Raw genomic sequence first — 68,573 nt, 5'->3', positions numbered from 1 at the left:
TTTGGTGTAAAAACCCCAATGACTCAAATTGAGGAAGCGACCAAAGAGCTTGAAATGCCTCAGTTAAACATTGGGCCAATGCCATTAAATAAGATAAGTGAGTACTATGAGGGAGAAGATGGAAACACCACTCTTCCTGTGAAATTCTAAGGTGTAAAAACCATGGCAATTCTTGACAATGGAGTTGGTGTTGCCATTGCAACAAAAGAGCTCTAGATACAATGGGGAAAATCAACAATGAGGGCTACTAAGTTGAAACTGCAGCTTGCAGACGGACACATGGAAAAACCCGTAGGACTGCTAGAAAAAGTAATTGTTACTTCTTGTGGCATCGAATATGAGCATACCTTTGCTATTGTTAATTTTGGTAGGAAACAATTACGAGATAATATTGGGAAGATCACTCATGCGACAATTGAAAATGGTCCAGGAATGGGGATACGACTATATATACCTTAGACACATGGAAACCACTACGAGAATAAATATGAAGATAAGGACTATGTCCTAGAACCATTTCTTGAAGAAGCATTAGAGACACTAGAATGGGAACACATATTGGCTACTCTGGATGTGTGCGCTATTCAAGACGGTCCAACAACGAAGTTTTGTGATGAAGATAGCTTTGATGTCGTTCCTTACTTTGCAGTGCGTGTGATCCAGGAAAACGAAAAGAACAAGGCATCAACAAGTTCTCGAAATGAAAAGCAAACAAAGGAATGTCACGAATCAAAAGATGAAGAAGAAGATGAGTTCTGTGACTCCGTATTCAAGAAGATTCCGACAATAGAAATTTGGACAACCCAACATGTGACATAAACGACACTTTAACTAATGCATGGTTTTATGATTGTCCAAATCAACCAATGACACCCCTACAAGAATAAAGTGCATCAGAAGTGGATTCCAAAATCTTTGATGATGATGCGACCGCAACAAGCATCTTCATATGTGGCTCCTATACAGGAAGAAAAGACTCAACCAAGAAGAATAAATCCATGTCAACATGCTAACAATGCTCTAATCAAATGGCTTGAAAAGCCCTTTTAGAAACAACAATCCAAAAGCAAACAGATAGTAACTTTCCATAACCATCCAAACCACAAAGAAAAAGTACCAAAATTCAACCTTGTTGATGACAGTAGCGACAATGATGATTCTTATGACATCCCGTACCAAGAACTCAGGTCGTCCCTATCACTAGCAGCTTCTGTAACCACCATAGAAGGCCAAAAGCAAAGAACAACAAGTCAGAGCCAAAAAGTTTGAAAAATATGGATACAAAGAGCCAACTCCACCAAAAGCAGGTATGGATCTAGAAGAAGAAGATCTCTAATGAAAAATCATAAGATCCAACACCAAAAGAAAAACAATCAAAGTATGCAAGAACGGCTCAAAAAATCACAAAGTTGCAAGCTTTCGCAACTCAAATTTGGATTCCAAAGAAGTTAAATCAAGCACAAAGAGGTCATGAGTTTATTTGGATTCCAAAATGGTTAAAGTATCAACTCCCAAAGTCTGAATCCCATCCCCAATCAAGAGTACAAAGGGCTCAAGCAAAGACCGCTACTGACTAACACACAGACAAGGTGTATAGCAAAGAAGTCTATTCAAACATAAACGAAGCAGAGGAAAGTATGGGTTCCCAAATGAGCATCATCAATGAAACAACCGGTAATCACAAAGTAGTGGGTCCCAAAGGAAACCGATAGAACTACTGTCACCACACTGCCGCTTGAATTTTTTAATTCCTCCTACGGATACAATACAGTTAGAAGAGAGCAAGTTGTTCACTTTACCACTGCATGCTACACAAGACTTACGGATCACGAGATAAAGTGAATTCACAGGAAAAGCTCGGAAGCAAAATAACCAAAGGCAATCAAATAGGAAGTCCAAATCTCAAACAAGTAAGCTAAAACCTTTGAGACAAAGTGGATTTTACAAACGTGTAAAGGTTCCAAAGAAAGTCATTCAAGCACATAAAAGTCAAGATTTGGATCCCCAAACAAGCGAACTCTACAACATATTCATGCAGAAGCACTCCAAAGAAGACACAGCTATCAAGGTCATCACAATGGACTACAAAAATTAGAACAAAGTATATTTGGATACCCAAAAAGATGGTTAGAGCACAAGCTAATCAAGCATATATATGAATAGCAAAGGTAAAGCCAGAATCCACAGTTGAGGAACGATAACCAAAAACAAGGCAAAAATGGATATCTCCTCAATCAGGAAAACAACACATGATACGCAAGGCTATAATGTCAGAGGTAAGAAAAGAATGCTGATCAGTCTTCAACAACAATACAAGGCCAAAAATGATCGAGAATGGTCATAAAACTCCGGGGGGTAAAGGCGCTCCGCCTTTGCTCGAGGCCGGACATCCGGTGTTCGGTCGCCCGTCCACCCTGTGTACACTTCCTTATTCATTATATACATATGAATAAGGAGCTCCTCACTAACACTTCCAGAGGTTGCTCCACCCACACCATCTCGTGCTTCTCCCCTTCTCCGCACGCACCGCCTCACACCCCGCATGCACGCATCCACAGACACGCACACTCACAAGTGGTATCAGAGCTACCGCGACAAACCGCGCGTGCGACCGCTTCCCGACGAAAGACACAGGAGCGACGGAGCTTGCCCTTCGCTGCTTGAGCTCGGCAACGGTGGATCCAGCTTGATGGCATCGGATCGGAGCTCCTCGACGAGCACCCGGAGGAGATCGGGTGGATCTCGACCCCCAGCGCATGAAACCCCTCTTGGGCTTTGGGGAATCAAAGAGCTCTGAAGGCAGCCAGTCGAAAGCTTGAGCTTGCTGTGACAGAATTGCAAGGCTTTCTCTTGGGCAACACAGAGCATCTGCAGGTGTGCGAGGCCAAGCAAAGGGATTTGCAAGGCATCTTGGCTCGGCAACATCTGCAATCAAAAGCTTGAGAAAGGGGAAATCAAGGCATTGGAGAGCTTGTGCGCAAGAAATCAAAAGCTTGCAAAAAACTCAATCTTGGAGAATGACATAGGAAATTGGGCAGCAACAAGTTTGCTAGTTTGGGAGAACTGCAAGTCGAGCAAGCTGAAGCTCGGCAATGAACATTGAGTAGAAGCAATTTGGGGCCTGCAGTGAATCAGGGAGCTTGCAATTGGAGCCAAGCAAAGGAAAAAAGGCTTGCAATGAGCACCGAGCAGAAATTGAAGGCAATTGGGAATCATAAGGTTGGCAGCAGGTTCGGAAGCACTGCAGTCGATCAGGTCGGCAAAACCGGGAGCATCAGGAGATTGACGTAGCGCTGGCGAGCAGCAGCAAGGGCCGACCCCACTCCCACTACGCTCCAAATTGTCCTCGCTCGTCAGACAACAAAACCTGCATTTCAATAGAGACTGCCATTTCATCACTTTGCAGTAAACTTTGACTATACACACTTTAGTGTGTGCAAGGACTCTCTCCCACGGGGGCCTTCGACACCCTGACCCCCGACTCCCCGCCCCGCTTATTCACACACCCCAAGCTTGGAGAGAGAGAGAGAGAGAGGGAGAGAGAGCAAGTGAGAACGAGAGCGAGCGAGTGAGAGTGAGCTTTGATGAGTAAGCATGGACATCACTCCTGACATCGGCCCAATTTTGGCATTCTCCTCGGCATCGGAGACTCCATTTCGGCGGCGAGAGGCGGCCTCGATTGACATTAATTTGGTGGCTCGGCTTTGGCGACACTCTTTACGACATCGAATCTCGGTGTTTTTTTCTCTACGACTCGGCATCGACGCCTCAGCACTGGCTTTGAGCATTGACATTAGCTCGGCGCATCGGTTTCGACACCGATTAGGCGGCTACTCGGCTAGCGTGCTTTTACCTGATGGCCGAAGGTGACATCGAGTGTTTTCTCGGCTTCGACATAGAGATTGCGGCCCGACTCTCCCCCAGCATAGCCTCGCATCGGCTTCCCTCCCATGCCGATTCCGCAGTGAATTTGGCTCCGACGGACATCCTCGATTTTCTCGACCTCGACACAGCAGGAGACGATAGAGCGAGAGTGGCATTGGCTCTCCTCTAGTCGCGGTCCGACTCCGACATACTCTCCACGGTGTTTTGACTTCGACGATTTTTCAATTTTCGGCTTTGACGGCACATACCGACACATACGGCTCTGACGGACCATCCAAATCGGGTTTTTTTCCTCGAGCGCGCTCAGCTCTTAGACGGTGTTTTTCATCGACGCGTTTACCGGCCGGTGAGGTAGTGTGTGCCAGTTTTACAGTGGTTTTTCTCACAAGTTGCATAGTCTTTGCAGTACAACTTATGCGGCACATGTAGTGCTCATGTATGATTGTTTGGAGCATTCCAGAGAGCTTTTGGCACGGTCTTGTGTAGTTTCATGCTATGTATGCATTATGTGGATACAACTTGACCTTGGTATAGCTCACATGTAGCAGGTGCGTAGGTTTACAGGTGTTTTTGGACAAGTATACGTCCATAGAGCCACTCGGTCAGGAGTGAGCTATTTTTCCAGGGTTTTGGGAGTGCTATGTATGCCATTTGTGGATTTTTCTGCTGAGACACTGTCTATTTTCATGCGTATTTGGTGAGATTTTTGAGTTTTTACTCAGTTTTCAGGGGAAACTTTGTTGGATTTTTTCGAGATTCTTGTCGTGGTTTATGCGTATTCGTAGTTTCCTCTCTGATGGTGTAGTGATCGAGTTGACTCTCACTCTGGCAGTTATCTGTAGTTTTTTGGCTTGCGGTTTGCATTGAGTTTTGGCTCATTTTGCAAATGAAACTCTGTTCATTTTTCCTCGTCTTCTTGCCATAACCATCTCATGCTCTTTTGAGTTCCTGACTGACTAAGCTGCTTCTTCCTAGTACCTTCACCAACAACCTTCTTCCATACCTTCTCAGCATCATTGACATGTATTGGTATGCAATTGGCCTAGTAAAATAATTGCCAAGCATACCCAACCTTGAACAAGTTTTGTGTCTTGACTTTAGCTGTTTGTTGCATAATGTTGCTATACATAAATTTATTGATATTGATCTTGGCCTTGGGATTCATGGTTCTTGCCAGTAGCATACTGAATAACTTTTCAAAGACATAGTTCGGGTTGTTTTAGAGACTATTGGCTTCAACAATGAATTTATACACAGGCTTACATTCCAATGCACCTACTAGAATCCCTAACCTCCTATTTTGTGCTTTTTTTTTTAATGCATCCTCTTTCAAGAACTTACGGATCTCATCAATGTTGCCTGGTGTAGACTGAGTAGCGAATGGAAAATGTAACACATGGATAACTCTCCCGCTATCACTGCTACTATCTTGCCATGAATTTCAGCCATCCCCTTATCTAGATTGAAGCTATCCACCACCTATTGAATGATTTCTACATCAAAGGGTAGATTTGTGGCTTCCACCACCACTCTGAATTCCAACATTTGATGAGTTGTTGTTCTTTCTGTTGGAACACATACTTACCAATCTTGTGATGTGGCACTGAGCATGAAGTTTCTGTTATTGGGCTCAAAAGTGCTTGTGTTTGCATAGTCAACTCATCTATGGTTTTCTACATCTTTTTTGAATTTTTTTGTTTTTGTCCTATGAACAATCTTGTGTGGAAAGAGAGTACTCATTTGCTGATGTTGGAGAATCGAAGAAGGAGCACCTCTGGGTTTCTGGTAAATAGCAACCACAGTTTATGGAGAAGGTGCGAGTGAAGACAAAGGTTGTTGTGTCGAGATTTTTGCCATAGACGAAGGTGGAGGTAAATCTCCAAGCCAAAGAGCGAGTCTTGCAAATCTATCCTACCAGTGATCGTACGTGTATCCAACCCCACTAATGCCTAAACCCAGATAGTCTATTGGTTGTTGTTGTTGGAACTTTGTTACCCGTAGTTCCCCTAATCTGCTATATGACATATTCAAAGACTTGTCTGAACCTAAATTCATGTCGTAAACCTAGTTCAGACCATTGTCCAGGTTGACCCAATTTAAAACTAAAAAGTTTTGGTATCAGTAGTCTAATGGTTTATATTCCAATCATTGTCATGTGTGGAGCTCTCCAATGTTTGGATTCATTTATCTTGATAGCCTCTAAATCCATTCCCTTATGCCCCTTAACTATCCCCATATTATTGCTCCCTACTATCTGCGATTGGAATACGTCTAACCTTAGTACTGTTTTACCAACACTGGTCTGCACGCTAGACCCTTAAAGTTGAGTCTCCATCCTCACACAATTGAGTCTCTTCCAGTAGTCTCTGACCACAAAAATCTTTCTTATTGCATTGGTCTTGCACCTTCTTCCCTTCCTTCGTGAAAAGCACATCCCCTTTCTTATGGAACAACATTACCTCCTCTATAATGAGTGTTTCCATCTCTTCTGGAACTACCCTCACTCATCGAATTGTGCACCCTCCATACAATACAAGAGACAAGATCCTAGTGTTGTGATCCTGGAAATGCCTTTAGAAACCTCATACTTCCTTGCAGCGTAAAATTCTAGATTGATGTTAGCCTTACTGGGCTGAAATTGGATTGGAGACCAATCTACTCCCTTACCGGTAACGCATTCATTCCCCATAGTAAGACCAACCATGAGAATAGATAACCGCCATTGTGATTTGTGTTTGTAGCTCTTCCCTGAATATAGCTACAACTCATGTTGGCCCTCTAGTACCCTTGACGCGGTGTGTACTCTCATTGAATATAACTACAACTCATGTTGGCCCTCTAGTATCCTTGATGTGGCGTGTGTTCTCATTGAATGCGAACTACCAATGACACCCATCAACATAAGGCAACACGCTCTCTTTGTTGTGAGGTGTCTTCATGAGAAATACAATGTCTTTATCTCCTAGGACTGTCTTTTCTTTGGACACATAGCACCATTGTAATTCCTTGTTGCCAACTATAGACGTGTCTCTATCTCCAAGAAATCCCTAAAAGAACGTTGGAATTGACCACATAGCACCTTTGCAAAATTCTCATTGCCATAGGCCACATGACCCTATGCAACACTCTACCATCAACAATCGCCATGCAACCATCGCGGAAAAATGTTTTCTTTTCCTCATGTCTTGCTTCTTTCATGCTCATTTGATTTGGAGTAGGAGCTCTTTTTTGAGACAAGGGAAACCGCATGCCACTAACCACCCATCCTTGCACCTTTATAGATTCCCCCCTAGCATGCATGCCATCCACTTGAGTAGGGCCTTGCCTAGGGTTTCATACCCATGCGGCCACATGTGTATGATCTCACCTTGTTTCTTGACCCTTGTCATGGCACTGCTCGCCCCTTTAATAAGAATTTTCATACTCAAAACAAAATGAAAACTCTTTTTAATCACAGTATTGTTTTCCAAAGTAGAACCCTCTTCATGTGTACCTCTCCTCTTGAACAAAAATTGATGACGTTTTTGGTGTTGTGTATGTAGGCCATAAGAGTCCAAAATACATTCTGGTTTATGAGGTAAATATGTTGGTTTAAAAAAAGTCAACCAAAGAATCCATATCCACAACATTATCATCATTGCCTAGCCGTTTTCTCAAATGACTAACATGAAACACTGGATGAACATGCAAAGACTACTATAAATCCAACTTACAGGCAACCACACTAATGCATTTTGTGATCTTAAATGGACCACAATAACAAGGAGATAACTTAGGAACAATATTGACCTTGAGATTTTTGAAATGTTTCGATACACATAAAGAAACAAGATCTCTTTCTTCAAAAGTAGCTGAACTTCATTTTCAATAGTGTACTCTCCATATCTATTTTGAGCTTATTTAACATTTAAACGAGCTAAATGTAACATGGACATATGATCTTGTAAACATTCCTTGACTTGATGGATCTTACTATTGACTAACTCAACAAAAATAGGTGAATGAAGGTTGAAAGCCATAAATTAGCATCTGAACCCTTTAGACACAAGTTTGGCACTATTGTAAGAAAAATCTAAGATCCTCTCAATCTCCCTATTTGATTACATATGCAAGTAACATATCTTCAATAACCTAGTTTACGGGCTTGGTTTGACCACCTATTTCAAAATGATCAACCTTACTTCAGCTAAGCTTAGTATCCAACTTTTGGTATATCGCTTTCTAGAAGTGGCTATTGAAATTATGATCACAATCAATTACAATATTAGTAATTAATCCATAAATTATGAAGATTCCCACAAGTAGCTTTGTTAGTTCTAGAGTTTTAATAGTTGATTTGATAGAATAAAACTATACATCTTAGTAGACAATCTACAACTATCCAAATGGAGTCATGTCCATGGACAATAGTTGAAAGTCCCATGATAAAATCCATAGAGATAATTTTCCACTTCTCATCAAGGATCTCTAAAGCATGAAGTAGTCATCATGCTTTGAGGCATTTTGAGTTAACCTAGAACTTTTGGCAATGAATCATATAATCTTGTATCTTTTTTCTGCAAGTGTGCATAGTAAAATTATCAATGCACAAGCACATAGGTCCTTTGCTTCCGGGGTAACCTACACTAGGACTATCATGAAACTCATAAAAAATTTGCACCTGATGTAAAAGTCCAAAGGTACACATACTCTCCCTTTATGAAGTAAGCGTCCAACAATTATGTTCATCACTAGTGAAATTGAAACTTTGTGTAAATCCTTCTTGAACACTGCATTGAGTTCTTGAAAGATCACTTTCTTAATGATGTCACACCATGGAGTGTCAGGCAAGATCCTTCTTGAACATTACACTAAGTATTTGCAAGATCTCTTTTTTCATCATGATGTCACACCATGGAGTCGCAGGCATGCAACTTAAAACATCAACTACAACATTGTACTAGTGTTTACTATATCATACCATAGCGTCATACTCTTGCATTATTTCAGCTCACCTGGACTTATGGCCTTTCGAATCTTTCTATTGTGCAAACTGTTAGATGCTTTTATGATTTTTTTTGCCAAACTGGGCACTATACAAAAAATCTCGCCATTTCTGTAAAGCACGAATAATGGCATAAAGCTCATGCTTCATAAGAAAAATAATTTTGTTGCATAGAATCCAATAGTTTGCTATCAAATGCAACAAGGCATCCATCGTTGAGTAGAATTTCTCCAATAGCCTTGTTACTTGCATTCGTCTCAAGCACAAATGGGTTGAGATGATAACAAATAAGTTAAAATGGGTGTTGTAATTAAAGGTACCTTAAGCTTATCAAAACAACATTGTTGCTCTTTTCCCCAAGTGAATGCTTTACCTTGAGCATTTAATTGGCCCAGCATAGGAACTACATCTCAACATAGTCCTTGATGAATTACAATAGTAACCTACCATACCTAGAAAAATATGAAGTTCTTCTAAACTAGTAGGATGAGACTATTGTAAAATAACATCTACCTTAGCTGGATCCATTTGAAAATTAATAGAAGAGATAACATGTTCGAAGTAGTTGATTTATATTTTCAAGAAATCACGCTTGCTTAGGTTTGTATGGATTTATTCTCTCATAGAAACTCAAAAACTAGCTTGAGGTGATGCAAATGCTCTACTTTAGTAACACCATAGACCAAAATGTTATCAAGAAAATCAATAATGAATTTTTTGAATATGGCCAAAGTGTAACATCCATAATAGTCATAAAAGTGGTAGAAGAATTAGTTAAATCAAAGGGCATAACTAAAATTTGTTACAGCTACAAAACATGTCTATCATTGGCAAAAAAGTTGAAGGGATTTATGATCATAATTTTGAGCTAAAGAAGGACTTATGTTCATAACTTGGAAGTCCAAGTGCATAAGATGCCCTTGAATTTCTAAAAAGAGATTCTTAGCCTTGGTGTTTGACACATCTTTGTTTGCTCCATTCATGAGGGAGACAACATAATGGTGCAAGATAGGAGTCTAGGGAATGCTAAGATTTTTAACCAACTTGTAGACTATGAGTAGCACCATCATCAATTTGTATACAAACATGTGTACTATGAATGTTTCCATGTGCCATGCAACAAGCTCATATGGTCCAAAGACAAGCTGCCAGATAGCAGTAATCAAGAAACACTCATGGAGGAGCTCCATGTGAGAAACCTCCACCCGAGAGTATTTTGATGAGGAAGATAAGGGAAATATCTGTACCATATTCAAGGCCTTGCCTTTTTTGTTCTCCATAATGTTGCCTTCTTGGGATTTTCTATGATAGAAATCCTTCTTCTCATGCTTACAAAAACAGGTACAGTAAATATTTTCCTTCTTGGCTCTTAGAACTCTTTGTTTGAGAGTGTTCTCAAGGCCAGTTGAGATTCTTGGAAGATCTTCTTGTAGGAGCACGAGACTTATGCTTCTTATTGAATGCGAGTGACTGCGCAACTTGGGGGATGCACTTGTAGGTATGGAGGTATATCACATGTTCTTGGTTGGAGGATCGATTGTACTTCATATCGATTACAAATTTACATTTACATGAGAAGTATTTTAATTCAATTTTCAAGAAAATTTACAGGTTTGTGAAGAAAGAAGGGTAGTTTTATTCCAATACACAAAATGTGTGGAGGGTTTTTGTTATTAGGCTCTGATCGAATGTGATATAGAGGTTTTTAAAGATGCCTCCCACAAGCTACGTAGATGCTTTGTGCAAGTGTCTAAATTTTGCTTTCATTTTATGTAAAATGTCATCATAAATTTGTGCACGCTAGATAGCTTTAGAGATAAGATCTTAGGGTGAAGGGTTTTAACCTTGGATTGGTACTCTGGATCAAATCTGCAAATAAAACGCCGCACCTTCTCAAACTGATCAATTCCTTCTAACTTAAAAATGTTTTCTCTATAACTGGTGATGTACGGATAAATTTCTTCTGGCTTCAAAACGATTTCTCTATAATTGGTGATGTAACTAGTAAGTGTGTGATTATCTATCAGACACATATTCTAGGCATGCCAATTCCCATTGTTCTCATTCTGAGGAAGGAATTCTTCATGAAATGCAACCTCAAAAGATGTTGAAATGGTGGGTTTATGAAGTTCCTTGAGACTTATCTACCATCTATAGGCCATATATTGAAAAAACACCGCTCTACACTGGTCTCCTTGGGGCCCAATTCTACAAGGTCTTGGTCTTGACCACCATTGGATTGAGATTGCAAGACGACTCAACAAGAAAGGTTGTGGCACCATGGTCTCTGTGTGGAATTATCGTGGTGACAGAGGATGGTAGTCTTTACAAAAATTGAAGGAGGTCAACAACTTGTCCCTTCAAGAAGAGGTCCTTGTTGGTAGAATCTTGGATCTACCCCCACCTTGCTCCACAACAGTCGAGTTGAAGGTGTGGAAGTGGCTAGGGGGGAAGTCGTTTCTTTCTCCCTCAACAAAGAGCGTTTATGAGAAGATGGATTCCTCTGAGTAGTGGGTTGGGCATCTCAACAAAACTTGGTCGAAAGAGTGGAGCAAGTTCAAATGAAGCCAAGTGTTGGAGAATATATGGCACTATGAATGCGAAGAAGTCCAAAAAGTTTTCCTCTAGAATTTTTTTTTGGGTTTTTTGCCAATTGGGGACAACGACAAAGTGCAGGGCCTTGGCGGCGATGGTACTTGCATCATATGCAACCACGAAACTGAGACCATATCCCATCTCATATGGGGATGTCCAATGATCAAGTGCTTCACTGGAATTGTCTATAGATGGGTGGTTTGCCAACTTGGCACCCCTTTCTTCAGATGAGACCTTGCATTAGGCTGCTCCAAGTGATTGGATAATGAAGATATGAGGACAGAAATCTGTATAGATAGAGATAAAGTCCTTAAAGCCATACGGGTTTCTAGGAATGAAAAGAATGGAGTGCTACATGCAGAGCTAGTGCTAGAAACTTGTGGATGGCTTTGTCAAGCAGGAGGAAGCAACTTGCCGAGAAGAGAAAATATGGCACAACAACGAAAATTTTGTAACCTTGGATGAAGGGTTTATGGATGGTCTCAAATCCTCAGGGGGCTTTGTGCCCATTGAACTGATCTTTTTGTACTTGTTGGAAACCCCTATGCAAAGGATATGCCAGGGTTTGCATGTATTATTTTGGGTTAATTTAAGACAATCTCTAATGAGAATTAAAAAAAAAAACTTAAGCAATTGAATCTATTTATGTTCTTCATTTAAAAATTGAAAGAAATCAACAAATAAGAGTTTTCACAAAAGGAGAAAGGGAGTACCATTCTAAAGCTATAGCGATGGGATAGCGAGGCAGGAGGTGAGGCGGAGATGTTGATGTAGCGAAGCAGTGGGTGTAGCAGAGATGAAACAGGAAGGAGGTGAGGCAGAGATTGACGTAGCAAAGTAGTAGGTGTAGCAGAACTGAAGCAAGCTCTAACAAGTGCAAGTGGGTGCATTGGTGGTTGCAAGCACGCAACTAGGCTAAGGTGATCAGAGCAGGGGCTATTGCGGGACCTTGCTGGGGTGCAGGTTGAGTGTTGGCATCAAATGATTGATTTTCGAGGTTGGGTCCTGGTGCCAGATGTTGCAAGCTTTCATTAGTAGAAATCTATGCACTTACTGTTGTCTCTCCACAGCCTTGCGCCTAGGATCTCTCCTACCCACAAACCTTGCTCTCGTGGACACACCCTCCCCTCAATCCCACCTCACTCGCGCGCGCGCGCGCACACACACACACACACACACACACACACACACACACACACACACACACACACACACACACACACACACACACACACACACACACACACACACACACACAGAGAGAGAGAGAGAGAGAGAGAGAGAGAGAGAGAGAGAGAGAGAGAGAGAGAGAGAGAGAGAGAGAGAGAGAGAGAGAGATTGTATTATCATCCACGGAGGTCAAATATGACCCATGGGACCAAACAAAATTTTACAGTGGCATGCTTATATGTGAAGACATGAGATACGTATCAATTAAGGACTGAGGGTCCATCAAGAGAAAAATGAAAGAGGGAACAAAATCTAAGGGGGAACAGTTGAGGGGAGAGCCCCTTTTGAAGTTCGAAACTCCTGAATGATAGTTTTACTGCCTTGATAGACGGCCCATTTGCCTTGCTTGCGGGCTTCAGACATCTTCTTGAGCTCGTCCTTTTTTATTTTAAGTTGATTTGTGGTCAGCTCAGTAATCCAAAGCTTTGTTCCTTTGAGGAGATGGGATTGACGTAGAAGCTTCACCCGCTCCTCTTTATCCTTGAAAGTAAGGACACAATGTTCATGGCGCACATGTCGGTGTGTATCATTGATCCAAGAGATCGTCTCTGGTTTTGATGTTGATTGGTTCAAGAATGTCGTTGAGTTTTGTAATTGCTTCTTTAAGACTATCCTCAACTGTGCACCACGGCGGAGGGAGTCCACCGATGTGTACCTTGATGGCGTTCTCTTCTTGAAGTCTTCTTTCACAGAGCTCCTTTGTTACACAAGTCTGTACTTCGGCGATGGTTGTTGAATGTGCTTGGCTAACCTTTGCCTCAACCTCCTTTACCTTGTCGATGGCGAGGTCAACCATAGAATCGAAGCGTTCTTGGGTGGATGCATGAATAGGTGGTACACTAGCTACCCATTTTTGGGGGTGGTAGCAAGGGGGTGGGCTGGTTGGTAGCTAGGTGAGTAAACATTGAGAATCTTTTATAAGGTTTTATTTGAAAATTGTTCATCAAAAGGCTTGAGCAGCGAGCTGGATTTAAAAACTTTAAAAATTATCTTTTCAGTTTCAATTGTGTGTGTGAAAGTAGTGCGGGGGGGGCACCTTACTCCACAATCATGACGCCTCCTGCTCGTTAGTGGTTGCAGAGGGAGGGCAACTCAGGTGGCCAAGCAGCTCTTGTAGCTAAAGCAAAATCGGCCACAATTACTGGGAGGCGGAAGAGGGCCCGTCATTCATCTCCCTCGTCTGATCCACCCTCGGACTCCCCTGCTGGAAAGAGGAAGAAGAAGGTCTTCACTCCTTCACCAAAGCCCTGCACTCTTATAGCAAAGAAACATTAAAAAATGGCAGATGTTGTAACTCCCAACACTAAGGTACTATTGCATCTTAGTGTTGCTGGTTGTCTCTGCACAATTTATTGTTGTAACTTGTTTCCAAGGTCCATGTAAGCTCTCTTAAGCTTGCTTTGAAGCAAACCTAAGTTAGAGGCTAGATGTTTGTAGATGCTGATGGCCGATTTTTGGAAATCAAAGAAAAAAAACTTATTTTTCCCTTGCCGAAGCCTTAGCGACACCATCAGAAGGCTTAAGCAATGCCCTGGCCAATCTCACGGCCCTAACTCGTCCATACCCCAGCCTCGCAGGCCTCCATCTCTCTCTTCCCCTCATCCATTCCATTTTGCTCTCTCCCTCTCTCTCTCTCTCTCTCTCTCTCTCTCTCTCTCTCTCTCTCTCTCTCTCTCTCTCTCTCTCTCTCTCTCTCTCTCTCTCTCTCTCTCTCACTCATCACAGCCAAGGTGATGGTCACAGGCCACAGGTGGCTCGGTGCTGTTCATCACAGCCCATGCAGGTGGCCCGTCCATTTTCTCTCTCTATCTCCCTCGTTTCCTACCAATGGCCAATCACTCTCTCTCTCTCTCTCTCTCTCTCTCTCTAATACTCTCTCTCTCTCTCTTACCCGCACCCCGTTGACCCTCAATGACCCCCCCCCCCCCCCCCCCCCCCCCCCCCCTACTGGCCATCATCGACCAAGAGCGGCCTTGAGAACCCACCCCCTTCTCTTGCTTTCTCTCTCTCTCCCCGCTGTGTCGAGCCCATAGCCGCATACGAACTCGCTCTCTCCCATATTCTTATCCACACACGCCCCCTCTCACACCCCCTCCCTCGCTCTCTATGCAAGCCGATAACACGAAGACTCTTCCCCACCCCATTGACTCGCTCCCCTCCTCTCGTCCTTGAGCCGCCATGCAAAACAAGAGATAAGATGCTATCTCTCTCTCTCTCTCTCTCTCTCTCTCTCTCTCTCTCTCTCTCTCATACACCCTCCCTTACCCACTCCATTGCCAAAATCCCCCCCCCTTCCCTCGCTCTCTTGTCGGAGGCCCACAACGCATTTCCCAACTCCCCGCCACCTCATTACTCTCTCTCTCTCTCTCTCTCTCTCTCCTCTCTCTCTCTCTCTCTCTCTCTCTCTCTCACTCACTCACACTCTCTCTCTCTCTCTCTCTCTCTCACTCTTCAGTCCGGATAGCCTGTGCAGGCGCAAGCAGCCAACACCCCCCCCCCTCTCACGTTCTGTGTAGAGCCTGCAGCCCTATTATTCTCTCTCTCTCTCTCTCTCTCTCTCTCTCTCTCTCTCTCTCTCTCTCAGTCATTTACGGCTCCAGCCGGCGTAGAAGATGAGATTCCCTCTCTCTCTCCTATCCACACACACCCGCCTCATCCTCTCCCTCCCTCACCACCTCACCCCATCCCTCTCCCTCTCTCGTGCGTTCTGCACACTAATCCCCAGGCGGCTAATCTGTGTGTGTGTGTGTGTGTGTGTAAGTTTGCGGTGTTCATATCATTGTGGCCTACATCCTAGCCGCTCAAAGCTAGGTGGTTCCCCCTGTTCGCTTTATCGTGACAGGCTCGAGGCGTGCCATTCGGCCCCCGGCATTTTAGAGGCCGTCGGGGTTTGGGGTTCGCTTTGCTCCCGTCATTTGGTGCCCCCACGAAGGAGGGCTTCTAAGACCCTTCAGTTTACAATGTTGAAAGTGACTCACGCCATCAATCATGGACGAATGGCTGAAGGAATTTTCTAGCTGGAGGACGAAAGAAGAGGAGACTAAGGAGGCACTAACCGCCTTCATCGAAGTACTACTGCCAAGCTACAGTGTCGTCAGTATTCAAGAGGTAAATCCTCCATCTCGTGTTGCTCGTTCTAACCACAAATTGAGAGCATCATGTGGGAGGCCTATGAAGTGCCATCAGTGCTGTCAGCCAACGCATTGTGTCAATGAGTGCCGACAGAGGAAGTGAAGAAAGAACGGTGAGTTTTACTTTTGGAAACTGTGGCACTCTCACGACAGTCAGATTTACTGTAGCACCAAGTGTTTTCTCTCTAATGCTTTGAGAGGAGTCGTCAACTACATCAACCACAAAGTCTACGTCCGAAGGCCTAAAGCATTTGGTGGACACAAGTGGGCCTACACTCTCTCTAGGCCTAGAGAATTCAAATAAGATTCGACCACCCAAGCGCCATCACCGCATGCAGAATGGAAAGCCGATTGAGGTAGACTCTTCTCGCCCAGTCTGTTTTGAACCTAATGTGGAGGATTGTGCGGACTACTACAGGAGGTAGGAGCATGTGGTGAAGGTGTCACACCTGAGGTACGCAACCCTAGTGGTCAAGATCCTTGCCCTACACCCGGCATGGATAATAACAATAGGCCAGAAGTATTTCCTTTCCGCTTCTTGTAACACATGCATGTAAACGTGTATATTGAGAGGAAGATATTCTACCAGCAAAAGATTGTTTTCTTATTCGGAGCCGAGATGCTTGATGAAATCCTGAGATCTCCACGCCCCATCATCTTGCCCCTCCTGGATTACTACCACTCTTTTGATGTAAGCATTTTTATTCTATTCTAGCTTTGTGACCCATTGTTTACCCTGTTTTAATCTACCCACCCAACCTTGTAAAAAGCCGCTATGAGCCGCTACTGTCATTAATCTATAAAAAGAAAAAAAAGGTTTTTAATTTCCTAAATCACTACCGTGGCAAGTGTTTCTTTCCCCACATTCAGTGGAAAGAAGGGAGAAGATCTCACCACCGACTTTTTGGATGATTTCGACATTGCTTGTGTCGTCTGCAACAAAGATGACGATGCTGCACGACTTCGAATTTTTCTTCTACTGATGAAAGTAGAGGCCAAGTCCTGGTATAATGCATTGCCCCAAACTACCAAGAATGCATGGGATGTGTTAAGGGCTACTTTTGTAAAGAGGTTTGGTGGAGGCATAACCTCGGAGAAGCTATGGCAGCTACTGACGGAATTGAAGCAGGGAAGTCTGCTAGAGTATGCCACCTACGAGTCCAAATTTGTGGACTTATGAAAGAGATGGGTTGCCTCACTGGAGGAAGGCGAAGGAGCGCCTAATTTCCTAAAGAAGGACCGTTTCATTGTTGGTCTATGGTCGCCGCTTAGAGAGAAGGTGAAAGGAAGGTTTCCTGCAACATATGAGTTGGCAGTCGAAGTAGCCCGCCTTAAAGACAAGAAGCTGCACATGCAAGCAAGGGTACACGAGTCAGAGAAAACAAGCTCGGTCCAACCAACCCCAGTGACCGCAACAGCCAGTCATGGAGCCCAACAGCAAGAGGCATCAGAAGAGCAGCAAGACCTGCTGAGTCGCATCACCACCCAACTAGAGAGTTTATCCGTGCATCTGGTGCAGCAAGGGCATGCACCGGTCAAGAATCCAGAACAAGGGAGAGGACCACGAAGGCAGAACCAAAAGTACCACTTCTACAATTGCGGGGAAGACGGCCATGGTATGTATTACTGTCCACATCCAAGGAGGCAGAATTTCAATAGAGGGGGGAGGCAGATTCAGATCTCTCCGCCGAGGGCAAGACCACCGCCACCCAGGCAACCAATCTCACCTATTCAAATCCCACCACCAGCCATGCAACCACAGCTAGCCCCACCAGTTCAATGCCAGTCACCAATGCAACCACCACCACAATCACCACTTACACTCATCTTACGCCCACCACCAATTGGTACCCGCACACCAAGTCTCATTGGTCTTGCAGAAGAGGTCAAGATGAAGGTAACAGAAGAAGGATCAAGCGAGAAGTTTATTCAAAGGATTGAAGCAGCGGGACAAGAGGTTAAAGAATCAAAAGATGCTACCCCAGTGGGGGAGTTAAGTCAAGAAAATTGTGTTACAAAGGTGAGTACATCTTTAACCCTGGATGAAATAGGCACCAAAGCGATCAATCGACAACATTGGGCAATAAGGGTAAGAAGGTGTAAAGTGTTGATTAGACCTCATCAGAGTAAGAGGAATGCAAAGGGCATGGAAGAAACAAGAGAAGAGTAAAATCAGCCTGTTAGCAAGTCTTTGCAGAAGATGGACAACATATCAAGCAAGGGGGAGGGCTTTGAGAACAGAAGCCCGTGCACCAACATGGACCAAGGACAGTGTAGCAAGCTAAAGGAATTTTGCATCCAGGAAGTTTCACTAGAGGACTATAACAAAGAGGTAAGTATTACTGAAGGTTTGGAGTTGGATATTGCTCCAGAGGCTTGGCAGCCGAGCAAGACTTTATGGTGTAGTGTCATAGACTTAGAGATGGGTAATGCCTCTAGTCTACTGAAAGGTGTTATAAACTTGGAGATGGGTAATGCCTCCAGTTTATGTGAGGGTGTTCAGAGTAAGTTTGATGATCAATATGTTGCCAACCTTTTAAGGATGTTCCAAACTCCTCCACAACACAGCATTGTGTTTGCATGGGATGCATAAGACCTATGGCTATGGCTAGCCGCTATAACATATAGAGATAAGATCACATGGAGATAAGAGTTAAGGAGCCATGGATAGACAAAAGGTTGATAGAATGCAAGAATGAAGGCCTCATTCCCAATTTGGTGAGATTTTTTACAAATAGTGCATCCTCTCTATGGAGAGAGATAAGTGGGTTATGCTTGTATCTAAGCCGCAAGGTAGGTGGCTTACTACTAGCATCAAAAAAGGAAGCTGACATGTTTGAGCACACCCAAAAGAAGCATGATATGCTTGCAGGTTTTCCCAATCACAGCAATAAGCAAGATTTGAAGACAAATTGAGCTCACCACACCAACAAGGCGGTCATATATGGTGGATTCTTGGCACACTCTTTGGAATCTTAATTTTCAGTTCTGTCTTTGTAAGAGCCAAGATGCTCATTTCCCCTCTCGCTACTAGTGGTTACATTTTTGGTCCAATTTGGCTTGCAAATTTTATTGTTCAGACATTGCAGACAATGATCGTATTTTTCACTTGGGATCTAGGAGGACATTGGCACAAAGTTCTGGAAGCCATGGGATTACCGTTTAATCAATTGACACTATTCCAAGGAGCAGTCTATCACCTGGACCTGTTGCAAATTCATGAATATCTCAGAAATCTCACCAATGGCCAAATGGAATGGTTAGTTCTGAAGGCAACTCGATATCGGCTCCTACAGCTCAGCTAAAAAAGAATCAGAGTCAGAGCTAGAGACATGAATGCCTCTAACCAAAAGGGGAGGGCTAATGATGGCCGATTTTTGGAAATCAAAGAAAAAAAGAAAAAACACTTATTTTTCCCTTGTTGAAGCCTTAGAAACACCATCACAAGGCTTAAGCAATGCCCTGGCCAACCTCACGGCCCTAACTTGTCCATACCCCAGCCTCATAGGCCTCCATCTCTCTCTTCCCCTCAACCATTCCGTTTTTTCTCTCCCTCTCTCTCTCTCTCTCTCTCTCTCTCTCTCTCTCTCTCTCTCTCTCTCTCTCTCTCTCTCTCTCTCTCTCTCTCTCTCTCTCTCTCTCTCTCTCTCTCTCTCTCTCTCTCTCTCTCTCTCTCTCTCTCTCTCTCTCTCTCTCTCTCGCTCACAGCCAAGGTGATGGTCACAGGCCGCAGGTGGCCCGGTGCTGTTCATCACAACCCATGTAGGTGGCCTGTCCATTTTCTCTCTCTATCTCCCTCGTTGCCTACCATGGCCAATCACTCTCTCTCTCTCTCTCTCTCTCTCTCTCTCTCTCTCTCTCTCTCTCTCTCTCTCTCTCTCTCTCTCTCTCTCTCTCTCTTACCCGCACCCCGTTGACCCTCAATGACCCCCCCCCCCCCCCCCCCCCCTTACTGGCCACCCTCGGCCAGGAGTGGCCTCGAGCACCACCCCCTTCAATCGCTTTCTCTCTCTCTCTCTCTCTCTCTCTCTCTCTCTCTCTCTCTCTCTCTCTCTCTCTCTCTCTCTCTCTCTCTCTCTCTCTCTCTCTCGTTGTGTCGAGCCCATAGCCGCATACAAACTCGCTCTCTCCCGTATTCTTATCCACACACACCCCCTCTCACACCCCCTCCCTCACTCTCTATGCAAGCTGATAACACGAAGATATTCCCTCTCTTCCCCACCCCATTGACTCGCTCCCATCCTCTCGTCCTTGAGCCGCCATGCAAAACAAGAGATAAGATGCTCTCTCTCTCTCTCTCTCTCTCTCTCTCTCTCTCTCTCTCTCTCTCTCTCTCTCTCTCTCTCTCTCTCTCTCTCTCTCTCTCTCTCTCTCTCTCTCTCTCTCTCTCTCTCTCTTCAGCCCGAATAGCCTGTGTAGGCGCAAGCAGCCAACACCCCCCCTCTCTCGTTCTGTGTAGAGCCCGCAGCCCTATTATTCCCCTATTATTCTCTCTCTCTCTCTCTCTCTCTCTCTCTCTCTCTCTTAGCCGTTTACGGCTCCATCCGGTGTAGCAGATGAAATTCCCTCTCTCTCTCCTGTCCACACACACCCGCCTCATCCTCTCCCTCCCTCACCACCTCACCCCATCCTTCTCCCTCTCTCGCGTGTTCTGCACACTCAGCCCTAGCCGGCTAATCTCTGTGTGTGTGTGTGTGTGTGTGTGTGTGTGTGTGTGTGTGTGTGTGTGTGTGTGTGTGTGTGTGTAAGTTTGCGGTGTTCATATCATCGTGGTTTGCGTCCTAGCCGCTCAAAGCTAGGTGGTGCCCCATGTTCGCTTTATCGTGACAGGCTCGAGGCGTGCCGTTCGGCCCCCGGTGTTTTAGAGGTCGTCGGGGTTCGGGGTTCGCTTTGCTCCCATCAATGCATTCAAGCTCCATAAGCTAATGTGCATGCATTCAAGCTTTCATTGAAAACCCGTGTAGAGGCATGCATGCATGCATTCAAGCTTGCATTGAAAACCTGTGTAGAGGCATGCATGCATGCATGCATGCATTCAAGCATATATATTTGTGCACATTGCATTTTTTACTGAACTTCAATTGGCAGGCTGCACATGCAGTCATGTCTTGTGCATAGTTGGGACCATACTCGTATGGATTGCAAATCATAGTGCTATGAAGAAGCATGAATCAGTGATACTCTATCAGTGTGGTAGCTACCACCTGCAACTCTCATTTAATATAGGGAAAGTGCATCAGAGATAATCAAGATTGTAGCATTCAGCATTCTGCAAAAAACATAACAAGTTGGTAGCATTATGTTAGCCAGCTACCAATCAAAAAGTTCATTTAGCAAAGAAATACCAAGGTGGTAGTTACATGGTAGCTATCTGTCTGGGACACAGGTAGTTGTACCACCTATTCATGCACATGCCCAGCCTGCTTCTGCTCCTGCTCAATGCAACAATTGATGTTTAATGTGAAAAATTCTGTAAAATTGTGATATTATAAATGCTCACCATGCATAAGTTATCTAAGTTTTCAGTAAATTTATGGCCGTGTATGTTTCAAGCTTAAGTGTTGAACCATACTCCAATCATACTTCCATACCCGTATGTGTTTGCTGTATGGAAACAACTATGGTCTTATGTTTTTCCCTGTATTTTACAGGGCAAAGGCCGTTGGTGCACTCCATATGTGTCATTTGAAAGGAAGACATTTTTTTGCATGACAAAGCGTCAAGCACATGAAGTATATGACCTCCCCAACTTTGGAGTGGATGCTCGGCTGCTAACTGAGGTAGATTTCACCAACAAAGATTGGTTGAAATGCTTTAAGGAGGTGCCGAAGAGGGGCAGCAAAGTAAAATGTAGAGATGTGAAGCCAGAGCTCTGAAACAGGTTTTATGTATTGTTCACATCTGTGTATCCAGAACCTCCTGGAAATTATGGTATGGAGGTGACTAAAGGATTTGCTAGAGGCTTTCTATATGAGCAGTTGAAGGGACAGGTTGACTGGACCTTGTTTTCAGAAAGTATTGTCACAAATATGGATCCAGGAAAATTACATGCAAAGAAGCAGCGATGGGCAGCTTTCCATTCCTCCTCTGCCCCTAATATTTCGCGGCAAATGACGAGGACTCCATATCATTTGGAGGCACCCCAGGAAACTCCGATCGATACAGTGGATGATGTGCAGAAAAAGTACCAGGATAGTGCTGCTAGCTATCATTGCTTTCCTGGTAGCTTCCACTATCATGTCTGGTAGCTTCCATTGTCATGCTATAGCTACATGTAACTTGAAACAACAAGTTCTTAATTCCTTAATACTTTTCATGACTGCAGAGGCTGAGCCAGAGACTACAATTGAGAAGGAAGTCTTGTTAGAGAAGTATAGTCTTGAGAATGGAGATCAAGAAGAAAATGCTCCTTCATCAATGAAGGACAATGAAGTGTCAGCCAGAGACACTAGTCCCTCCAATGGAGATCAAGTAGAAAATATTCCTTCATCAATGAAGGACAATGAAGTGTTAGCCAGAGACACCAGTCCCTCCATCCTGCAGACCATACAAATGATGCAAAGGCAAAGAAAGAGAAAGATGACAGGTGTTATTTCTGGTTTTGTTTTTTCCTAAAGGTAGATAATATTGTTTAAGGTTCCTTCTTGTTGATTGTTTCTTCTCTCTTGCAGATGGAGCTGCCAAAAAGCCTACAGAGGATGCAGAAGGGCAAACAAAGACATCAAAGGACCAATTAGCCATAGAGACTGGAGAAAATAGTAACATGGAATTTGGAAGAAAATGTGCTACAACAACCAAAGTCAGATAAAGACTCCAAACATAGTCTCGATATTTTTGCTTTGTAGCCTATCCCCATTTTTGGCTCTTTTCCTAAATCTTGTCGCCATTTTTGGCTTTGTAACAATTTTCCATTTCCTATGAATTAAGAAAGCCAAAATAAATTTCTTTTTGTCCTGTCCATCATTGTTGTTTATCTCATTATTGTTTTTATGTTCAGATGCTGCCACTAACAACATTGACAATCTTTATCACATAATAAGTATGATAGCACAGTCTACTATGGAAGACCCTCCTGATGTAGATGGTTCATTTAGAGTTGAGGGCCAAGTCCCATGTGCTAGCAGCATTGATGACCAAGAGGATAAAAACACGGAGTTTTTTGTCCTCAGTACAGGTGAGGACACGGAGATTATCATGAAAAATTCTGAACCAGGAAGGGAAAATGGTGATGCATCTGTGGATGCAGGTGGTGATGCAAGTTGTGCAGTTGGTGCAGGTGATGACACGGATATTACAATTGATAAGTCTGAACCACCTCGGGAAGATGGTGACGCATCTATGGATGGAGGTGGTGCAGTTGTTGCAGGCAGTGCAGGTGAAGACACAGATATTATCATTGAAAAGTTTGAATCACCTTGGGAAGATGGTGATGTATATGTGGATGCACGTGGTGAAGCAAGTTGTGCAGGTGAGGACACAGAGATTACCAATGAAAAGTCTAAACCACCTTAGGAAGATGGTGATGCATCTGTGGATGCAGGTGGTGATGCAAGTTGTGTAGCTGGTGCAGTTGGTGTAGGTGGTACAGAATATGTAAGGCACGATGATGAGACGGTCTCTCGGAAAAGGGAGGATGAAGGAGGTGCAGGTGGTGTTGCAGATTATGTTAGGAACGATGATGGGACAGTGTCTCGTCCATGGAGGATCCTGGGAACATATTGTTTGAGAGTAAGCCAGCTCTAATCCTTGATATTAATGGTGTCCTGCTGACTTCATTAGACAAGAGGTACCGTTCACGGAAGCCTGCCTGCTGGAATGATCTAGAAATTGTAGACATAGGAGGGGTGTCTGCTGGGTATAAAAGGGATGCACCTGCATTCTTGGACTGGTGCCTTGTGCACTTTGATGTATTTGTGTGGACCTGCTGCATGAAGACTAAAGTAGAAAACCTGTTGAGTGCCTGCTTTCCTGATCAGTTTCCCCAATTCAAGGAAATTCTTGCACAGTAGGATTGTGTAAGAGATGCAAGAATCAAGATAACTGGTGGAAAGCTTGTATTTTACAAGAAGCTAAGTGACTTATGGGAGAAAAGAGGTCATTACACTGCTACGTCCACAATTCTAGTGGATGACACACATTACAAGCAGCTGTGGAATCCTCCAGGCACTTTCTGCATTGTGAAGAATAGGGAAAATCAGAATCTCAGTGAGATTCAAGGATATCTTACAACAACCGTAAGATCTTGGCTCATGGCTTGGCTTTGTGCGGAAGATCGCCTCAAGTATGCCAAGGACTGTGCACTGCCGAGACCGATCGATAACCTGAGCATTAGGATCTCAAAGAAGTGGCGTCTAGAGTATTACGTCTAGATATATTATCCTGACATGTAACCATGATAAGCGATGTAAATAGTCAGCCATTTACTGACTTATGGAGTATTTTGCTCACTTGTAATGATGACACAATGTAGTAAAGCAGCTTCCAATGCTCAATGTAGCAAAGCAGCTTTTGTTAACTTGTACACTTGTTTATGTTTTTGCATTGTTCATCACTGCACCTCCACCGTTGCACAATTACAAGTACTTAACACAACTTCCAATACCAGGAAATGTTAAGGGCAGCTACCAATGTGCATAGTAGCTACCCTTGCAGCTACTTAGCTACACTTGTTTAATTTTTCTACATCTGTTGTGGAGATGATTTATTTCTTATGGCTTAATGTACACGTGGGAGTAATGGTGGGCACTTGGGTTGGTTCTAGTGGTCATGATCATTCATGCATCAGTGTTACCATATACATGTGGTAGTGATGTGTGTGAACACACTAGGACCGCCGGGGCATTTTTTCCCTCTTTAGGAGGTTTTTTCCCCCGTGCATTGTATATACGCCCATCACTCTAGGGCTATCTATCTTTCCATTGCACACTAAGTAACACACTCTCTATTGTGTGCCTTGAGCTTCCTTCGTCTTCTCCAAGCTGTGTGTGTTTCTCTGCAACCCTAATTCCAACAATTGGTATCAGAGCAGGTCACGTCCTCCCGGGCTTAGTCGCCAGCTGCTCCAGCACACGCCTGCTCACTTTCTCCGATTTCAGTGAGCTTTGGCAAGCGTTCGCAGGTCGACAAATATTTTGGGGGAGCTCGAAGAGCTTGGTCTGCTCAGAATTTTGATTTGGGCTCATTTCGGCCTCCGTTTCCACTACGGGCAGTACTGCACAGGTTATTTCGTCATTTTGTTCAGATTTTCTGTCAGTGCCGTTTTCTGCATAACAGGTGCCTTATAGTCTTCTACGGTTTGTGCTATATAGCACAAATTGTTCCCGCTCCATTTCTCCTATTTTAGGGCAGTTTTCACATCAGGTGCAGCATTTACCATGGCTGACAACAACAACACAGATGTGTTCAAGATGTTTGCTGCTGAGGACAGGTTGGATGGGGACAACTACCCTATGTGGGCTTATATGATGCAACACGTTCTTGTGTCAAAAGGTGTCTGGAACATTGTGCAGGGCATTGCTGTACGTCCTGGTTCTGAAGATGTAGGCGATATTGAGGATGTTGCAGGTCTTGCTGCAAGGATTGCAGCTGTTAGAGTTGTTTTGCCTACAGCAGAACAAGCTCGTTGGGATGTTAAGGATGCGCAGGCTCATGCATTGATTGCGTTGTCTGTGAAGCGCACCATTATTCCTCACATCTGTTCAGCAAAATCTGCAAAACAGGCTTGGGATATTCTAGCAGGTCTTTATGCAAGCCGCAATGAGGCTAAAATTGCTTTGCTGCGTAAAGAGCTAGAGTCGAAGATTATGCATGAGGAAGATGATATGGACACTTTCCTTGCTAGTGTCAAGGATATCAATGAGCAACTCATTTCTGCAGGTGAAGTCATTTCTGACAGTTCCCTTGTGCAGACTGTTCTTGATGCCTTACCAGATTCCTACCAGACTTTTGCTAGTACTTGGAGACTGATGACCCAAGGAAATCCTGAAGTTGTCACGTTTGATGCATTATGCACATTGCTGTTGCAAGAGTCACTTTCTAGAAAAAACAGGACTAGGCAGCGTGCAGTTGAACAGGCTTTTATTGCTTCTCAAAGAAAGGGTGGTAACAGTAATGCAGCCACTTCTTATGGTTCTGCTGCGAGTGGCAAAAATTCTGTTCCTAATGCTTCTGCTGGCAGCACTTCGTCTGGCAATTCTGGTGATAAGGGCAAAAAGAAGATGCGTTGCCATTATTGTAAAGCCAATGATCACTTGATCAAGTCGTGTCCTAAGTTGAAGGCCAAAGAGGCTAAGAAGAAAGAGCGTGGTTCCACTGCAAATGCTGGTTCCACTACAAATGCAGCCATTGTTGAGTCTTCTGTGAAAGGAGATTGTGATGCTGATGTTGATGCAGAATGGGCTTTTAGCGCAGAGTGCACTTACAATCCTGCTGTCCATGATGCATGCTTGTCAGTTGCTGCAGATTCACATGTGTGGTATTTCGACAGTGGTGCTACAAAGCACATTACCTCACATCGTGAATTGTTTACCTCTCTCGAGTCTGTCCCTCATGGGAATTCAGTCACTTGTGCCAACAACGCCTCTTATCCAGTTCAGGGAGTTGGAAAGATTGTGCTCACTGCTGCTAATGGCAGTTCCTTCACACTTTTTGATGCACTTTATGTACCTGGGATCAAGAAGAATCTATTGTCTGTATCCGCACTTGCTAGACTTGGACTTGTAGTCAAATTTGTGGATGACAGATGTACAGTTCATGATCTCAGTTTTGGTGATGAAATTGTTGCATCTGGGCTTTTGTGCCGTGGGCTGTATAAGCTCACTTTGTATGACAAGTGTGGACAAAATTTTGCAAATGCTGTTGCAGATTCAAGGGCTATTTTAGATGCAAAACTTTGGCATGCACGTTTTGGTCATCTGAATTTTGCCAGTTTGCTGCGTTTGCAGAAATCTGATATGGTTGCTTCTTTGCCGCCTCTTGAAGCACCTATCAAACATGTTTGTGAAGGCTGTATTCTGGGTAAAATGCAGCGTTCTAAGTTTCCAAAGGATGGTTCAGTTAGGGCCACATGCAGGTTGCAGCTTGTGCATAGTGATGTTTGTGGGCCCATGCAAACTCCGTCCTTGGGCAATTACCTGTACTTCGTGACTTTCATTGATGATTACTCCAGGCATGCATGGGTATTTCCGCTTAAAGCAAAGTCCGAAGTTTTTATGTGCTTCAAACAATTTTTGGCTATGGCTGAAAATGTCTCAAAATGTACTATGGGCACCCTCCGTTCCGATCGAGGGGGGGAGTATATGTCTCATGAATTTAATGCATTTCTGGCTAGTCGTGGGATAAAACACCAATGTACAGTGCCTTATACACCTCAGCAAAATGGTGTTGCTGAGAGGAAAAACAGGTCACTAACGGAAATGGCACGATGTATGGTCAAAAGTCAAGCTTTGCCGCATTCTTTTTGGCTTGAGGCCATCATGTGTGCCACTTATGTACTTAACAGGTGTCCTACGAAAGCTTTGCAGTCTATTACTCCATATAAAGCATGGCATGATAGAAAACCTTCTATTGAGCACATGAGTGTTTTTGGCTGTTTGGCATATGCTTTGGTGCCACAAGTGCAGCGCAGAAAATTGGATGATAAGGCTGTCAAATGTATTTTTGTTGGTTATAGTGCTGAAAGCAAAGGTTACAGGTTGTATCATCCGCAAACAAAACGTATTTTGGTTTCACGGGATGTAGTGTTTGTGGAAGATTCTGTTCAACCCTTGCTGTCATGTACTAGAGACAGTAATGTAAGCTCACAGGACATTTATGGCACTTTGTTGCCTCTTTTCAGTGGTGGAAATACGAATGTAAGTTCCAATGAGGCAAATGTACAGCCTATGGGGGTTTCTGAAAATGTTTTAGAACAGCCTATTACCGATGCAGATGTACATGATGTACTTGATGAGGAAAGGGCTGAAAATGAGCAGGCTAGAGGTATGCCAAAATGGCTGGTGCACACTTTGCGTGACAGTAAATTGGATGCACCTTTATCTAGTCGTACTCGTTCAGGCTCTCGCCATGCATCTTATGCATCAGATTGTTATGCTTTGGCTGTGTCTAGTTTACATGATGTTGAGGAGCCTTTGTCTTTTGATGAAGCACAGAATTCAGAAAATTGGATTGCTGCCATGAAATCAGAATATGATGCACTTATAGAGAATGACACATGGACTTTATGTGATTTGCCTCCTGGCAAAAAGGCCATTGGTACGAAGTGGGTTTACAAGTTGAAACGCAAGCCGGATGGTGAGATCGATCGCCATAAGGCTCGACTTGTTGCAAAGGGTTATGCACAACAAAAAGGCATAGATTATGAAGAGACTTTTGCTCCCACTTGTCGTATGACTACTGTGCGTTTTCTATGTGCATTGGCAGCTCATTTTGGTTGGGATGTACATCAATCAGACATTGTTACTGCTTTCTTGAATGGTGACATATTTGAGGAAGTTTATGTAACGCAGCCTCGCGGTTTTGTCATAAAAGGACGAGGACAAAGTGTGCAAATGTAAGAAGGCTTTGTATGGGTTGAAGCAATCTCCTCGTGCTTGGTATGAGAAAGCTGACACTCATTTGGTTAAACGAGGCTTTCGTAACAGTCCAACAGAAAGCACATTGTATGTAAAGCGTGAGGATGATGTATTTCTCATTGTGGTTCTTTATGTTGATGATTTGCTGATCACTGGACCAAATGAGAGACATATTGCTGAATTTAAGGCTGATTTGAATGCTACTTTCAAGATGAAAGATTTGGGGCTGTTGCATCATTACTTGGGTATACAGTTTAAGCAGTGTGATGGTGGTATTGCCTTGTGTCAGAAAAGTTACATAGAGACATTGCTATGTAAGTTTGGACTTGAGGATTGCAAACCTATTGCCACTCCCATGGAAACAGGTTTGAAGTTGAGTCTACATGATGCTGGCGATCCTGCTGATGTCACTCTTTACCAAACTGCTGTTGGATGCCTCATTTATGTATGCAACACGAGGCCAGATATTCAGTTTGCAGTCTCGCAGGTCAGCAGATTTATGCATAGCCCAGGGTCTAAGCATTGGCAGGCTGTCAAGAGGATTTTCCGCTACCTTAGTGGCACTTTACATCTTGGCTTGTTTTATCCCAAGGGGGGATCATTGCCGCCAGACTTACATGCTTTTTCGGACTCAGATTGGGCTGGTTGTTTTGACACGCGAGTGTCCACAAGTGGTTTTTGTTTCATGCTTGGCAGTTCATGTATATCATGGTTGAGCAAGAAGCAACCTACTGTGGCCACTTCGAGTTGTGAGGCTGAGTACAGGGCAGTCTTCACAGCTACGGTTGAGTGTGTATGGCTCAGACGCCTTATGGCTGACTTGGGTGTTGGACAGGACACTGCCAACACTATCTACACTGACAGTCAGAGCGCATTGGCAGTTGCGAGGAACCCAGTTTTTCATGCTCGCACAAAGCACATTGAGGTGCATTACCACTATGTCAGGGAGAGGCTCTCAGCAGGAGAGATCAGCTTGGCTTATGTGCCAACACAGGACAACCTTGCAGATCTTTTCACAAAGGCATTGTCTCGTGAGAAGCTTGAAGCTTTCCGCAAAGCTTTGGGCTTACTCCCCTTTGTGGACTGATCCTGTCCTCAGGGCATGGCACTTCCCTTTACTCATGTGCCAGCTCTCGTTCACCGCATCACTCCAGGGGGGATTTGTTACCATATACATGTGGTAGTGATGTGTGTGAACACACTAGGACCGCCGGGGCATTTTTTCCCTCTTTAGGAGGTTTTTTCCCCCGTGCATTGTATATACGCCCATCACTCTAGGGCTATCTATCTTTCCATTGCACACTAAGTAACACACTCTCTATTGTGTGCCTTGAGCTTCCTTCGTCTTCTCCAAGCTGTGTGTGTTTCTCTGCAACCCTAATTCCAACAATCAGATGTATTCAACATTTACCAGAGTCACATGTCCATCGTCTCTTAGGACTCGCACATGCAGCCTAGAACGTTCGAAAAGTGCTGCCACATTTGCACGTCCCTGCGCTTATTCTGAACGACTCCTTATCGCCCCCAATGTGATGACCCCCCCCGCCCCCACGACGTTCAGCTATAACGATGCCGATGGCGAAGGTGGGAGAGAAGCATGAGCCTGCAAAAGACTACTAACACCTACTACTGCGGGCCTGCAAAAGCTGACCTTATCCTCTGTCAACACAATTGTTGAGCAACCGCCTGCTGTGCATGTGCGAGATCCATCATCGGTTGGCTATTCGGTCAGGGGCATTGAACCCTTGAATGGCCGGCTGCATGTGCGAGTCTCATCTGGAGTTGCCCTCATCTCCTTTTTTAGGGAAAGGCTTTCGACAGAGTGTTCATGCTATCTGCCTCAAGATATCACGTAGGCATTTTAGACACAATTCAAGAAATTACAAAACAGGGTGATGCTCAGCACAGACATTACAAAGTTTCCCCCAAAGAAAAAAAAAAGAAAAGATGCTAAAGGGCCATCAAAAGCAGCTTAGATTAGAACCAGGAATGCTATACATCAAAAGGAGTGCTATTGTAAATAGCCTAATATGTTTCTAAGGAAAGTAAGAATTTTCTTGTACGTCCCACTTTCTGCATTGGGAACTTAATAGCTCGTACAAGGTGGATTGCAAGGTGGCTTCAGGCTCAGAATTTAATAGCTTGAACTCATAGGGATTTTCTTTTGCTTGTTCGTACCAAACTCCTTTGACAACAAATGAGCCGGAATTGCAAACATTCCCCCATGCATCTCTTAGCAAAGCTTTAGTTTGAGTCTTTTTTGCTGTACATTTCAAGACATAGAAATCCACAAGCTCCTTATTGTCATGAGGAGCTATAACAACAAAATTGTCACCAACATGAAGTGCATCACTCAACGCATCATGATGTCCTTCATATGCAAACTCTTCAATCTCATCATCATCTTCGACATCATCTGTAGGTTCAAGGTTAACATAATTCCATGCAAAAACGTGTGATTTGTTCGAACACCTCCTCCAGCTGCCTTGCAAACAAGCACTACAAAAGCATGAGAATTGCTGATACCTAAGAAGTTTTCCATTTGTTAAGGAGTAGCCACATCACCTACTTTGACCTCCCAGAACAGTCGAGTAACTGGTTGTACCTGTGAAGAATACGTGGCTGTAGGACCATTGGACATGGTTTCTCTCAAAAATGGCACCACATCTGTTGCACATTGTAATTTCACACAGTCTGGCTTTAACTGCTCCTGAGTGAGATGCCTCTTAATAACAGCACCTGCACCATCATGTTCGCCCTTCCCATGACCTGAACCTGAAAAGTGATGTGTCATTTTCAAACTTGTCAGAGTTCCATATCGAGCAAAAAAATAAAAAGGCCTCTTTGCTTTGAACTGCGAGGCTGCTCCATCTGACCAGACCCAATGTTCTTTGACCAATATGCCTAGCTCTTTCAACCAACCATAATGGAGCATAAAGCAATGCTGGACAAAAAGAGAATCATGGATTTTATCATCAGATATATAGAAATGATAGTATTTTTGGACACTACCTGCAATCCTCACATATGTAATGTGAACGAAGATTCTCACCTGGCTAGAAAATCAATGCATCGATTGGATCTCGTATGTTCTTTGAAAGTGTAATTTTCAGCGAAATCCACCACTGACACTACCACATCTTTAGGGAAGATACGTAGACAATCTTTAAACTGCTCGGCTTGCCATCTATAAAAAAAATTGTGCTCTATAAACTTACTCAGATGATCCTTGAATAGTATGAAAAGCTGCCCGCACTGCATCTCCTTGTGAGAAAGAACTTTGCTTTTCCTCTTTTTCCCTGAATCTGTTTCGCCAACTTCAAGGTCTTCAAAAATCTTAACTGTTACCATGCGTGCACCATTTAACTCTTCAATCGGGAAAATTGGTAGCTTCTTTGAAGGCCCACACGAAGAGCATTCACCAATCAAACACTTCAGTGTAAAAAAATTTGACCCGCTAGCCTTCGAGCATAAAGCTGACTCCCAAAGGTTTGTAAGGCTAGGGCACTGATTTGTCTGAGCACTACATTTCAAATTTTCACCACAAATATCACATTGACAACTACACTCTTTCCCATGCACACCATAAGAAATATTCCTTATATGGTTTACAACATCCCTCAAGAATGACATTTGAATATGAGTGATGCAACAGCAGCTATAGCGATCTCGAAGCTTGCGTACAAAATAAGGTTTCAGCTTTTCAAATGTCCTTTGGTGAATTTGTACCTTTGGGTGACTCTGTTTGAAGGCAAGAAAGAATTCTACCTGCATTAAATAATGATATTCAGTACACTTATTAGCAAAATCATAACTTATTGTTGACATGCAAAACTAAGATCAATCTGGTGGGAGCTAGTATAAGAATGGTAACTAATACTTTTGTGATTAGTGGAAGGAGAAAAGTTACAAGAGCCCGAGTCTAATAGTAGAAAGCACTCTAAGACTTGGTTGTTATCAGACTATTTAAGGGTAGCTTCCAAGTTAACAGTGGTAGCTACCAGGTTGACAGTGACAGCTACCAGGTTGACAAAGATTGCATGGCAGAGTGGAAGCTATTACTCTCAGAATGGTAACTAATATTTTGTGATGAGTGGAAGGAGAAAAGTTACAAGAGCGTGAGTCTAATAGTAGGAAGCACTCTAAGACTTGTGGCTACCTTTACCATGAGTAGCACTGTAAGGCTGGTTGTTATCAGACTACCTAAGGGTAGCTACCAGGTTGAAATTGATAGCAACCATGTTGACAGTGATAGCTACCAATCCACCAGGATTGCCATGGCAAATTGGTAGCTTCCACCAAGATTGCCATGGCAGACTGGTAGCTTCCACCAAGATTGCATGGCAAAATGGAAGCTATTACTCTTAGAGTGATAGCTCCAGCTAGCACTAGGATACTGATAGCTACCAAGTTGAAAATAATAGCTACCAGTACACCAATACTACCATGCCAATCTGGTAGAAAGCACTACCAGACTGGTGACTACCTTATCATGACTATGAGACTGTAAACTAGCAGGTTGAACGTGGTAGCCAACAAATTTACCAAGAACACCATGGCAGATTGGTAGCAACCCCTATCAGACTAGTAGCTACCTTTACCGAGGACAACATGGACGCTACCAAAGTCTAACAGTGGTAATTATAAGGATCACAATGGTGGCTACCAGTCATGTATAGTAACTATTTGGCAGTGGTAGTTACTAGGTCTAAATCAATGTGCAACAATAAGAAAACTGTACAACAGTCAACTGAAGTACAACCAAACCAATGCCATAATTGTCAATTAAAATAAGCTTGTAATTACTCAAGAAGTCAAAACAAACCTGGGGTTGCTCAAGAAGATGCAGTGGGTGTTTATCGAATACTTTGCGTGAAATACGCTTTCGACACACATCCTTTTTGTTGGGCGATACGCGAGTATTGTGAGTCCAGAAGCTCACCACTATGGCCTTCACTTCCTCTGTAATTACACTATTTGTGTATGGTTGTCGCCCACACAAATGCAATGGCAGTTCTGTATGATTTTGTTTCAATCGAGATCTAGCTGCATAGAAGTTCCTTCGATGGATACCAACAAGCCTCGATGCAGCTGCTATATTTGGTTTTATGCTTGTGGAATTCATAACCATCATGATACTCACCCATTTAATAAACAACTCTGTCAAGCTTTTTGGTCTCTTGATTACCTTGAGAGTGTTGTGCATTCCATGAATCAATACCCTCTGCTCATCATTGGAAACCTCACCTCCTGTAGATTGAATTTTCAGGTCTCTCAATGCTCGATGCTTGAGAATGCTCTTGATTATTTCCTCCTTTGCCTTGTTTTCAAGACCCTCTGTGCACTGCTTGAAAAACATGATCACTTGTGTAGTAATTTTGCGGTGCTGAAATTCATTAAAATCGACCTGTTTAATTCTAGCTTCCCTTTCTTTGATTCTCTCGCGATATGTGCACTTTCGGTTTGCTTCATAATCCTTGATTACACTCTGTTTGCATGAGCTGCACTTGACTGAGTCACAACAAAGGCATGTGCTACTTGTTAAACTCACAACATCCTCAACTAGAATGATTTCCACCATCTTGTGACTCTTTGAGAGGTGGAAAGAGGATGCCAAAGTGGGTACCCTGTCCAAAGCTAAGTCCTAAACACCAGTTAGGGATTCGCATGCAATGTGTGTGTGTGTGTGTGTGTGTGTGTGTGTGTGTGTGTGTGTGTGAGAGAGAGAGAGAGAGAGAGAGAGAGAGAGAGAGAGAGAGAGAGAGAGAGAGAGAGAGAGAGAGAGAGAGAGAGAGAGAGAGAGAGAGAGAGAGAGAGAGAGAGAGAGAGAGAGAGAGAGAGAGAGAGAGAGAGAGAGAGAGAGAGCAGTAATCGAGGAAGGCAAGCTACTCTGAGAGAGAGTGCGTGCTCAGCTATGGAGATGGGAACTGTAGCGAGAGAGAGAGAGAGAGAGAGAGAGAGAGAGAGAGAGAGAGAGAGAGAGAGAGAGAGAGAGAGTTTAATCTATTTACAATATACATAACACATGAGACAAATTTCAAAGACCTATGTCTGCAGTCTATAGTACAAAATCATGTATTCTTTTCGATTATCAAAAAAATATACATCACAGTATCAGGCCATATTAGGGAAAGAAGGTCTTAATTCAGTGTTTACAATATGAGTGTACAACATCACATCTCCTCAAAATAGCAGCCAAGGAAAGGACACCCTTACCTGCATCCACAGTAAGAAAAAAACCTATTCGTTAGTTTTCAAACCGCATAACAGGCAACTGGGGTGACCTAGTTGTCATCCATGTCACCTTGGTACTGACCTAAGAAGTATTTCATGTTGTTTAAATGATAGCGATGTGTAAAAATCCTTTGCAAAAAAGGCTACGATTTCCATAAATCATCAAAGTGTTAGGTTAAGTTTCCGTATTTACAGTAAACTTTCAATGCACATTTTTTTACACTTTAGTTCCAATGTGAATTTTCAATGTTTTTCCTCTAAAAAAATGATACACATAGTCTGTTTTTAAAGAAGTTTTAGATTTCCTTCAACACATCAGTTTTCAGGATTTAATGTATTCAAGCCCCTTAATCCACTGAAGTCAAAGTTACATCAAATAACCATATAGGTTATCTTCATGCTAATTCCAATACTGAGTAATTAGTATGACGAAGCAAGATAATCCCGACCAAGTAATTAGTATGATGAAGCAAGTAAACCCCAATTAAAATAGTAGCCAGTACAAAAAGACCTTTTACTGGTAGTAGATCAGTTGGTAAAAAAACCAACCCGACATCCCATTCAATCTATTCTCCCTGAAAAAGATCTCAAAGAGCACAAGCATGAGACCAGTACACCCAACCAATCAAATTCATTTATTACTTTCCATCCTTCACTACAGGCTCTTGCTGAAGCCCATAGCAATATCTCAGCCCGTAAATTACTATCAGAGGTTCATGAATGCAACCAGTCAGAATCAGTTGTATAGTATTAGCATAATATAGCTCAGTCGGGCTAGGTTATAGTAAGTTTCCTTAACCATAGATTTCTAGTGGGCTAAGCAATATTTAGTTTTACTTCTCTCCAAACAGGGTACAATCAAATGAAAGTAATCATCTGCTCAATAGCCCATCTAGATTTTGATTTGTTGTTCCCGTCAAAGTATGTGACACTCACTAGCACCATGTTTTTGCAAACAGCCTGTAAACATAGCTCAAAGAGAAACAAAGGTACTTCACTATTCATGTTAACTCAGCTAGCCAGATTTTCAATACATTGTGAGCCAAAATCAAAGATAGTCATTATTGGTGAGTCAGTAGATCAGAACCCAGACTAGGTTCATGTCCAAAACTGAGTGCAGTGAGAAAAAAGAACATTAAAAATGTTTAGAAATCTATTTGTAACAGCCCTGCAAAAAAGATTCCTTTACATCAACTGTAGGAAGTTAGCGATAGATACTCGAACCAGATTTACCTAGAAAGATATTATGGATTAGTAAGGTAGAAGCTCCCAAACAATGTGATGCCAGGTGGTTGGGATACATGCCAATCTGTCATAAACCAGTTAGTGTCCGCTATTATGGATAGGTAAATAGATAAAAGGTGAGTCACAATAGTTTTTGCTGCCATAAAATTCTGCCAGAATCATAATAGGTATTCTAAACCAGAGAAAAAAGATTTTGTGCCATATTTTCTAAGAGTTCACATATTGAACTTAGAATCACCTTAGAAGCGCATGCCAACTCACGTGTCATATCAATAGCCGACTTATCATATTAGTATGCCCACAACAAATCAGCTGACATAGATTGCTAATCCACCAGAAACACAAACCATGAATCAGTTAGAAGGGAAAGGTAGCTAGTCCTTTTGTGTACATTGAGGAGGACAGTCATGTCCTACTATAGCAAACATGCCACTTTATTATAGAGTAACCTGCCATACCAAAAACCAGCCAGAATAAGAGTAACATAGCAGACTAATTTAGTCTCTTACAAAGGTTTTTTGACACTAACAAACTGCATACATTTGTGTGTCAGCAAAGTAGAATACACCCAAACAAGAGGTAGTTATGATGAAAGAGCAAATAGGATTAGTAGCTGTAGGTATTTCCTAAAAAAAAGGGGTCATTAATAACATCTGCAAAACATGCAAGAAAGAACCTATATCTTGGCATGAAGTTAGTGTTATTAGCCCCAGCCATATTGGGCATAGCATTAATGCCTTTGAATATAGCAATAGGCAACATCTTGCGACACACTCAAGCAACAAACCATAGAGCAATGATAACATGCAAGTCAACCCTAGGTTAGTATGAAATAATAGTTGTTAGTGGTAAGTAGAGGAACGTACATTCGTCCAAAAAAAATCCAGGTGGTATTTTTGCCAAATGTAGTGCATAGTAGGGGGCTACCCACAGCTAGCTTATGCTCATTACCAAATATTAGAGGTGTTCCATAGCCCAAGCTATGGCCACCATTCCTCAAACAAAACCAAAGGAACTGTCTGCTAACATTTCCTGTAGATTTAAGTGGTAACTCTACTGACCTTTAAGTCCTTACCAGAACTAGATGAGGAAAAATCCGGCTAACCATAGAAGAATCATCTTCCAGGGAGCCTTTTTTGATTTGGCTACAAGTTAATGTCATTATGAAGGGCAACCAATAGTGGCCATCTGCAAAAAGGAACCCACCAATACTACCAGAGACCATCAGATTCTCAAACATGGGTCTTAGAAATATAGTTTTTTCTCAGTAAAAACGGAAAGCACACATCTGCATTTCCTCCATGATACGTCAAACCACACAGTAGGGAAAAAAAACTTACTGGCTATGTAAAAGAAGAAGAAGAAACGGGGGATAGAGAGACACCAAAAAGGTACCGGCCAACACCTATAATCACTAGAGGATTTCCTCAACCCAAAAATCCAAAAGATTCAACTAGACAATAGTGAAAAAGAGCACCAGTATGCAGCAAATACTATCCGTTTCTTATCCATCAACATCGTCTGCATCCTACACCCCAAGACCAAACCATGCAATAGAATTTTCCAAGAGGCCATTAATTTATGAAAATTTTGAAAAAACCAGTAACCAAGTATGATGCTACCTCAGATGATTCAGCAGTGGCTTTTTTGCTGGGGCCCATAGAGCTTGAGTGCACTTTGATAGGGGCAGGGAGCCGAAACAGAGCAACAGACACTACCAAGGAGCAACCAAAGATATATGTTGAATGAAAACTAAGTGAGCAAGTGCTCACCTTATGTATAGATTGCAAAAGATCCCATTCTCTTTAGTGCCACCCCCAACTGGCCTTGGAGCCCACCATGAAAACAGCTAACCAGGAAGCGGGTTCACCACAGTAGAGCCCTCATCAAACTCCACCAAAACCCCATAAATCCGGGCGGTGTTACAGCTTAGAGAATTCCCAAAAGTAGCGCGCGTCAGATTGAGAAGAACCCCTCATTCCCCTCCATAATGGCATTCAAGACTAACCTATCACGCCTGGCCAGTAAAATGAAAAAGATTTATAATGAAAAAAGTATATTATAAGGCAACTATAGCCAAGTGGCTTTTCCCACCTTAACCACCAATTGCCATGGTTGGATGCTCTATTGAGAGCAGGATCACAAATAGGTGAATCAATTCTCATAGCCAATGATTCCAAAAGGTGAAAGCAAACCCCCGTATGAAATAGGACCTGCCCTCTAATAAGTACCCCATGGAAAAAAGACCTTTGGGAGTGGCTAGCACAAGCTACAGAGCTCGATTATCATTGTCAGAGCTAGATACAGAGTAAGAGAGAGAATCCAAAAAGGGGGAAAGGTCAGAGATAATTTAAAGGAAAAGAGTTAATTGAGTATAATTAGTCTAACACAGCTCTAGCATGATGCATACACACACAGAGAGAGAGAGAGAGAGAGAGAGAGAGAGAGAGAGAGAGAGAGAGAGAGAGAGAGAGAGAGAGAGAGAGAGAGAGAGAGAGACAGTAACGGAAAGGCGTGTTAAACCTTCGATCGTGGTCTCTGTCGCATTTTTTAAAATATCATTATTAAATTCACTCAAAAGTTTCCCTTCACCTTTAGATTTGGGAGGTAGCTACCAACGTGCTAGTGTGTTCAAGACACAGGTAGTAAGTCCACCTATTCATGCATCCACCTTTTTTTAGCTTGCGGAGGCGAGATTTGAGCTCGAGGTTCTCTTCCAAGACTCGATCAAGAGCTGCTTGAAGCTTAGTGATTCGATCGAGTTTTCTAGGGGCTGCTACCACAACTGCAAAACTCGGTCGTGTTCTGGAAGGGGTCTTTGGGGTAGTCATCCCTATGCTCGAGAAGGTCAGCAAATCCGAGGAGAGATCAATGCAAGAACCCTTGCTAGGTTGTGGAAGACAGTAAAACCACAAAATTGCAAAACTCCAAAGAAAACCTTTGGGTTTGCTATCTGACAAGTGACGTGTAGATTTCTCTGCATAGGGCTTTGACGGCCTGTCGCGGGCATCTACTCACTCCAGAGGTGGAGACCTTCTGCTGAAGGCAACGTAACAACTTGCACTCCTACAGAGGCTGTCAGAATTAAAGCTACGACCAGCATGCCAACGCCATGGTGCACTGTCGGAAACCTGTTTTGTAGAGATGGAGCAAGGCTGTAGGCTTGTGTAGGGCAGGGCTGATTCAGACGCCCTCCCACAGGGTTGCCCCTCGCCCAGGGGAGGCCAACTTGAGAGGGAGATCTCGCGAACCCTAACGAGAGAGAGAGAGAGAGAGAGAGAGAGAGAGAGAGAGAGAGAGAGAGAGAGAGAGAGAGAGAGAGAGAGAGAGAGAGAGAGAGAGAGAGAGAGAGAGAGAGAGAGAGAGAGAGAGAGAGAGAGAGAGAGAGAGAGAGAGAGAGAGAGAGAGAGATTAAATGTTATATTAACGTCTTCAAAGGCCAAATTGACCTATGAGACAAAAAAGTTACAATGTGGTGGATCTGATACAAAGTCAGAGTGACAAAACGAAATATTATATTAACTTCTTCAAAAGGCCAAATTGACCTATGAGACAAAAAAGGTACAATGTGGTGGATCTGATACAAAGCCAGAGTGACAAAATAAACTAACTAACAACAAAACAAAAATAAAATACTATGGCATCCTAAGCTGCTCGATGTGAACTAAGCAAGGTTAGGCCTCACCGAAGCTTTACTGGACTGCTCTTTGATGATATAATCATCTACTCTAATTCATTAGATGAACACAAGCAACACCTCCACGTAATATTTCAAGTTTTATGAGAGAATAAACTTTATATTAATCGAAAGAAAAGTGAATTTTTCTTACAAGAGATTCAATATTTAGGTCACATTATCTCTCAAGATGGTATCCAAATGGATCCATCAAAGTTAGAGGTGATAAAAGGATGGCCTAATCCAAGGAATCCCCATGAACTAAGAAGCTTTATAGTTATGTGTGCATACTATAGATGCTTCATAGTGAAGTTCTCACAAATCGTGGGACCATTACATGACCTAACAAAGGAATAAAATGTTAGGTAATATGGTCCACCAAGGAGAACAATGCTTTTGAAAAGCGTAAAGAGAAGCTTATCTCTCAACCTGTGCTTACACTACCGGATCTCTCAAAGCCATTCGAGGTTCAATGCGATGCATGTGGTGATTGCCTTGGAGCTATTTTGCTCCAAGAAGGGCAGGCCATAGCCTATGACAGTCGAAGGCTCTACCCTGTTGAGCAAGCTCTAGGTATATATGAGAAGGAACTCTTAGTAGTTATACATGCTCTAGACTTGTGGAAGCACTATTTATTGGGGACTCCTTTCATTCTGCGAACGGATCACCAAAGCCTTAAGTAATTTATGATGCAAACCAAGCTCTCCGACAAACAAATGAGGTGGGAAAATTTCCTTTTGCAATTCCATTTTCATACTGCTCATATTGCTGGCAAGCATAATCAAGTAGCTGATGCACTCTAAAGACAATTGAGAGTGAATGCGATATCCATAGCAACTCACAATGATCTATCTTCTATGATAGATGAGTATGCTATCGATCCCGATTTTAAAGATGTGATTTCAGCCCTTGCACTAGGGAAGAACGAAGAACCATTTACCGTACAAGATGGTTATCTTCTCTATGGTAATCGGCTTTGCGTTACTAACTCACTACGTGAGAAAGTGATGTATGAATCTCATTCTCTTCCATATGCGGGGCATAGAGGGATTCAGTCTACCCTAAAAGGGATAGAAACATAATTCTATTGGCCTGACATGAAATCAAACATACAAGAGTATGTTTCAAAATGTGTGGTATGCCAAAAGACGAAGTTTGATAGAGGGAAGCAACCTGGATTGCTTCAACCTTCTCCAATCCCTAATTCACCATGGGAGAACATATCCATGGATTTTATTGTTACCATATACATGTGGTAGTGATGTGTGTGAACACACTAGGACCGCCGGGACTTTTTTTCCCTCTTTAGGAGGTTTTTTCCCCCATGCATTGTATATATGCCCATCACTCTAGGGCTATCTATCTTTCCATTGCACACTAAGTAACACACTCTCTATTGTGTGCCTTGAGCTTCCTTCGTCTTCTCCAAGTTGTGTGTGTTTCTCTGGAACCCTAATTCCAACAATTGGTATCAGAGCAGGTCACGTCCTCCCGGGCTTAGTCACCAGCTGCTCCAGCACATGCCTGCTCACATTCTCCGATTTCAGTGAGCTTTGGCAAGCGTTCACAGGTCGACAAAAATTTTGGGAAGGCTCAAAGAGCTTGGTCTGCTCAGAATTTTAATTTGGGCTCATTTCGGCCTCCGTTTCCACTACATGCAGTACTGCACAGGCTATTTCGTCATTTTGTGCAGAATTTTTGTCAGTGCCGTTTTCTGCATTACAGGTGCCTTATAATCTTCTACGGTTTGTGCTATATAGCAAAAGTTTTTCCCGCTCCGTTTCTCCTATTTTCGGGCAGTTTTCACATCAGGTGCAGCATTTACCATGGCTAACAACAACAACACAGATGTGTTCAAGATGTTTGCTGCTGAGGACAGGCTGGATGGGGACAACTACCCTATGTGGGCTTATATGATGCAACATGTTCTTGTGTTAAAGGGTGTCTGGAACATTGTGCCGGGCATTGATGTACGTCCTGGTTCTGATGATGTAGGCGATGTTGAGGATGTTGCAGGTCTTGCTGCAAGGATTGCAGCCGTTAGAGTTGTTTTGCCTATGGCAGAACAAGCTCGTTGGGATGTTAAGGATGCATAGGCTCATGCATTGATTGCGTTGTCTGTGAAGCGCACCATTGTTCCTCACATCCGTTCAGCAAAATCTGCAAAACAGGCTTGGGATATTTTAGCAGGTCTTTATGCAAGCCGCAATGAGGCTAAAATTGCTTTGCTACGTAAAGAGCTGGAGTCGAAGATTATGCATGAGGAAGATGATATGGACACTTTCCTTGCTAGTGTCAAGGATATCAATGAGCAGCTTATTTCTGCAGGTGAAGTCATTTCAGACAGTTCCCTTGTGCAGACTGTTCTTGATGCCTTACCAGATTCCTACGAGACTTTTGCTAGTACTTGGAGACTGATGACCCAAAGAAATCCTGAAGTTGTCAAGTTTGATGCATTATGCACATTGCTGTTGCAAGAGTCACTTTCTAGAAAAAACAGGACTAGGCAGCGTACAGTTGAACAGGCTTTTATTGCTTCTCAAAGAAAGGGTGGTAACAGTAATGCAGCCACTTCTTATGGTTCTGCTGCGAGTGGCAAAAATTCTGTTCCTAATGCTTCTGCTGGCAGTACTTCGTCTGGCAATTCTGGTGATAAGGGTAAAAAGAAGATGCGTTGCCATTATTGTAAAGCCAATGATCACTTGATCAAGTCGTGTCCTAAGTTAAAGGCCAAAGAGGCTAAGAAGAAAGAGGGTGGTTCCACTGCAAATGCTGGTTCCACTACAAATGCAGCCATTGTTGAGTCTTCTGTGAAAGGAGACTGTGTTGCTGATGTTGATGCAGAATGGGCTTTTAGCGCAGAGTGCACTTACAATCCTGCTATCCATGATGCATGCTTGTCAGTTGCTGCAGATTCACATGTGTGGTATTTCGACAGTGGTGCTACAAAGCACATTACCTCACATCGTGAATCGTTTACCTCTCTTGAGTCTGTCCCTCATGGGAATTCAGTCACTTGTGCCAACAACGCCTCTTATCCAGTTTAGGGAGTTGGAAATATTGTGCTCACTGCTGCTAATGGCAGTTCCTTCACACTTGTTGATGCACTTTATGTACCTGGGATCAAGAAGAATCTCTTGTCTGTATCCGCACTTTCTAGGCTTGGACTTGTAGTCAAATTTGTGGATGACAGATATACAGTTCATGATCTCAGTTTTGGTGATGAAATTGTTGCATCTGGCCTTTTGTGCAGTGGGATGTATAAGCTCACTTTGTATGACAAGTGTGGACAAAATTTTGCAAATGCTGTTGCAAATTCAAGGGCTATTTCAGATGCAAAACTTTGGCATGCACGTTTTGGTCATCTGAATTTTGCCAGTTTGCTGCATTTGCAGAAATCTGATATGGTTGCTTCTTTGCCACCTCTTGAAGCACCTGTCAAACATGTTTGTGAAGGCTGTATTTTGGGTAAGATGCAGCGTTCTAAGTTTCCAAAGGATGGTTCAGTTCGGGCCACATGTAGGTTGCAGCTTGTGCATAGTGATGTTTGTGGGCCCATGCAAACTCCGTCCTTGGGCAATTACCTGTACTTCGTGACTTTCATTGATGATTACTCCAGGCATGCATGGGTATTTCCGCTTAAAGAGAAGTCCGAAGTTTTCATGTGCTTCAAACAATTTCTGGCTATGGCTGAAAATGTCTCGAAATGTACTATGGGCACCCTCCGTTCTAATCGAGGGGGGGAGTATATGTCTCATGAATTTAATGCATTTCTGGCTAGTCGTGGGATAAAACACCAATGTACAGTGCCTTATACACCTCAGCAAAATGGTGTTGCTGAGAGGAAAAACAGGTCACTGACGGAAATGGCACGATGTATGGTCAAAAGTCAAGCTTTGCTGCATTCTTTTTGGCTTGAGGCCAATATGTGTGCCACTTATGTACTTAACAGGTGTCCTACGAAAGCTTTGTAGTCTATTACTCCATATGAAGCATGGCATGATAGAAAGCCTTCTATTGAGCACATGCATGTTTTTGGTTGTTTGGCATATGCTTTGGTGCCACAAGTGCAGCGCAGAAAATTGGATGATAAGGCTATCAAATGTATTTTTGTTGGTTATAGTGCTGAAAGCAAAGGTTAGAGGTTGTATCATCCGCAAAAAAAACGTATTCTGGTTTCACGAGATGTAGTGTTTGTGGAAGATTCTGTTCAGCCCTTGCTGTCATGTACTAGAGACAGTAATGTAAGCTCACAGGACATTTATGACACTTTGTTGCCTCTTTTCAGTGGTGGAAATACGAATGTAAGTTCCAATGAGGCAAATGTACAGCCTATGGGGGTTTCTGAAAATGTTCTAGATCAGCCTATTACTGATGCAGATGTACATGATGTACTTGATGAGGAAAGGGCTGAAAATGAGCAGGCTAGAGGTATGCCAAAATGGCTAGTGCACACTTTGCGTGACAGTAAATTGGATGCACCTTTGTCTAGTCGTACTGGTTCAGGCTCTCGCCATGCATCTTATGCATCATATTGTTATGCTTTGGCTGTGTCTAGCTTACATGATGTTGAGGAGCCTTTGACTTTTGATGAAGCACAAAATTCAGAAAATTGGATGCCTACCATGCAATCAGAATATGATGCACTTATAGAAAATGACACATGGACTTTATGTGATTTGCCTCCTGGCAAAAAGGCCATTGGTACGAAGTGGGTTTACAAGTTGAAACGCAAGCCGGATGGTGAGATCGATCGCCATAAGGCTCGACTTGTTGCAAAGGGTTATGCAAAGCAAAAGGAATAGATTATGAAGAGACTTTTGCTCCCACTTGTCGTATGACTACTGTGCGTTTTCTATGTGCATTGGTAGCTCATTTTGGTTGGGATGTACATCAATCAGACATTGTTACTGCTTTCTTGAATGGTGACATATTTGAGGAAGTTTATGTAACGCAGCCTCGCGGTTTTGTCATAAAAGGACAAGAGGACAAAGTGTGCAAATGTAACAAGGCTTTGTATGGGTTGAAGCAATCTCCTCGTGCTTGGTATGAGAAAGCTGACACTCATTTGGTCAAACAAGGCTTTCGTAACAGTCCAACAGAAAGCACATTGTATGTAAAGCGTGAGGGTGATGTACTTCTCATTGTGGTTCTTTATGTTGATGATTTGCTGATCACTGGACCAAATGAGAGACATATTTCTGAATTTAAGGCTGATTTGAATGCTACTTTCAAGATGAAAGATTTGGGGCTGTTGCATCATTATTTGGGTATACAATTTAAGCAGTGTGATGGTGGTATTGCCTTGTGTCAGAAAAGTTACATAGAGACATTGCTATGTAAGTTTGGACTTGAGGATTGCAAACCTATTGCCACTCCCATGGAAACAGGTTTGAAGTTGAGTCTACATGATGCTGGTGGTCCTGCTGATGTCACTCTTTACCAAACTGCTGTTGGCTGCCTCATTTATGTATGTGTGTGTGTGTGTGTGTGTGTGTGTGTGTGTGTGTGTGTGTGAGAGAGAGAGAGAGAGAGAGAGAGAGAGAGAGAGAGAGAGAGAGAGAGAGAGAGAGAGAGAGAGAGAGAGAGAGAGAGAGAGAGAGAGAGAGAGAGAGAGAGAGAGAGAGAGAGAAGAAGAAGAAGAAGAAGAAGAAGAAGAAGAAGAAGAAGAAGAAGAAGAAGAAGAAGAGAGTTTTAACGTCGTAGGAAACTATCCCAACAGACCTTATAGATCTAGCCAACGAGGAGAGTTGAACTCAAAACCTGTTATTCAACAGGGAAATGGCATAACCAATCTACAACACTTGGGTGATAGAAAGGTTATACCATTTTCCTCTCTTTATTAGCACACACACTCACACCCACACACACACCCGAGAAGAAGAGAGTTTCAACGTCGTAGGAAACTATTTCAAGAGACCTTATAGATCTAGCCGATGAGGAGTCGAACTCAAGACCTGTTATTCAAAAGCGAAATGGCATAACTAGTCTACCACACTTGGGTGATAGAAAGGTTGTACCATTTTCCTCTTTTTATTAGCACACACATTCACACCCACACACATCCGAGAAAGAAGAGAGTTTTAACGTCGTAGGAAACTATCCCAAGAGACCTTATAGATCTAGCCAACGAGGGAGAGAGAGAGAGAGAGAGAGAGAGAGAGAGAGAGAGAGAGAGAGAGAGAGAGAGAGAGAGAGAGAGAGAGAGAGAGAGTGCAAGCTTTTCCACTGCTTGCACAGACGTCCTATATAAGGGTTTTCTGGTTGCCAACTTACAATAGGCGGACAGACAATCTAGACAATCCTCACCAAGACTTTAAAAAAGTCTAAAAATAATTCTCATTAACCAATGAGGTACACTAGGGTAAAGCCCCCAATAGCGGAACACCTAAGCTACGTGACAAATTCTTGAGAGCCTTCTGCACTATTTTGAGCTCAAAAGGGTGCAAACGAAGGGTGAGTGTAGCACCTATATGCAGCAAAATTTGCACCACAAACAGTCTGACAGAGGCAGAGAACGACGTGATCTAGCAAATCCTATGCATCAAAAACAGGATCTAGTAGCAAGATGATCGGGGGGGGGGGGCAATTGGAACAACAGGGCTCGTACTTGATTGATCGCACGGTACATATCTTATTGCCCCAACCTCTAACCACGCTAGCATTGGAGAGATGTTGTACCTGCTCTATCGTGGAAAATCTATCTTAGCACTGGGGGTAGACGGGTCCTTGTATAGGGTCCCGTTTCGTTATTGGCCCCTTTACCCTAGGTGAGTGTTGGACAAGGGGAAGGGATGGTTGCCAATAGTAAGGGGGCTGTTGAACATGAGACAACAACCATGCTCGAGTAGAAAGTTGTGACCACCACCATGTGTGACAGAGAAAGGCCATGTCAACCTCTTTTATAGGGCTAGCTCATACTCAGGATCGTGCAACTGTACTTATATGACAAAGGCTTCAATTGCAATGCCTTGAAACTCTCGTATTAACCATTATTATCATTTAGTTTTGAGTAGATTCAATTTGGGGAAAATGTTATTTCTTCAATTAATTTACGCAGTCTTGTTGATCACAAGGGATCAGTGTTTCAGAAAAGTGTGTCAACTTAGCCTTGCGCTATTTAGAAATTTAGTACAACCAGCTAGGGGTAGAGATTGAAACAAAAGAAAATTTGATTAGATTTTGCAAAAAAGAAGAAGTAAATATAGATAGAAATACAGGTCACTTTGCAAACATTTCCCCTTATATACTCCCTTGAAGGGATCTGCGTATGTTTGGGACACAGGTTTTTCCTAAACCGTTATGAAGGTATGCTATTATTAGCGGGCTATTGTAAGCAAAAAGCATTATAGAAGACTACCACAAAGCCAAAGAAAATGAAGGTCATGTTTACAACCTTGGTAAGGTTTCATCCTTGTTTGCTGGAAGAAATGCTCCATGTGCATCACAATGTGCTACTATCTATTGTCGTTAGAATTACCACTCTGAGAGTTATCTACTTCTCCCTAAAAAAGTTTCACTTTCAGTGTTGAATACCTCACTCCCTTAGCTACTATGTAACAATTGCAAGTACTACCCTTCCCTTTCCAACTTTTGCTAGAGAATAGCTTCCCATGGATAGACATATCTCTATCCTTGGTCCTCTTCTTTGCTATAGTTGTGCATTGATGTTGGACTGTAGAATGTTTGAGATCAAGGTTATTCTTACAAAAAACATTTTGATCCCATTGCAGACCATACATCTTTGCATCCATTGACGTTTTGGAAGCACACGTGAAGTTTGGAGGCTAAAAACATAAACGATGGAGACAATGCACAGGTGAAGTTAGAGGCATATAAATAGATGATGGAGAGGATGCTTTCTTCCTTAATCATGACCTACATCGATTCTACAACATGGATATTATAAAGGTGATTTTCCAGATATTGCTCGATTTTGTGTTCGCTCAGAATGGCTTGCTCAGAGTTTGGGATTCCTCCCTGGAAAGGGGTGCGAAGTATAGGAAAGGGCAACAAGCTTGGCAACAAAGGTGGGGGAAGGCTAGGGGCAAGGAATCTTGCAGGGTATTTGGGGTAATTTTTTTTAGATTATGTCTGACCAGGATACCTCAATCAATTCTCTATCCCTCTCTCCATTGATTCTCTTGCTTAGTTGGAGCCTCACGGTCCTCTCTCCCCTCTTCTAGAAGCAACCCGCGGCCTTGTCTCTCGAGGCACCCAATTCCCCCCCCCCCCCTTCTCTCTCTCTCTCTCTCTCTCTCTCTCTATCTCTCTCTCTCTCTCTCTCTCTCTCTCTCTCTCTCTCTCTCTCTCTCTCTCTCTCTCTCTCTCTCTCTCTCTCTCTCTCTCTCTCTCTCTCTCTCTCTCTCTCTCTCTCTCTCTCTCTCTCTCTCTCTCTCTCTCTCTGTGCCGCCTCAGAAGGCGAGGGCGATGTGGGGGACTACACAGAGCCCCCCCCCCCACCGCCCAAAACACACTCAGCCTGAGCAGCGATGCCGTTTTGGAATTATGCCGCAAAAAATCATTATGATGTGGAATGCCGCAAGACTAGAGCCAGACTTCAGAGGGAGGTGCTTTTGGGGGACATCACTCACAGACAGTTACAAATTGGCTTCCGACACCTAGTGTGGCGAAAGAAGAGGACATTTTTGGCTCGATCAAAGCAGGATCTATACCAGCTATTCTTGAGTCAGGACTCACGCAAAGGAATGTCGGCTCTTTCATAAACACTCTCCCCCCCCCCCCCCCGCACCCGTCATTACCTTTACATAGGCCTAGGGCCATTACACTTCATCTTTGTACACAGTTCCTACACAGACGCCCTTCCCGACCCTCCCGATCCATGTCCACACGCATGTGCTTTTTCACCGTTGAGATGGTGAAGAAGGCCATTGATAGGATGTGGATTGGGAGAGCATATGATCATGATGGATTAGTGGCTGAGAATTTCATGCATGCCAGAGATCTACTAGCAGAGTCTAGCAGTTATGTTTATCCGTGCCATGTGAAGGCTTGCCTGATACTTGGAGCCTATCTACCATTGTACCTATCTTCAAGTCAGGAGACCCTATGGAGCCTAGGAATTATTGCATTATCATGATTGGACACACATTGGCACGGTTGTACGCATCCATTCTTGAGCAGCAGCTCAGTAGATAGGCAGAGAGGGAGAGGATACGCGCAACCGGGCAGGCAAGGTTCAAGAGAGACATTTTTACTCTTGACCATATCTTGACACTCAAAGCCATCATTAAGGAGGGCAGATCACATGGGAGATGGATCTATTGTAGCTTTGTGGACTTCCGCAAAGCATTTGACACGGTACCTAGAGCTAGATTGATGCGCATACTACAAGAGATGGGAGTACCTACAGAGCTCATCTGGGGGATCATGGCATTACACAGGTTAGTAGTGGGGCATGTACGCACCTCATAGGGTCTATCTACATTGGTTCACTCCACTATTGGGGTGAAGCAGGGCTGCCCGCTCTCTCCTACTCTATTAGGTACGTATGTGGATGAGGTTTCTAACTACATTGAGAGCGATGGTGATAGAGGTGCACAACTGGTAGGGACATGGATTCCACTATTGTTATATGATGATGATATTGTGTTGATATCCGACTCTTCGGAAGTGATGCAACATCACTTTAATGCTTTGCATAGGTTTGCCCGTGAAAGTGGTCTCCTTCATACACCACATGTGGGAATTTCCCAGAGACAGATATGTCCGCCTTGCACTTGAGTCCTCTCGACAGTTAGCCATGCAGGGAGATACAACATGCTAGTATGGGGAGATGACATCATGGTTTTAGGCGCATGGGTTCAGCATAGATAGGTTTCCACCCTTCCAGTACTCACTGGATGCACCATCTCTCTCTCTTACACAATTCGAGATCACCAGGCTCATCCGCTAGGAATTGACTCAGCTAGACACCAGGAGGACATGGATATAGCCAGCACAGGAGCTGGACACAAAGATGGATTTCTACAAAGAGCATCTTCTTGAGCATATGGAGAAGGGTTTTGTGACGAGACCCAGATACATGGACACCCACCTGTCTCGTGGGATACGATGTGCTATTGGCCAGATACGCACATCTTCACACCAGCTGTGGATTGAGACTGTGAGATACAACGGAGTACCAACAGAGGCCACGAAATGTCCCTTGTGTGACATGGAGCCTGAGACAGAGTTGCACTACACATGCCGTTGTCTCGTCTACTACGAGATACGAGGCCGCTTCCATTGCTTGTTTAGGGAGGGTTTTGGACCATGTTAACCCTCACGGACACCCTATCACCTTCGAAGAATGCATATTATTTATTTGATTGAGTCATGGACCGGGCTTGTTGATCCAATAGGTGTGTAGGTGATCGCCAATGAGAGACTCACCACTTATCTTATTTTTACAATAGTTTTGCAACGATCGCTCCATCTTTGTCTCATTCTCCTTCATGTACTCATGTATGTTTGTGTCTGTATGCTAGAGAGAGAGAGAGAGAGAGAGAGAGAGAGAGAGAGAGAGAGAGAGAGAGAGAGAGAGAGAGAGAGAGAGAGAGAGAGAGAGAGAGTAATCGAGCATTACGGCGGCATCGGCGGCGGCAAGGCGGTTGACCGCGGCATCGACGGCGGCTCCCTCTTCTTTGCAACACAAGATCCTTCACAACGGAAGCATTGAGTGGTGAGTGTTGCACCATTGTTTCTTTGAGCTTACTAGGACTCTTTAGTTGTGTGCTTGCAACCTTTCAAAGCTCGCACACAGTGCACAGACAAGTCCCCTGGCTTCGAACGTGCAACAAAGCACACATTTTTGGCGCCGCTGTCAGGGATTGCCTTGCATTAAGCTTAAGGAGCACTCAGTGCTACCTTTGGAAGCCTTTCTTCCATCTGTTTTCTAATTTTTCCTAAGTTGTGTGAGAGCTGTTAAGTGGCTACAATGGGCAGATTAGCAAGTTTTTGTTAGCTTCTGTAAGTGAGACTGTAAGATTCTATTAGTGCTCCATTGTACTTGTTTTTGTTAGTTTTGCAAGATTTGTAATGTGCAGGTGTTAGTAGATATGTTGGTGAGTGTAGACAGTGAGCAGTAGAGTTGACTATCTGTGAGTGTACAGTGTATTGTGTTAGACAGAGTGTTAGCAGAGATAGTTAGTATTAATTAGCTGTTAATTAGCTACAAGGAGGTTGGATAGTGTGCGCGTGAGAGCTCGGCATCCATGCGGCCACATTATCCTCAGAAATAGATTTTTTGAAAAAGTAAAAAAAATAAAAATAAATAACAATAATAAATTTCAAAAAACGCTCAGACATATTGAGACCAAAAAGAAAACCCAAAACAAAAAAGAAAATAAAAAATATATTGTTTTAAAAGGTCGAGGTCGGGATCTTTCCCCAAGCCCAAGCCCAAGCCCAAGCCCAAGCCCTTGCCCAGGCCTTAGTCCTCAGTCTTATGATATACTATACACACTACTTTATATATAAAGACTAGGATCTCAAGTGAAGGGAGGGCATGTGGAACAGGTTCCTCAAGTCCTCCACCATCCCCTTCATACTCATCCTTTGGACTTACTACATCTAGCCCTCTCTCCACCTAGGAAAAGACTAGTTTTAGGATTTTGAGGGTTGTACGTAACCGAATCGGGGGTTGTAAAGCACGGCACGTCCCTCTAACCAAGACGTTTGTTTTGAGCTATCACACGTAATATTTCGTGGCTTGGTTCGAAAAAAGGACCATAAAATATAAAAATAAAAATTGAGGGTAAATTTGGGTTGCAAACGCCCAAAAACCTAGGTGAGCGGTCTTCATGGGTACTCACCAACACCTCTAGAGTGTTTAGGTCCCATGCACCTACGCTTTGGTCATGTGCTAGAGTATGAGCACATAGAGAGTGTCTTCGTTTACGTGGGTACTCATTATTCCTCCAGCTTAGGCTCTAGGCCCTCAGCGGGAACCCAAGGTAGTACCACCACTCACGACCCACATATTGCATCTAGTGACTCTTCCTCTGACTACGACGTCATGGAGGGTTACCTGATGCCTAGTCCCGATAGCTCAAGCCAAGACATGCATGCCATGGACCTACGGTCCGGGCATGCTTAGCCACTTGAAGTAAACCTTTAGTAGAGCCACTCGCTCCAAACATGGAGCTAACGATGTAAATGAGGGAAGTGGGGAAGTAAATTCTCCATTCATGATCAACATAACCCCATGATCCTGGAGAGTGTGCACGTGAATACTCCATTCACTGCAGCCCTTGACTCTTCAGAGCTATTCCCCTCCGAGGTTATATTACCGGATGGTAGAAGCCTTGCTGAAGTGCAAGAGGTTGAGCAATATATCATTGCAGCTAGGGAAAAGAAAATCGAGATCTTACCTAGGGAAGAGCAACGAAGAGAGTTAAAAGTGAAATCCCCTATGTCAACATCCATGCTAGGAGAGAAATTGAGTGCTCTTGAATTAGCGACCACTAAGGGACAACCGATAGAGAGCCACATTACAGCTAGTTCAAAGGAGACCGCTAGCACCTCAATCTTAGATGGAACGTTCCTAAATGTAAACTGGGAGTACGAACTACAAACGCAAACTCTAACCAACCTATACACATGTCACACCTATCACATGGGTTGGTTAGATGTCCTACAATCAACATCGGGTGCTACTAGCATAGAGGAGCAACAACAAAGAGTTTGTGATGTCATTTATAGGGTTATTGAGCTAGAGAGACAGAACAAAGGGATCCACATGCTTTCAACGGGTCTCATGATATTCTTGGATACAAGGAAGGCTAAGCAACCAGCTTTATCACAAATGGAGACTCCCTCGGTAAGCCCGATCGATCCTCCATATGTTGTTTCGCAAGGGGTCTCAGTACAATCTGATCCCACAAGTGATAGCTTTAGCTTTCCAAGTTTAGCTCATCTTTCTCTTGATGACACAATGATGGGCATGCCAAGGAACATGCCATGGATCTCATTTGTTAGTAAAGCACCGCTAGATGGTAGCTCAATGCCTGCAATAGTACCTAGAAGTGTGTACCAATCATATACACCTATGAGTCCTCATGCTCATGTAGCTTCTATCCCTCCCATAGTTTCAACAACTTATGCTCCACGATCGCAATATCCGAGCCCTTATGAGGCCATACCAACTACCACGTCTACTATGCCCAGGGCCACACATATGAACTTTGGGCCACCACATGGCGCAACACTGTACCAAACTTGGAACCCAAGGGCTTCCTATGCAAAAGCTTAGTCCCAATACCTACTCCACATGTAGTCTTTGGAGCGCCTTCACCCACGGTGCCTACTCACTTAGGTGGCTTGGCAACATTTTCTCAAGCTATTGGTTGATCTATTGTTGAGAATATGAGTAACACGCCTGATAGGGATCCTAAAAGTAAGGCAGTACAAATAGCCAAGTGCACACAAAAATTTAGTGGAGATGGGGATGTGAGAAAGAATATTGAAGTGTTTGAACAAATATACAATTCCCTAGGAGAATGTAATGACCTGCATAAGAGTAATGCTTTAAGCCTGACCTTAAGTGGAAAGGTTGGGGATTGGTATAGAACCCTAAGGGTGGAAAGAAAAAATGATTTGACCTACTCTTAGGAGATTGTTCTTGAAAGAATAAATACAAGAGGGAGTGCTTTAGGGTGTAGCATCTCAGCTCCAAAAAGCCCAACAAGAGGAAGGAGAGTCCGTGAGAGACTTTATTAGTCACTTGAAGAATTTGAATTCTTGTTGTAATCCAAATAAGCACTTCAATAATAACCAATTGCTTGATAGATTCATTAGGGGACTACGACATGAGGATCTCTACAATGGCCTAGTCATTAGAGGTATCACCACTTGGGAAGCAGTCACCACCAATACGATCCAATTGGAGGATAATTTAATGATTCAAGGAGAAAGAGTGTCTATTGAGCCTAAATCTACTAGCTCGCATGCATCGGGGCATCAACCAATGACCCTAAAGCCTATTGCTAAGGAGCCAAAGATATCTGAGATGACTTTAGCAGATCTCACCAAGGCCATTCAAGAGAGTCTTAGAAACAATTGTTCTCCACAAAAGAATCATATGTATCCAAAAAGGGATCAACAATGGTGCTCAGTTTGCTATGGTCCGGATTGTACTAGTAAATTCCCTACGTTCAGAGTAAAATTCAATGGGAATTGCAATATTTGTGGGAGGTATGGTCATCAAGACAAGGATTGCATAGTATTTAAGCGCGCAAAGGCTAATACACCAACCTTAGCATGGACAAACACAACTCGAGTGCATGCATTAATGCCGGCTCCACCTCTCGAAAAAACGTCACAACATCTGGTCCCTAGGGCCCAGAATATTGTTCAAACAACACTCTTAACACCTCTAGTGATAGGAATGCAACCACCACATCCGAGAATCACTTATGTGAATCAAGTGGATTTTGAGTCATCTATTGCTTTTTTGGAAGGCTATGAGGAAGATATAGACCCTAATATTGCCTATGGGATTGATGCACTTGAAGAAAGTGCACAATATTACAGGGAGGACTATTGGGAACAAGTCAAACCTATCTATCGAGTAGCTGCTCTTGCTACAAGAGGCCAAAATATCAATTACACTGTCAAGAGACCACCTCTTCAATGCTACGAGTGTGGGGATCCACATCGTGTAGCCGAGTGTCCTATTAGATTACAAAAGAATGACACACTGATGCAAACCAATCAACCGAGCACATCCACAATGTAGATAGTCGTGTAATCAATTTGGCATAGATCATTTGATTTCTCAATGTCCGAATAATCCAAATGCATCGAAGATCACTTCATTAAACTTGATTGAGGTTACCGAGGAGCCATCACAAAGTACAGTTGTGGTACCAGTAAAAATACTCACACGATCGATGCTCTAAACACAAAATTATATTCTTGAAAAAAGAGACATGACATCAATTGCCCAATCTCAGAAGAAGAAGAAAACACGAAGGAAGAGATCGCAAAAAGCAGGGAAGTCACAGAGCTCACTTCAAAGACCAACATAGGGATTGGTGACGAGCCCGTATATATGAATGACGCTAAAGAGGATTCTTATTCAGGTGAAACCATGGAAACCAAAATGACCACTAGGAAAGGAACCAACAAGGAAGATCGTCATGAGCCACAATGGACATTGTAATGGAATTGGGCTATTTAATTTGAGAGTAGCGGAAATTAATGAGAGTACTTTTGAGAAATGACTTTGTGAGCATAGCAGGTGAACATAATTGAAGATAGCAACATAATCATAGCAATTAGTTAACTTGGCATGAACGATACTTTTACAAGAGAGATAATTTAGAGAACATGACAGCAGTTGAGGACCGGATTTATGTGGAGCCGGTCCCCCCTCCAATGGGCATTTGTATTATAATTTCTCCCATTAAGAGAGACTTGTTACAATACAATCTTTGTGCTCCTTGTGACCTAGGTGATGCAATAAAGATGAAAAGCTTCATGCATCACAAACATAACATAAACTTGAAGAAAGCTTTAACTATCCCAAGCCTCAGTCCCAAGACCTCAAACACCTTCGAAGGTCGAGAGAGCTAGCAGGGAATGAGGGTAGGGAAGAGGAAGAAGAAACATTTCGTAGGGGAAAGAATTAGTTCCTCACTTATCATAACTCTTGTTGCTAGCATACATAATAGCATAGTAATGAAGAAGAAGGAGATGGAAAGCTTAAGCATTGAAGCATGGCTCTTGGTTGGATTTGCACTCCATATCCAAGAGTGTTGGTGTAGGCTCTCAACCTCTACTTGCTTGGAGAAGGAGAGGCAGCTCTTGCACTTTGCATAGCACGCAATGAGAGTGTTTGTGAGTGTGTGTGGGTGAGTATACCCCCTAAGCAACCCCCTAGATTTCTTGGGTTGACCCCCCCTTGTAGCTCATGCTTGAAGCTCATTGCACCCCTCCAATCCTAGCCAATCATAAGCAGGCGGCATTACAAGCAACAAGGTTAGCCTTGAGACAAGTGTCCCCCTTTCCCCGTTGAGAGAGAGGGCTAGATAAATGCTAAATCAATTAATTAAATCTCCTAAGTTATCATTGGACCCCTTGAGTGGCCAACCAATAGGCTTCAGGCACACCATGAGGGCAACATGAGGAGGAACTTGACAAGTGTCCCTTTTGCTTTCTTTGTACCATGCATTCCTTGTGTGAGTGTCTGGGTGTTCTCTCTGATCCCCACTCATGTAGGGCTCGCCCCCTCCTTGTAGGGATTGAATATTTGACTTTTTGACACCTCATGCATAGGCCGAGTTCCCACCACAAGCTTGGCTCTTAAGCACTTTAATCTTGGGCTGGGTTCTCACCTCATGTGCAACCCTAGCATCTCAAGCATGTCAAGCACCTCAAGCATCTCAATCATTAAGCACCTCAAGCACCTTAGTCATCAAGCATGACAAGCAGGACAAGCACATCGAGCTAGGTTGGGTTCACGCGCCTCAAGCTCAGCCCTAGCTTACCTAAGGTCAAAGGACTTTTACACACTTTATTGGAGGTCTTCAATGAATCTAACCCTAAGGTCTTATGATCCATTTGTTAGCCTTTATCTTTGATAGACCATCTCTCATTTGGGCCCCTTTACCATTGGCCCCGTGTTGAGATAGATCTATAAGCACATGTCTATATCTTAACACTTGTTCCCATTTATTCTCCCACATTAAGTGATCAATTTAATATGAGAAAATAATTTGGGTTGGTTAGATATTAGATATTAGATTTTATGACATTACCTCTCTCTTGAAATCATAGTCGTCCTCGACTATGAGGTAGAAGAGATAAAGCCTTAGTCATTAGTCAATTTTACTTAGCGGGTAGAGGATCCCTTTTTACCCTACGACATCTTTCCAAGATAGATGACTAATCCATTTGGTGCTTAGGAGACATAGCTGCCGCAAGCATGTCTGCTCTTTAGTCCATTTCATTCTCCCAAAGTAGAGTGACAAATTCTACTTGGTGCTTGAGAGACGTCATCATCACAAACATGATTCTAAGCATGCATACTAGTTAAATTTGTGCACAATTAAAAAGAGGACTAGTCTTATAAGACAAAAACATGAGTCATTTAAAATAAATTTGTACATTTTCTTACTTTAATGTAGCATTGTAAGCATTGACAAGGTTCATACTATCCTTAAGTTGTATTCCTTGCATCCATCTAGCATCTTCAAAAGGATAATTTTTGAACTTAATAAGATACCGTTGGATAATCTTACCATGTTGTAGTACCTTGTCTTCATGCCAAAGGATAGCTTCGGGTTGTAGCACCTCTTCTTGGTCTTCAACTTCGGGAGGGTCTTCAATAATTGGTTCAGTTGGTGGCTCTCCTTTGTAGGGCTTAAGTAGGCTTACATGAAAGGCATTGTGTATGAGCTAATGGTTGGGCAACTTGAGTTGATAAGCCGTCTCATTGATGGCTTCAAGATTTGGAAAGGACCATAGTATCTTTTTGCTAGTTTAGCATAATACTTTTGATGGCCCGTAGGATTTTGCCCGTCATTTGCCTTAATCGAGCCTTAGGAAACTTGAGTAAGACCCAATCATTTTCTTTAAACATTAAGGCTCTTCTGTGCTTATCAGCAGCAACAGCTTTTTGCCTTTGTTGAGAGATGGATATAGCCTCCTTAATCTTTTGAAAATACTCTTGTAGGTCACGGCTATACTCATCGACGGCGAAAATCTTCCCATGTACTTTGAGTATCAAGGGACTTTTAGGTCTTCCCTCAATGACCTCAACAGGTGCTTTTCCCGTAGAATTATGTACAGTATTGTTGTAGGCTTACTCTACAAGAGGGAGTGCATCCATGGAGCGAGCCAAGAGCAGTGAGCCTCGAGCAAAAATGAGAAATCAGTTGAGCAGATAGAAGCGAGCACAAAGTAGCTTGAGACAACCCCACTGTAGTAAAATCAAGCCCCATGTATTTAGGGTTTAATACTTCTATGACAAATACTCCAGTGCACATAGAGAAAGACGATCCTAAAATCGAGAGAGAGAGAGAGAGAGAGAGAGAGAGAGAGAGAGAGAGAGAGAGAGAGAGAGAGAGAGAGAGAGAGAGAGAGAGAGAGGAAAATCTTTATAGACCTTCATGAATGTTAATACTCCCTAAGCAAAAATTGGTAGGGCAATGGAAAAATTGCATGCACCATGATTTCTTTTAAATCATGGGAAAAATTTATAGGGAGGAAAATTTGTAGAGAGCTTGTGTGTGTGTGTGTGTGTGTGTGTGTGTGTGTGTGTGTGTGTGTGTGTGTGTGTGAGAGAGAGAGAGAGAGAGAGAGAGAGAGAGAGAGAGAGAGAGAGAGAGAGAGAGAGAGAGAGAGAGAGAGAGCGGATTTGAGATGTACTACCGTTGCAAAAGGCCCAAATGATCTATGAGAGAAAAACATACATTAATCATACCTATGATACAATTATTTGAAACACGAATGAAACAAAAGAAACAACCTGAAAAGATTATGAGTGGTGGGTACAAAATGAGATAGTGACAAGCTAGAGGGGGTTTGAAGTGTGTGTGTGTGTGTGTGTGTGTGTGTGTGTGTGTGTGTGTGTGAGTGACACAGAGCATGCCATTCAAAGTTGACCATTGGAAAGCAATGGAGATTGCAATATAGACAAGAGAGAGTGCCATGGTAGAGTTGCAAAGTTTGCAAAACTCTTTGAATATGTTATGGATGAAATCTATCATATTCTTGAAGGAATAACCTAGAAAAAAAAATGCTTTAGTACCTACCTCTTACAAAAAGTTTATGCTGATTCATTTCAAAAATTAGGTGCTGAGTGGGTTACAAAATGCACTAAGTAGGAGGAACTAAATAACTGCAGTGATCTATAGACTATAGGTTTTGCTATCTTGTCTACCCTTCCAAAAACAAAATAAGACATCACCCAGGCTATAGCCCTTATAGCTGATTAGGTTGGATTCTGACTACCTTTGTTAGCATATCCTTAAGAATGGCCTTTGGAATTCGTGCTTGATGGATATGCATGTTGTTGTTGACATCTTGTCCAAGTACAATAAAGTACACAAAATAAAGATGCTTGCAAGCAAGAAAGGATGCTTTTTTTGCCAACCTGCCTTGAAAATCAATGCACGAACAAGATGGGACATTCTGAATTATAACTTCTATGCATGATGTAGGGGCTCTACAGTGACCTGTCAGTAGTTCTATGGTAAAAATCTCTTTCTCTCCTTCCACTTCTACGCGGCTTCCTGTCAATTTTGCTGACATTTCTAATGCTGCATTAACTTGAGCATAGGCAGCCTTCGATACCCCTGGTCGATAGGGATAATTTTGATCTTCATTTTTGTTGGCATGGGGCTCTCTCTGATGCACTTCTTTGGGGATCAATGATTTCGTTGACACTCCAATCTCAAATCTTGCCTTCACAAGTGCACAAGCTTCTTGGATGTTGAGTTTGGTGCCCTTTGCAATAGGCCAAACATGCGGAGCGCATTTTGGTGGGTGTATGATGCTTGTGACCATTCTCCATGTATGCCTCACATCTGTGTTGCAAAAGTAGCAAAACTTTTGCTTCCGCCAAGAAGATAATTGACAGTCACTCCAAAAACATGGAGCTGGGTCTCCCGGTCTCTGCCTCAATCCACACTTCTTACCAGTTGTCCAATGGTTACACTCCACTCTACTTGATTTTGGTATCCTGCGAATAGCCCACTTTGTGTCATGGACATTTTGCTCTAGAGCTTGCAACAATTCACTGCATGGTTGCTCATGTGTTGCATTTGACGTCTTATCTTGCGTGACATAATTATACTCAGGCCTGTGGCTACAAATGCTTGTATCCATATCCATTAATGGTCGCTTGGCACGCATTGTCCTCTTCTCACCCTTGAAATTAACTCTGTTATTGAACATTGGAGTACCCATGGAAGCATCATCCACTGCCCTAGAGGTGGCTGCTGGTGATGGACTAGTCTGCATCCTTGACATGGCTCTGTCAACTAAAATTTCCAATGTTGGCCCCCCTCGAATATATTTACCATCCAAGAAGGCTAGACTCCGGGCACACTGAAGATAGGCATTAATAAGATCAGTGACACATGCATCATAAAGACTAATTTTTTGCTTGTACCCCTCTCCAGCCAACCAACTTGCATGTTTGCTCTCAAAGAGGTTGGTCCTTGGAATCAATGCATTCATTATGGGCTCCCCATCCTTGACCATAATATGTCCCCAATGGCTAACCTTGAAATGCCACCAACTCAAACAACTATCTAGCTTTGGTATGTTTTTATCTGTTGTCTTGCCTGTTGCCCACCAGCTCCTAATCCTACAAAATTGCTCGAGTGCCGCATCTGTTGTTTCAGACAATCTCCACTTCTCACACATCTCTTTATGGTTTGATTGGTACTGGGAGTGGATATACCTCTGTGTGTGAACCCTCAAATTATCCTCCCAGTGCCATAGACAAGACCTTTCCCTACCCACCATTTCCTTCTTGTCCCCGAACACATATCTCACTGCATTCCAATTTGCTCCTGCCTCATCTGACATGAATCCTTGAAAATTGACTGGCCTATCTGTGTGCTCAATCATAACCTGGTTCATAGATTCCCAAAACATTATTTGTGCTTCCTCATCCTCTTCTTTGAACTCGCATGTGGCAATATTTAGAAGCTCTCCAATCCTAATAACATTACAAAGCCATGAGCCAAGGTACTATACAATAGTTTACACAATTAGTATCCACATCCACTTATTTATTTTTTAATACTTATTTGTTACTTACGTGTGATCATAAACATGTGCTCCCATTGTGTGCCATCCTCCTTCTATTCGATGGACATGGTCAAAACAAACCCATGATAATCGGAGGTCTTCATGTCCATCTCTATCCATCCTTCTGACCACATCTACTCCTGAACCTGGGCCAGTAGTAGACATCTTGAATATGAAGGACCGCTCTTGTGATGTTGATGCTTGCAACGGAAATCGAGAGCCATGGAAGAACTGAAAGTGGCACTTTCTCTTTAGTTCAAGAATTGCATCATATCCATCACCCATTGGTCGAGTGGTCCTTCTACACTGCATCACCATTTGCTTTACCCTACAACATACATAATCATGGGTGAACAAATTTTTCAAGAATACAAGTGTTTTGGTGCTTATAAGTTGAAAACTTACTTCTTCATGTTGACAAGGGTAAGCAATTCTTGGGACATCTCATGGACCTCCTTCTCACTTATAAAATCCCCACGTGTAATATTGTCATCTGTGAAGGCCTTGAGCACCATCTCTCTAGCCAATATCATTTGTACCTTCCTAGGGCCTGCTCTATTGTCCATTGTCACTGCCTTAGCTACTAAGGCTTTTATGTTCCGAATTGATGCTCTAGACATTCCCTTAGGGACGATGTGTTTGTGCTTGCCACGGTGCATAAATAGCCTACTATGGCAAGAATCCCTAGGCATAAATTAGTAAACTGTTGCTGGACAATCTTTCACACACATGGGAACATGATTGCAAAAAAAGGATTCCAAATTTCCATAGCTCCCCATGGCTAGGAAGCCATTCTTTGGGAGCTTGGACAACTGACCATTCCAATGTTTCTTGTTAGTTTGATTAGTTCTGCTCCTAAATGAGCATCGCTCATTCATACATTGGAAAACCCCTCCACAAAAACTCTTCCTAAGGACAAAAGATTTTTGAGTTCTTGTCTGAGTTTGTGGTTTTGTCCACAAATTTCCCTCATACTTTTGCTCCATACCCTCCATTGCCTTCCCCTCAATCATTTCATAGATGCAGAATTCTTGGTAGGTTTTTGGTAGATCTTTGACCTTGCCCTTGCATTCACACTCTTGCATAATAGTGTGAAGCACATCATTGGGAGGGAGTGTACGGATGATCTGGAATGCAGAAACTGCTGTCTCAAAATTTAGAGTTTCTTCATCTAGCTTATCAAATTCAACATGATCTTCATTTTCCTCATCATCATCAATTTGTCTGCAAGAGAGCAAAAAAAATAGTGAAGAATTGTTCAAATTCAAACCTTCCAAAATGATCTCGGACTTACATGCACTTACATTGGTGCAGGTGATGGCCCAATTGGAGATGACTCAGGGGTCTGAAAGATGTCTTCTAGTCTTGCAGTGTAATTTTTAGATAATGATTCCTCTAAGATGAAGTATGCCTCCATATAAACCCCTGCATAGGTGGGAAGAGGTGCCAAAACATTAAACTCTTGTCCCTCCTGAACAAGAGCCTCCACAATGACCCTAGTTGTACCACACAACTTCTCTTGCAGGAGCTTGACGGGAAGGAGGCATTTTCCATGGATGAATGGAATGTTGATGGACTATCCGGACACAGATTGCAAGAAAATTTTAGCTTCCCTGCATAAAAGAGAACTTTCAATCAGATCAACACCATATCCATAGTTAATAATTTTGAGTAAATTGAACACGTGTCAAGTCAATCTGTACCAACAACTCTGTAAAGTTAACAATTTCACATTCATTCAAAAACACTACTGTCTCAATCCGAGTTTTTTTTTTAAAATGAAATTCTGACAAATGCTTAAAAAATGTTAATCTTGAGAAATGTTTTAAAAAACGTTAATCTAGCGAAATGGTTGTAAAAGTTAATAATTTCACAGACATTCGAAAACACTACTATCAATCCCAGTTTTTTTTAAAAATGAAATTCTGAGAAATGTTTAAAAAATGTTAATCTTGAGACATGTTTAAGAATACGTTAATCTAGAGAAACGGTTGAAGAAAGTTAGTTTGGTTTTTTAATTATATTCTAACTTTTCAAAATATTTTTATTGCCCTTCAAATGTTCAACTTTTGAAATGCACACTGCTTATTCTTAATCGTTCATATTGTTTGCCTGGTTTCCATCCTTTGCAACGCCATGAGGAAGGCAAGGCTCTTGCAAACGTCGCCACTGGCCAAATACTTCCACCCCTTAAGCCCCAAGAAAACAACAAAGGTAAGCTTAACCTTTTGATTTAAGGACCATCTTTCTCAAATCTTTAAGCACGCTGAGCGCGCTTAAAGATCTGAGAAAAGAGAAGGTGAATTTGACAGCAAATGAGAGCATTTGAGTTGAGCGTAGGTGTGAGAGGAATGGAAGATTCCTGTTGCTGTGTGTATTGAGCTGTTGCTGTGTGTATTGAGCAGGTGGTAGCACTGTTGAAGCTTGCATCACTACTAGTTCGTGGTAGCAACAGAGCTGAGAGAGAGAGAGAGAGAGAGAGAGAGAGAGAGAGAGAGAGAGAGAGAGAGAGAGAGAGAGAGAGAGAGAGCTCCTATGAGAGACACTGTGTATAGTAAAGCTCCCTTAACACCTCAAACAGTGTGAGATGCAGGGTGTGAGTTGTCGATGGAGAACTGGAGAGCAAAGCCAGGAGGGGTCAGCGTGACTGCGAATGGAGAACACCCACACACACACACACACACACACACACACACACACACACACACACACACACACACACACACACACACACACACACACACACACACACACACACACACACACACACACAGAGAGAGAGAGAGAGAGAGAGAGAGAGAGAGAGAGAGAGAGAGAGAGAGAGAGAGAGAGAGAGAGAGAGAGAGAGAGAGAGAGAGAGAGAGAGAGAGAGAGAGTCACTTACATGTTTGCAGAAAGAACAGATAGATTCTTCACATAAAGCTCCAGGAGAATGGAGAAGAGCAAAATGATAAGTGGTAGTATAGAGGTGGTGCGAGATTTGTAAAGTGATAAATGTGCCAGCTGTAATGATTTCAACTCTCCATAATGACTCTAACACACCACAACTACCCATAATTTAGTTAATGGCTGGAGCGAGATTCGTGGTGATAAATGTGTCGACCGTAATGATTTTAACTTGCCATAATGACTCTAACGCAACACAACTACCCATAATTTAGTTAATGGCTGATGTTGTCCTTTCCAATGTGTCCGATTCAGTCATTCATATGGCTTTTAACTAGATTTCATATAATCGAGAATTTTCATTGTTTCAAAGTGTTTATGCACTTCACAAGATCGAATTGTGAGGATGGTAAGTGTGAGGCAGATATTATGAGTATGGTAACTATGCCTAAGAGAAGGAAAATTGTGCAAGGTGCAGGGGATTCTGGAGCAACATACAAGAGAAGAGGTAGACCATCAAAGCAGGACAACTTCAATAGGTCAATTGCAAGAGCAGGTAATCAAGAGCATTCTCAAGTAAGTCAAAAGGATGCTGAAGATGTTGAGGAAAATGGTGGTGCTGAGGAGCTGGTTGATAGTATTGTTCATGACTTGGAGCAAGAAAACGTTGAGAAGATAGTGGATCAAGTTGCTATTGAGAGAGAGGAGCAGGGAGCTGATACTCAGAGAACTCAGGAAGATGATCAGAGTGAGGAGGTGGTAGTTGAGAAACATGACCAGGTGAATGAGGGGCAACGTGATGATGAGGTGACTGATGGGCAACATGATGAGGAGGAGGGGCAACATGATGATGAGGTGACTGCGGGGCAAGATGATGAGGAGGAGGGGCAACATGATGATGAGGTGACTGAGGGGCAACATGATGATGAGGTGACTGAGGGGCAACAAGATGATGAGGTGACAGAAGGCTAGAATATCTCCAATCTTGCAGGGGGGAGAAGAAACAAATTAGAGGTGTTTGGTAAGATCCTTGAGATCTCTACACCACAGGCATTCCTTGAAAGAATCAGAGTCACATTTTTTGGACCACCCCCTAGGATCCCATTATGTAGGTTACTGTCTAGTGAAGCCATTAGAAAAGTAATCCCTTCCACCGAAAGATCACTCACAAGAAGTTTTATTAAGATGGGAGGATATCTTGAGAGAAAGGGAGCCTTTATTGTCTCCATTATTGATCTAGAGGGGGAGGAGACACCAATCACTCAAGAAAGGATAGATTCTTGGGATGACTGCTGGAAAACAATTAATGAAAGATTTGAGAGGTCCCTTGATTTAGAGACAGAGTGGGGACCCTACTTGAAAGGAAAGATGGTCCATGTCCTGGATGGCAACAATCGTCTACATGCATGGATGGAATGCATTAGACAAGGTATTCTTTAACTTAATCTCCTTTAAGAACTTTTGTTGTGTTGATTGCACTATTTTAATATGATTGTACAATTATGCAATACAGGGTTTGAGAACGACCTGTCTAGACATTGCTCTGTGGTCTGCCACTTTTTGCAGTTTGCAAAGACTGATGTGGGGGAATTAATGTTTTCCTTGGCAAGATTGAACAAGTAAGATGATTTTGGGCATCTACTATTCTCCTTGAAAATTTTAATTGTTGTCTTGGAGTTATTGATATTCTTTTTTGTTTTAATGCTACAGGATGAACGATTATGCATATGTGCCAACCACATTTGGAGATAGGTTGTTCCAATTGAGAAGGCTAGGAGAGGCAGACAAGACTACTCTCTTGGATGGTTTGTCTATTGAAGATAGAGCATGGGTGGAGAAAGAAATGTAGGTTGTTTCATCTCGGGGGAAAAGGAGTTGGTTTACACTCCCTGTGCAAATAATGACATGGTTGCTCTTTAAGGATGAGATGGAACAGAAGATTGAAGAGTTGGCTAAGGGAATGGATGAAACTGGTAGGGCCAAGGTGATAAAGAAGATGGAGATTACCTATAGGGGAAAGACCTCCAAGTATGCAAGGATTGCAGATCCTGCAAATGGAGAGAAGTTTTGGTGTGCTACTCTGTCCTTGCCTTGGCATGAACCGAGTGCGCATATTGCGATTGAAGAGAAACTCAACATGATTGGAAATGCTTGCATAACAGATGTGGATAAGGCACACATTGTGAAATTGTTAGATAGCTCACAAGTATCAATTCGATCCTTGGAGTTCCTTCCCAATGACAAAGCTAAAGTTAGGGACTGGCTCCACATGTATTGCTTGTGGTTGCAAGTCAATCAATATGGTCTAGGTCTATTACTAGACATTCAAAATACTGATCGAGTAAGGCTGCCATTGGAACATCGATTCAACAACTTTGTCATGCTTTGCCGAAGAAAGTACTTCAATAGAGCATTTTGCGTTGTGGAAGGTGGCATTAAGTCGACCAATGCCATGAATGAGCAACCCGGATTACACAATGCAACCCGTCGAGTTGTTTATAGGTTTGTTAATTTGTATGGTTCAATTTTTTAGTCCTCATTAAACTAGTAGTTGGTGTGTGTTTAGATGGCTACTCAAGGAGATTGCACAACACATGCTTGATGAGATGCCCCCCTTGGCAAGTGTATGGACATATGCAGATAACCCTACGTTCATGTATTCCGATGTGAAGCTTGGAAGGGTAAGCGATGCATTACATTGCATTTTTTCAGTAGTTGGTGTGTGTTTAGATGGCTACTCAAGGAGATTGCACAACACATGCTTGATGAGATGCCTCCCTTGGCAAGTGTATGGACATATGCAGATAACCCTACGTTCATGTATTCCGATGTGAAGCTTGGAAGGGTAAGCGATGCATTACATTGCATTTTTTATGTTAACTCTTAACGCATAGGGAGATTATGCTAAATAATAGTTGTTGATTGTGCAGTCCTTGTCCACCATAGAGAAAGCCAAGTGTCCGTGGTGGCTAGACATGGTTAAGAACCATGTTCCGGATGAGGAGTTGGAATTATTTCAGCAACATAAAGCAGCCCTTCAACTTACAACTACTACGAATAGTGTCCTGGAAGAGGAGACGACGGCAACTTCTCAAGTAGTAGCATCCACTGCATCAGCATCATTTCGTAAGACACTTCCTATAAATCTTGGTAGGGAAGTCGTACATAGGGCATTACAAGCAAACAAGGCTATAGAGGATGGCAAGATGCAAGGGCAACATCAAAGCGCAAGTAGCAGTGGAGGGCTAAGAGAAAATGATGACATAATCAATGAAACATTGGAATCTACAGGTAGTGTTGATGCCTTTGCTTTGTCTATCTAATATGATCCATGGAGTGTTGTGATTGTTGATACATTTTCTTAAATCTAAAAGCTTTGATTTGTAGGCACTATTTACGTTTTCAACATTTCTGTTGAAGAGCTTGTTCATATTATTGAATATCCCCAACAAGCAGAGCAAATGGGGCTTGAGGTGTTAGAGGCCTTCAATGTAGTTTGTAGCCAAGGAACTGTGAAGGGCACTCAACTAGACTTGTGCATAGACCTCATATTTGCAGATTTTCCATCTAACGTGGCTGTCGAGGGATGCTTTTGCAATAAAGTTCCGTTTTGGAACAAGATAGTGGATAACCTGTATGACACCACATTTCAGCTTGCAGACTCATGCTTGAGTGATAGGGGGTTTTTTGTTTGTTTGTACACCATGGAGGAAGGGGTGAAAGTTGAGCAAGCTGGAAAGCAAAAAGGGTTTAAGATATATCATCGTCAGGTTGTGAGATGCACACACCTATTGGAAAGAGGTTGGGACCCATTGTCACACAGGTACAAGTAATTGATTCTTGATTTAATGTGCAATAGAGTTTAGTGTGGCATCCTATTCTTTAATGACATGTATGACATAAAGCTTTCTATTTGAATAGGTGAATTGCTTGATCTTGTCTGCTTTTGTTCGTTGTTCGACAACTTGTGTGTATCGCATACATCATAATCAGTTGCCAGAATTGAAACTTGGTGGTGACCTTCAATTTGGACAGGACCTTATCTTCGATATGTGAGTTGACTCTATCATTTACTTGTTTATATGCCTAATCCATCATTTATATATATATATGCCATTAAAGTAAGTAAAATGTGTATTCAATGTTAGAGTGCCTGAAGCAGATTTAGTAAAGAGGAAAGGAAAGCCATGGAGGGGTGGTTGTCAAAGAGGTCAAAAGCTTGTGAAGTACATAATCGCACTTTTTAGCCGTCCACAGGATGTAGTCCTTGACATATTTGCTGGCACGGGTACACTTGGCTTGGTAGCTGGCTTCATGGATAGACATGTCATTATGTTTGAGAGGGATGAGTGCATATATGATCGCTTGTTGAAGCCATTTGGAGTCAAGGTATGTTAGGAGTAGGTTCGTTGAAAATTATAAGTTGATTGACAAGAGGGTATGTGTTAAGCAATTGTGTATTTTTTTGCAGATGGATTGATTTTAAAGGGTCGCAATGTAGTTGAAGATTGGATCAGGCCAAGCTTCACATTTTCTTTTTGCTATTCTCTTACATGATTGTGCTCAAACTTAGACTCACTGGCAGTGTTGTAGATTTCTTCAAAACTACCTTTCTTTTATGGTTGTATAAGAACGGTCGAATGTGGTACTCGTGTGTTTGATGGTTGTATAAGAACAGTTGAATATGGTACTCGTGTGTTTGATGGGGCTGTTTTTTTGGGATAAAAACGCTAATTCTTTAGGCTGATTTGGGGCTAATCTGGGGCTATTTTTTTGGGCTAAAATCGCTAATTTTGTAGGCTGATTTGGTGGCGGATTTGGGGCTGTTTTTTGGGGCTAAAAACGCTAATTCTTTAGGCTGATTTGGGGGCTGATTTGGGGCTGATCTTGTCTGGGATGTCGTCTCATGGAGTGCATTGACTACGGATATGCCCAACATAAGTGAAAAAGGCGAGGAAGCTTAGGACTGTTTTGAGCATATGCAATGCAAGGACGCCTCTCCAAATGCGATCACCTAATCTTGCATCTTCACGGCATATGCCATTACGCAAGACACTAATATGGGCAAAATAGTTCAGATGATATTGTTAGTCAAGGGCTATTGAAAAACGATGTCTTTCTTGGAATTGCCTTGGTCGACGTGTATGCCAAATGTGCTCTATCTCAGCAAGCACAAAAGGTGGTCGAGGAGTTGCTTGTCAGGGATGTCGTCTCATGGAGTGCACTGATTGCGGGATATGCCCAACACGAAAAAGGCCAAAAAGCTTTAGGGCTGTTTTTAGCATATGCAATGCGAGGACTTCTCATGGAATGCACTGATTGCGTGATATTCTCAACACAGGAAAGGCCAAGAATAGGAGCTAAAA

The 68,573-nt window shown here is 42.8% G+C and overlaps 1 protein-coding gene and 5 pseudogenes across 2 annotated transcripts; 2 read left to right on the top strand and 4 right to left on the bottom strand.

Annotated features, from left to right (window-relative positions):
- Window positions 1–12,946: 12,946 nt before the first annotated feature.
- Window positions 12,947–38,707, bottom strand: LOC147448989 (uncharacterized; annotated as a pseudogene).
- On the top strand, window positions 22,885–24,194 carry LOC147448990 (uncharacterized; annotated as a pseudogene).
- A 19,775-nt stretch (window positions 38,708–58,482) lies between the features above and the next one.
- LOC147448988 (uncharacterized) lies at window positions 58,483–59,532 on the bottom strand (annotated as a pseudogene).
- A 795-nt stretch (window positions 59,533–60,327) lies between these two features.
- LOC147448987 (uncharacterized) lies at window positions 60,328–60,941 on the bottom strand. Its single transcript, XM_086522496.1, has 2 exons — window positions 60,727–60,941; window positions 60,328–60,649 (listed from the first exon to the last, which is right to left on the bottom strand). The coding sequence occupies exons 1-2, from the start codon at window positions 60,939–60,941 to the stop codon at window positions 60,328–60,330; spliced, it is 537 nt and encodes a 178-aa protein (XP_086378622.1).
- Window positions 60,942–61,016: 75 nt separating this feature from the next.
- LOC147448986 (uncharacterized) lies at window positions 61,017–62,059 on the bottom strand (annotated as a pseudogene).
- Window positions 62,060–62,457: 398 nt separating this feature from the next.
- LOC147448985 (uncharacterized) lies at window positions 62,458–67,847 on the top strand (annotated as a pseudogene). Its single transcript, XR_015189525.1, has 13 exons — window positions 62,458–62,535; window position 62,915; window positions 63,680–63,715; window positions 63,806–64,636; window positions 64,721–64,826; window positions 64,918–65,056; window positions 65,129–65,709; window positions 65,774–65,888; window positions 66,138–66,498; window positions 66,595–67,030; window positions 67,129–67,259; window positions 67,356–67,596; window positions 67,679–67,847. The product of XR_015189525.1 is annotated as an uncharacterized LOC147448985 (transcript).
- The last annotated feature ends 726 nt before the right edge of the window (window positions 67,848–68,573 follow it).

Source organism: Adiantum capillus-veneris, chromosome 10 (genome assembly GCF_014529385.1).
Source record: "Adiantum capillus-veneris isolate H3 chromosome 10, ASM1452938v2, whole genome shotgun sequence".
Taxonomy (NCBI): domain Eukaryota; kingdom Viridiplantae; phylum Streptophyta; class Polypodiopsida; order Polypodiales; family Pteridaceae; genus Adiantum; species Adiantum capillus-veneris.
The sequence above is the reverse complement of the archived record's forward strand: the minus strand, read 5'-3'. Positions and strand labels throughout refer to the sequence as shown.

Coding starts and splice junctions, on each gene's coding strand:
- LOC147448987 (XM_086522496.1), bottom strand. CDS start 60,941: ATGTCTAGAGCATCAATTCGGAACATAAAAGCCTTAGTAGCTAAGGCA. Junction 60,650..60,726: donor ACCCTTGTCAACATGAAGAA/GTAAGTTTTCAA, acceptor TGTATGTTGTAG/GGTAAAGCAAATGGTGATGC.